General features: G+C 36.5%; 1 long non-coding RNA gene across 1 annotated transcript; it reads left to right on the top strand.

Moving 5' to 3' along the window:
- Positions 1 to 555: 555 nt before the first annotated feature.
- On the top strand, positions 556 to 19,778 carry LOC140155775 (uncharacterized). The gene is made up of 3 exons (XR_011859425.1): positions 556 to 862; positions 5,524 to 5,594; positions 18,903 to 19,778. It is a non-coding gene; the product is annotated as an uncharacterized lncRNA (long non-coding RNA).
- The last annotated feature ends 41,170 nt before the right edge of the window (positions 19,779 to 60,948 follow it).

Here is a 60,948-nt window from a genome sequence, read left to right as displayed (position 1 = left end):
TAAGATTTTTCCGGAATTTTGAAAACTTGTCAAACATTGAGAACAATTTTTAAATAGGACTCTTTCGTTCTTTCTCTCTCAAATCGACATCTGCTACGACAAATACCGATAAAAAAAATCATTTTTTTGTAATTTTTAGAAGAAATACAAACAATGGTTCAAGCCTGCATTTAGACAAATTTAATTCACTAATCTTTGCACAAGAACAATAATGATAAAGAGACAAATTAAAAAGAATAATAACAAATTAATAGGGTGATTACGTATTGATGCATGTTTAAACCATAATTGTACTTGTTCTCTTAGGCAATCATCATAGCAGGGTGACGCAACAACTATTATAATGTTACAAATGAACAGATGCTAAATGAACAGATATTTTGTGTCGATAATCAACCTCATTCAACTATCATTAAGGGTAATTATGTTTATTATTAATATCATTATTTTGAAAGCACATTCCCCTTATTATTATGTTTATAATTATCTATTGGCGTACAAATGTCTATTTCGCTTATTTCTAGTTATTTCCGTAGGCTATATATTAAATACACCTGCCAGTACCACGACACAACTTTCGTTCAGAGTGTACCGGATCATCACCCAACTGAAGCAACGTAATCGTCATGTCTCGACTTATCCTGTTGTGTTTTTTGTCATGTCTTGCTATTCTTATGCTGTGTCAAAACGGCAATGCAGTACCAATTGAAAAAAGGTGCGGTGGTGGTGGAAATGGCATTCAAAAACGGTGCGGTTCTAATGACATGAATGAAAATGATGCAGAAATTCAAAAACGGTGCCCGTGGGGTGAAAATGGTATTCAAAAACGGTGCGGTGGTGGTGGAAATGGTATTGAAGAACGGTAAGACAATTCATTTTTGTGAAACAAACTGGGGTACCTAAAAAGGTGGAGATGTTATATTTTCATACGTGGCATCATGTGTAACATGGCAAGTGTCGTCACACAAGATGACTAAAAGTTGACATTAAATGAAGTCCTTTCTCATCTGCAAAGTAAATGTCCAACCAATCTGTAGTCCATTTTGTTCTGCTGAATTAATTAAAATTATAAATTTATAAACCGGATAGAGGAGGATTTAGGGCAGGAGAATTAGGGTGCAATTTTAAAGACAAATTATAACTGAAATGAATTAAAGTTTTAACTTCAACACTACACTGTTTAATATTTACGCTTGTATCGGTTCTAATGACAGATTTTGACATTTAATATGGAATATTTTTTCATAATAATAATAATAATAATAATAATAATAATAATAATATACACCTCAAAAAAAGTATCGTTGAAAAAGTGATGATTTAAAGAACCAAAAGGGTATTGAGCAAATCAATAAAATCGCTGAAAGTATAGCATTTTATACTGCGAATTTAGACACCTCATTTGTTGCTCTGCGATCTTGTTGAGAAAACTTACAAGTATTTTAATTGTAGAGGGTCGAATTTCAAAAGTTGCAGTTGCCCTTATACAAAAGTGCAAAGCCAATAAACACCCCAGCAAACACAAAAACGTTTTAAATAAGTTATATTTTGGGTTTTGGTTTAGGTAAAAACGTTTTAATAACATTAAAATGTCGGGTTATATAAAGGTCATGAAAACGTTTTAAAACGTTTTGTATGAAAACACACAACAGCAATATTTTAAAAATGTTTTCGAATTGTTATTGCATAAACTATTTTTGCAAACATTTTTTGCCAAATATTTTGTCAACACTTCAATAACATTATGTTAAAATGTTTGCACCCAGCAAACACAGAAATGTTCTTAAAATATTTTTTTCAAAACGTTTTAATAACATTTAAATGTCGGGTTATATAAAGGTAATGAAAACGTTTTTAAAACGTTATTGCAAATATTTTGGGAAAACATGTCTGCAAAACATTTTTCAACCCCAAAATAATATTCTGTTTAGAATGTTTTGTATCAAGTTTTCAAAAATGTTTTTGGAATGTTATTAAAACGTTTCTATACCCTTTATATAACCCGACATTTAAACGTGTGCTGTAAAACATTTGTGTTTGCTGGGCAGTAGATTATCAACAAATGTTTTTTAATGTTATGGAAACGTTATATACCATTAATATACCCTTTATATAACCCGACATTTAAACGTTTTCTGACAACCTTTTATAACCTTTTGCGAATGATGTCCAAAACGTTTTGTGTTTGCTGCGACGCTATAAATAGTCTTCATGTAAGCATCACGAAATTTGTATATTTATATACCCAACCCTAACACTTCTAACCCTAACCCTAACACTAAACCCTAACACCAAACCTTAGATTTCGTGATAATACTTAGATGAAAGTAGAACCCAATAAATTCATAACAAAAACATTTTCTACACTCATTGATAACCTTGATTGAACCTGTTTATTTCAATCTCATGCTACTCTTGTTTTCATGGATTCATCCTTTTCTCTTAGTCATGTCAAATGCGGTTTCTTCAACTTATCCTTCAATACTTTGTGTGTCCTCCATAACTGTTCACAACTGCTGTAATGCAATGTCGCATGCTTCTGACGAGGTGTCTTATTTCTTCTTGGTCATTGCTGTTCCACTTTCTCAAGACGATGTGACGCAAATCATCCTCTAGGGTTGTGACTTGCATGATATATTTGTTAGCCAGCTTCTTCAGAATGTCTCACGTGTTTTTTGTTCGTATTCAAGTCTGCTTTTCACTGATTCATCTATGCAGACTCCTTTGTATCGGGACTTCGCAACGTTTGAAATTCGACCCTTTAAGGTTATTAATTATTTTAAACTGTTGTGATTTGGTAGTTCACAGCATCTTACAAATGTTAATGAGCTTTGGCAAAAACTGCATTGCTCAATTCATAGCGAGCGTGTAGAAGAATTAAAATATCATAGATGTACTTTTATAGGTGCTGTGGTTCTTGAGTTACGTTGTAAAGAGGGCTGAAACAACAACACTTTTGTAAAACGTACATAACTCATTAACAACAATAAATTAAGCAAGTTTGCAAAGTATACGATTTGTAGAATGAACTTGTGCAAAACATCAAGGTGTTAATTTTCAATAATATATTGATCTAGATAATGGAAGTCAACAATACCTCGTCTACCCTTAACATTCAAATGCTTTTTCACACAAGATCACAGAGCAATAACCGAGGTGTCAAATTTCTAAATCATGCCGACTTTTTCAAATGTAACGATACTTTTTTGAGCAGGGTTTACATATAATTGGAGACCGAATTAAAACGACTAGTTTGCGTATGACGTCCTGTCAACCGGACCGAAAATGCTGTATTGCGCAGATCAGCAACCAATCACGTCGCGCCTTTGCCCTGACGTCAGACACAAACTAGTCTCTTTATTCTGTCTTCAATTATAGCAACTGTTTCATTACTGTGCAATATCTCGTTTCTTCTTTTTTATCAGAAAAATACCCATAAAAATAAAGTATCACAAAACTTTCAATCAATTATTGGTTCAACTAGAACTTTAAATATTTCGTTAATCAATTCATAAATACTATAATGATAAAGTTTGATCGCACGTGCAAGCATTACAATGAAATAAAATTTCCTGAGCGTTTATATTTCAATGATTATTTTGATATTTACCTTTTTTATCGTACAGTTTCATTAAATCGTTATCATCGTTATCATATTGTAATTTTTTTTATTTATTAGACTCTAACTTTTAAATTAATGATTGCAATTATTACCATGATCCATGATACCAAAACAAATATCAAACAAATTACTTATATTTTATATTTTCATGGTTACATTGACCGCTAATGTTGCGCCTTTTTCAACGCGCATAAACAAGCATTGACATTTTGATACATCTGGTGAAGTATACATTTATTTACATTCATTCTTGAATGACGACCAAACCTAATGATAAGATAAAAGAAATATGTCGTATCTTATTCATAACAAAATCCGACAGACATGCAGCACCATTAATATCTTGTAAAAAGACACTTTATAGGCATATGGATGCAAAAGGATGTTTGGATACTTGATGGCAAAGAGGACATAGTGGTCGCAATCGATAAGGCGTTCGGCTATGGTGCGAGAGGTTGCGCGTTCGAACCCTGGCGGTGCCTAGTATGCTCTCGTGGAAAAATTGAGTTAGCTTGAAATTCCCCTGGACAAGGAACTTACTGCTAATTTGTCTCGTTGTTACCCGTACGAAACTCGGGGAGCTGATCCTGGTTGTGAAGGTTATTTGTGCGTGAAGGTTATTTGTCTAGGGTGTACGCTCTTGAAGCAGCAAAGTCCCTGAATTGTTTAGAGGTTAATAACTGCGCATCGGTTATTTGGAGGGCATTGTGAAAAATCTAAACATTTTGCCTTTGAACCGAGGAATATCCCGAGGGCGTAGCCCGAGGGATATTCCGAGGTCCAAAGCAAAATGTTTAGATTTTTCACAATGCCCGACATATTACTGATGCAAAGTTATTAACCTCATTCATAACCGTCACTTTAATCTCTTCAACTTACAAAATAACACAAAATTTTGCTCAAAAGTTTATAAAAATAGATGATTTTTACATCTTCCCTTTCCTAAAATCGATCAGGCTAAAACATGACGACCAATAACAAACGTGCGTATCAAAATCTGTGCAAATATGGTAGCGCGCAATCCAAATACGGTAGCCAGCGAGCGCGCAGTTTATTCGACGCACAACAACACGCAAACGCCGGTCAATTGTGTGCGACATTGGAACAATTACGCATTTTGCGGTCAATTGTGAGATATTAATGACCTCGATTTGCGTTCGCGTTTTCACAAATAACTAAATGTAATTGGATCGCAAACATTGCGTATATTCATGAGGTTATGAATGTTTAATGGTTTATGGAATGATGTGGGCCGTAGTGGTCAGCGACAACCTGTAAAGTATGCTGAGGCATGTGGATCAACGTCTAGGCGTTGTGCCTGTACGTAGCGCACTATAAATCACTGCGCCTTTTTTTAAATTATTATTATTATTATTATTATGATTATCATTTTCATTATTATCATTATTATTAAGGGGTCACTTCCGGTTTACGAAAAAATGTCTTCAAAATGCCTCTTCTGGCACAATTAACAGCAGAGTGACAGGGGTTTTAGAACCAATACCTAGAAATAGATGGACAGACCTAGATAAGCGATATAATTCGTTGTGACCAACGTAAAATGCCGAATAAACTATCAGTCATCTGCTTCCACATCCCAGTGTAGCCTTTTGGTGGCCGTGAGGAGGTTACCGTTTTTACAGTGAAAAAGCCGTTTTTTACACAGCCAATCGTGGTATTTCACAGTATAGTTTAATAGCGCATTTTTCTAAAGCACACCTCTTTACGTCGTATATGTACATGATGTAGGTATTGCAATTTTCACCAATTGTGACAATTTTGATCAGAAGCGGTTTTGTTGACATGAACTTTCTAAAATAAAATGAAGCTCCTAGAAGATATACAGAATCATCACGATTTGAAATAACTTATAATATTAACATAAAACTTTCTTATTTAAGGAACGAAGAAAATGTCCAGAAAGTGAAGGAAGTGGCGTTGTAGAACCAATAGCTAGAAACCTGCGCAAGAGGTAAGCGACATAATTCGTTATGATCATCGCATATTGCCAAATATTAATCAACTACCAACCGTCTACCTCCACCTCCACTGTCTGGTCGCAGTTGGGAGGTTACCGGTACAGAGTAACGCCACTTGCACACATGCATAGACTTTAGTTAGTGTTCATTATTCTGAAGTTGGTTTTGGAAGTTCTGCGCTGCACTCTTTCAGGACTCTGGAAGTTCTGCGCTGCACTCTTTCAGGACTCTTGATGGAATTTCATCAGGACCAGTAGCTTTATCCTAATATCTTTGACCTTGAAGGCTATATTTTCTATTGAGCACGTTGCTAAACGCTGAACTTCAGAAGCTGACATTTAGCGGCAAAGGTCTGGCAAAATTGTTCAGCTTTGTCTTTTAATGTAGTGTAGACTTGACGTCCGCACTTCAGCACTGGTATACCGTAAACGTTCGCCTAATGGCGCTATAGAGTTCATGGAAATGAGAGAGCGCCATCCCTGTAAAAGCCGACTATTATCACTGATCATTAAGGGTACGTGTAGTTAAAGGGTGAAACCTATCGACACATACAATTATGAACAAGATCGAACAAACTTGTTCATGATAATGCGGTAATCGTTCACCTGATACGTTGTGGCCCAGTGAGTAGAGCATTAGACTATAGTACGAGGATAAAGAGAACTTGTGGAGAAGATTGATGGTTCGAATCTCATGCAGTAATTTCTGACAGATATGATGTCTGTCAATGTTTTTTTTTCTGATTTGAGGAAATTTTATTCTCTATTTTCTTGATTTTATCTTTAACATTGTTTATATAATTTTATTATTTTATCTTGTATGTGTCTTTTTTTCGTGATTCTTTGTTTTTATCGTTTCATTTTAGAGTAACTCAATCCATTCAATCAAATGTTGTAATGAACCTATTTGATTGTATAGGCATTTGTTATGTGTGTGAGACGAACTGTCGCGTGCGACAAGTCTTTCAATTCGCGCGAGTGTCCTTGCCTATGCATCAGTGGTCATAAGAGGTATATCATTTTATTCGAAGGGGGGGTCCCAAATATACGGGGGTCATAAAGTCTTGGAAAGAATAATAGGAGGGGTCATAAAATGTTTTATGACCAAAATGTAGGAGTCACACGATGACCACAGAAAGTGTGTTATTTTATTCAAAAGACTGATTTCAATACAATTTTGGGGTTTGGGATCATAAAATTTTTGTTGCCGAAATAGGGGTGCGCAATTTTATTGACGCAGACTTTTGTAAATTTGGGACCCCCTTCCGAAAAAAAAAAATGATAGCCCTCTAAGAGGATTCAAAAGATAACCTCTGCCCCAATAATCCCTAACTATATTTGTTTGAAACTGTTCCACGGAGGATGTCTGAGGATGTATCATAATAGGCTCAGTCTTCAAATGATATAAATAAAATTTGAATGAGTGAACGAACAAAATCATACAACGACCAACTGAATAGAGGCTGTGCATATGACGTATCATCCCGTAAATATAGCGGACTACTCAAATGCATTCAACAAAAGCATGATTGCATCTACCGCGACAGTTCGTCTCACACACATAACAAAATGCACTATGATCAAATAGGTTGATGACAACATTTGATTGAATGGACTGCACTGCGCCACGGGGAAGAAACCGGTTCATATCCTTTGTTTGGAGCCAATCGATAAACGCAAGGCCTCTTTATAGCTATCATTGAATACTGGCTAGGATTCCACAACACAATGAGAACATGTTATAAGGCGCTTTGGAAGGCACACAATACCCCAATGGCTTTCCATATTATGTGCACTCAACAACTATTCAGTATCAAAGCCCGGTATCGAAGTTACGTAATGTTACTATGTCAACGGGATCACGCGCTTTTAGTAATGAGCCACGATCGAAACAATCAGTACACAAAAAAGGCATACCAAACTAGAGTCAACAGACGCTGAATACAAGCCGCGATTTGACCCCTATAACTTGACCCCTGGGTCACGGATGGGGTCAACTGCTCTTGCATTGTGCTTAGGATGTCATAAGAAATATTCCTGGTGAATTTCAGCTTAATCGGAACTTATACATGGATTTTGATTTTTGAAAATTTTTGATTGACCTTTTGACCCCCTTAATGACCTTTGACCTCAATGGAAAAAAACCTTACGTACACCGACAAAATGCATTGTTCCAGTTTTAATTAAAAATTCTAATATGTTTAGTTGTTGAGATAAAAATTCTTGAAGTTATTTAGTTAAAAACAGGAAGTGACCCCTTAATGACCTTTGACCCCCAAAATAAAAATAATATGCATACATCAGGTAACACTGATTCATGTATGATGGTTATATTACTCTGGTCTGTTTACATTTTGAGATAAAAAATTTTGAACTTTTTGGTTTTTGACCGGAAGTAACCCTTAATGACCTTTGACCCCAAAACTGTAGGCATCCTAAAGACCCTGGCTAGTAGCAATGCATGTGTGCTAATGGCGACTCTCTGCTATATAATTTGTAAAGACAGTGATTTTTTGAATATTTTTAGCTTTCAGACCGGAAATGACCCCTTAATGACCTTTGACCTCAATTCTTTTTAGGAAGTTTTAAGCACTGCCACATGTTGATTCATATGCATGAGTCACATGATCATTGCATGAAATTTGTGGAAGGAGTAGCATTTTTTGTGAAATCACATTTTTGACCATTATAGCTAGGTCAAAGGTCACAGCGAGGTCAAAGTCAAATGGAAGGTTTGGCCTAGCCCAGTGGTTATTTGGGTCAACTTTGGTTGAAATCTGTCAATCCCTTGCGGAGCTACATGCAGCTGATTGCGGTTGCCAGAAGAAAGAAGAACTAGATATATTGCATCCTCAGAAGGCTGCGAAGTCCAGCCGTGACCTTGAAGTGACTTCACAGTTATCTGACATGCAGTGTTTGAAATTGATGCCTCCGATCCCATATAGGCCTACGCTAATTCTTTAGTCATAATGAAGTTAATTATTGTGATTTTTATAACATACATATCTCTAACATTAATATAATAAGGCGTAATCGTGTTGTTGTTTTCCTTGAAAGACGGTATAAAAAGAACACAGCAAAAATGTACATACCTTATACGAGAGCTCATAGCATAGCAATGTGTTGCAATAGAAAAAATGTACCATGGCGTCCGACTTTAGAAAATTAATAATGTGATGGTAATCGGTCAGTGCCATAGAGTGCTATAGAGTGCTTGCACGGAAGGTCATTAGTTCAAATCATCCTCCAGACACGCTCCAGAAGACATGCAAATGCATGCAGCACAATACCAATCACCTGTGTAACTGGTATTGATCAAAGTAATTCTTTTGTACTCCATGCATTTGCATATCTTCTGGAGCGTGTCTGGAGGATGATTTGAACTAATGACCTTCCGTGCAAGCACTCTGTATGGGATTTAAATAAAGTGCATCAAGTCAGTTTCTTTAGTATTATTAACATGCATGACTGACCAAGAGTAAATAGAACCTCTGAATAGAAAGGACAATTATCTGTTTACCAAAGCGGGACAATCTACATTCATAGATTATCTTCTATGAATAGCTGTCTAAAAGATGATTATGTAATAGTATCAATAACTTGTGATCTACTCTGTCGTTTAGTGCAGTATGCTCTCACATTTTTGCCTAACTATACATCTTATGATTTTTAACGGTGTGTAGAGTAGCCTGCATTAGTGCCTAACTCTGTTATATTGGCTGTTAAGTTAGGCAAATTGTTTTACAATCACCGTTAGAAAGTGTCTGGTTTGCGAAATTGCAGTTTTCATTTTAAATCATTCAAATTGGATAAAATGTTCAATTTTACCCCCTTTTGACCTTTGGTTGACCTCTGGTGACCTTGAAAAGACCTCCATTATATTTTGAATCATACTAGAATTACAAATAACAATTTTATTCAAATTGGATAAACTTTTAAATATTACCCTTTTGACCCCCAAAACAGACCCCTCCCATGTTCAAACCAAATCTGATAATAACCCTATATGCACCCAATGCTATAGTCATTTTGGCATTATTCTGATGATCACAGAACTTAATATGCAGGAAGAAGTGAACTTTAAGGTGATTTTCAGTAATCAACCCTATTTTACCCCTTCATGACCTTGAACTCAAAATCCGTGTTTACCCTATAGACACCAGCTAATGTCAATGCATATGTGTCAATCTCATCTCTGTACTATGTAATCTGTAGGAAAGGAAGCATTTTGAAAGTATTTGGTTATGTGCAGAAAAAATCCCCTTAATGACCTTTGACCCCAAATCTGTGTTTACCCCATAGACTCCAACTATAGTCGATGCCGATGACCAAGTCTCATTGCGCTACCATGTAATCTGTAAAAGAAGCAGCATTTTTGGTAAAAATCGCATTTTTAGCCAAAATTACTCATGCGTGACATTTGACCCCAAATGGGTCATGTCAAATGTAAAGCCTGGTGTAGTGGAGCCTTTGCCCAAGTTTGGTCAGAATCGGTCAAATAATTAGGGAGCTAGAGCCAATTATGTTAAATGTTGACAGAAAGAAAGAAAGAAAGAAAGAAAGAAAGAAGAAGAAACCACTGGGATTCAAGAGTCCAGCCGTTGCTCGGCTGGACTAACTAGACTAAGCTGTGGTCTAACCCACGAACACAGCCGTGTTGTTACCCCTAATGACCTTTGACCCCAAAATATATGAAAACGGCCATAGACATTGGCTAATGTCAATGCATGGGTGCATGTGGCACTACTTTGCTATGTTACTTGTAGCAGAAGGGCATTTTGAAGGTTTTTCGTCTCAGACCGGAAGTGACCCCTTAATGACATTTGACCCCAAATAAAAAAATACCACATATGAATTGGGTACCCACAATTCATGTGTGAACATACCGTTACTGTCCTATGTTTTTCTTAGCAAATACAAATTTTTGACGGTTTTTCGTTTTATACCGGAAGTGACCCCTTAATGACATTTGACCCCAAATTAAAAAAAATACCACATATGAATTGGGTACCCACAATTCATGTGTGAACATACCGTTACTGTCCTATGTTTTTCTTAGCAAATAAAAAAATTTGAAGGTTTTTCGTTTTATACCGGAAGTGACCCCTTAATGACATTTGACCCCAAATAAAAAAATACCACATATGAATTGGGTACCCACAATTCATGTGTGAACATACCGTTACTGTCCTATGTTTTTCTTAGCAAATAAAAAAATTTGAAGGTTTTTCGTTTTATACCGGAAGTGACCCCTTAATGACCTTTGATCCCAAATCTGTGAGGACCCCATAGACACTGGGTAATAACAATGCATGTGTGCAAGTGGTGTCACTGTCCTACGTAATTTGTGGGAGAAGAAGCATTTTAAACGTATTTCGTATTATACCGGAAGTGGCCCCTTAATGACCTTTGACCCTAAATATAAAAATACCACATATACACAGGATAACTACAATTTATGTGTGAACATACCGTTACTGTCCTATGTTTTTCTTAGCAAATAAAAATTTTTGAAAGTTTTTCGTTTTATACCGGAAGTGACCCCTTAATGACCTTTGACCCCAAATCTGTGAGGACCCTATAGACACTGGATAATAACAATGCATGTGTGCAAGTGGTGTCACTCTCCTACGTAATCTGTGAGAGAAGAAGCATTTTGAGTTGAAATCACGTTTTTGACCCCTATGACCCCTGCGTGACCTTTGACCCCACGAGTTTCATATGACATGTAGGGGCATGGTCAATGATGGTTATGACCAAGTTAGGTCAAAATCGGTGTAAGCATGTAAGTGCTAGAGCAAATGAAGTGGTCGGCAGAAAGAAGAAAGAAGAAACTAGATATATTGCATCCTTAGTAAGGCTGCGAAGTCTAGCCGTGACCTTGAAATGACATCTGATGACCTTGAAATGACCTTCACCACATTTTGCATCATATCCACATAACATATACTAATTTTCATTCAAATTGAATAAACTTTGTAATTTGACCCCTTTTGACCTTTCGTTGACTTCTGGTGACCTTGAAATGACCTCCAATATATTTTGAATCATATCAAGATCACATATACTAATTTTCATCTAAATTGGACAAATATTAGAATTTGACCCCTTTTGACCTTTCGTTGACCTCTGGTGACCTTGAAATGACCTCCAATATATTTTGAATCATATCAAGATCACATATACTAATTTTCATCTAAATTGGACAAACTTTAGAATTTTACCCCTTTTGACCCCCAAACAGACCCCTCCTCCGTGTTTAAGCCACGCCTGATTACAATCCTATATGCACATACTGCTAAAGCCCTTTTGGCATTATTCTGATGATCACAGCACTTAATATGCAGAAAATATTGAATTTTAAAGTGATTTTCAGTAATCAACCATTTTTGCCCCCTGTATGACCTTGAACTCAAAATCTGTGAGGACCCCATAGACACCAGCTTAAGTCAATGAATATGTATCAGTCCCATCTCCGTACCATATAATCTGTAGCAAAAGAAGCATTTTGAAGGTATTTGGTTATGTACCGGAAATACCCCTTAATGACCTTTGACCCCAAATCTGTGAGGACCCCATAGGCCCCGGCTATAGCCAAGGTCAATGTGCAAATCTCAATACTGTACCATGTAATCTGTAGGAGAAGAAGCATTTTTGGTAAAAATCACATTTTTAGCCAAAATTACTTATGCATGACGTTTGACCCCAAATGGGTCATGTCAAATGTAAAGGCTGGGGTAGTGGAGCTTGTGCCCAAGTTTGGTCATAATCGGTCAAATAATAAAGGAGCTAGAGCAAATTATGTTAAATGTTGACAGAAGAAGAAGAAGAAGAAGAAGAAGAAGAAGAAGAAGAAGAAAGAAATCGCCCAGAAACAGGAGTCTAGCCGCCGCTCGGCTAGACTAACTAGATATATTGCATCCTTAGTAAGGCTGCGAAGTCTAGCCGTGACCTTGAAATGACCTCTGATGACCTGGAAATGACCTTCACCACATATTTTGCATCATATCCACATAACGTATACTAATTTCCATTCAAATTGAACAAACTTTGCAATTTGACCCTTTTGACCTTTGGTTGACCTCTGGTGACCTTGAAATGACATCCATTATATTTTGAATCATATCAAGATCACATACACTAATTTTCATTTAAATTGGACAAACTTTAGAACTTGACCCCTTTTGACCTTTGGTTGACCTCTGGTGACCTTGAAATGACCTCCAATATATTTTGAATCATATCAAGATCACATATACTAATTTTCATTTCAATCGGACAAATGTTAGAATTTTACCCTTTTGACCCCAAAACAGACCCTCCTCCATGTTTAAGCCAAATCTGATTACAATCGTATATGAACATAATGCTAGAGCCCTTTTGGCATTATTCGGATGATCACAGCACGTAATATGCAGAAAATATTGAATTTTAAAGTGATTTTCAGTAATCAACCATTTTTGTCCCCTGTATGACCTTGAACTCAAAATCTGTGAGGACCCCATTTACACCAACTAATGTCAATGCATATGTGTCAGTCGCATCTCTGTACCATAGAATCTGTAGGAAAAGAAGCATTTTGAAGGTATTTGGTTATGTGCCGGAAATACCACCTTAATGACCTTTGACCCCAAATCTGTGAGGACCCCATAGGCCCCGGCTATAGCCAAGGTCAATGTATAAATCTCATTACTGTACCACGTAATCTGTAGGAGAAGAAGCATTTTTGGTAAAAATCACATTTTTAGCCAAAATTACTCATGCATGACGTTTGACCCCAAATGGGTCATGTCAAATGTAGAGGCTGGGGTAGTGGAGCTTGTGCCCAAGTTTGGTCAGAATCGGTCAAATAATAAAGGAGCTAGAGCAAATTATGTTAAATGTTGACAGAAAGAAGAAGAAGAAGAAGAAGAAGAAGAAGAAGAAGAAGAAGAAGAAAGAAACTACTGAAACAGGAGTCTAGCCGCCGCTCGGCTAGACTAAGAAAGAAGAAAGAAGAAAGAACCTGTAAGAAAAAAGACACAGCCGTGACTAACGTCACGGCTGTGTAAGAAGAAAGAAGAACTAGACTTAGCTGTGGTCTAAGACCACGAACACAGCCGTGTTTTGACGCCTTAATGACCTTTGACCTCAAAATATATAAAACGCCCATAGACATTGGCTAATGTCAATGTATCGGTGCAAGTGGCACCACTTTGCTATGTTATTTGTGGCAGAAAGGGGCATTTTGAAGGTTTTTCGTCTCAGACCGGAAGTGACCCCTTAATGACCTTTGACCCCAAATGAAAAAATACCACATGTACAATAGGTAAACACAATTTACGTGTGAATATACCATCACCCTCCAATGTTTTTCTCAGCAAATAAAAATTTTTGAAGGTTTTTCGTTTTATACCGGAAGTGACCCCTTAATGACCTTTGATTCCAAATTTGTGAGGACCCCATAGACACTGGGTAATAACAATGCATGTGTGCAAGTGGCGTCACTGTCATACGTAATTTGTGGAAGAAGAAGCATTTTAAAGGAATTTCGTTTTATACCGGAAGTAGCCCCTTAATGACCTTTGACCCTAAATGAAAAAATACCACAAATGCACAGAGTAACTACAATTTATTTGTGAACATACCGTTACTGTCCTATGTTTTTCTTAGCAAATAAAAATTTTTGAAGGTTTTTCGTTTTATACCGGAAGTGACCCCTTAATGACCTTTGACCCCAAATCTGTGAGGACCCCATAGACACTGGCTAATAACAATGCATGTGTGCAAGTGGTGTCACTCTCCTACGTAATCTGTGAGAGAAGAAGCATTTTGAGTTGAAATCACGTTTTTGACCCCTATGACCCCTGTTTGACCTTTGACCCCACGAGTTTCATATGACATGTAGGGGCATGGTCAATGATGGTTGTGACCAAGTTAGGTCAAAATCGGTACAAGCATGTAAGTGCTAGAGCAAATGAAGTGGTCGGCAGAAAGAAGAAAGAAGAAAGAAAGAAGAAAGAAGAAAGAACCTGTAAGAAAAAAGACACAGCCGTGACTAACGTCACGGCTGTGTAACTAGAGTCAACAGACGCTGAATACAAGCCGCAATTTGACCCCTATAACTTGACCCCTGGGTTACGGATGGGGTCAACTGCTCTTGCACTGTGCTTAGGATGTCATAAGAAATATTCCTGGTGAATTTCAGCTTAATCGGAACTTATACATGGATTTTGATTTTTGAAAATTTTGATTGACCTTTTGACCCCTTTAATGACCTTTGACCTCAATGTAAAAAAAACCTTATGTACACCGACAAAATGCATTGTTCCAATTTTAATTAAAAAATTCTAACATGTTCAGTTCTTGAGATAAAAATTCTTGAAGTTATTCAGCTAAAACAGGAAGTGACCCTTAATGACCTTTGACCCCCAAAATAAAAAATACCATGCATACATCAGGAACACTAATTCATGTATGTTGGTTATATTATTCTGGTCTGTTTACATTTTGAGATAAAATTTTTTGAACATTTTGGTTTTTGACCGAAGTAACCCTTTAATGACCTTTGACCCCAAACCTGTAGGCATCCTAAAGACCCTGGCTAGTAGCAATGCATGTGTGCTAATGGCGACTCTCTGCTATATATTTTGTAAAGACAGTGATTTTTTGAATATTTTTAGCTTTCAGACCGGAAATGACCCCTTAATGACCTTTGACCTCAATTCTTTTTAGGAAGTTTTAAGCACTGCCACATGTTGATTCATATGCATGAGTCACATGATCATTGCATGAAATTTGTGGAAGGAGTAGCATTTTTTGTGAAATCACACTTTTGACCATTATAGCTAGGTCAAAGGTCACAGCAAGGTCAAAGTCAAATGGAAGGTTTGGCCTAGTCCAGTGGTCATTTGGCTCAAGTATGGTTGAAATCTGTCGAAGCATAAGAGAGCTAGGGCGAAACGTGGCAATTCACGCAAAATGTCACGAGGTTGCCAGAAGAAAGAAGAAGAAGAAGAAGAACTAGATCTGGGAACAGATCTGAACCTAGCCGGGCGTTCCGGGCCGGAAATGCTAATCTTTGACCTTTGATCCTATTTACATATAACTTGAGACAGAAAGGTACAATCACAATGGTGCATCACTGTAGCATGTAGGGGCTTTATCCGTCTCCCATAGGCTGAGATACAGCTACTTTTCCATAATTTTAAACATTTTTTTGAAAATTTGACGTTTTGACCTCCTAAATGACCTTTGACCCCAATATAAAAAAAACCGCATATACACCGAGAAAATGTATTGTTACAGTTTAAATTAAAAAAATCTACTATGCTTAGTTATGGAGATAAAAATTCTTGAAGTTATTTAGCTTAAAACCGGAAATGACGTCTAAATGACCTTTGACCAAAAAATAAAAATACCGTGCATACATCGGGTATTACTAATGCATATATGAAGTTTATGTCACTCTGGTCTGGTTACGTTTTGAGACTTAAAAAATGAACATATTTGATGATTTTGGTTTTGACCGGAAGCGACCCCTTAATGACCTTTGACCCCAAAACTGTAGACACCCCAAAGACCCTGGTTGGTAACAATACATGTGTGCTAATGACAACACTCTGCTATGTAATTTGTAAAAACAGTGATTTTTTGAATATTTTTAGCTTTCAGACCGGAAATGACCCCTTAATGACCTTTGACCCAAATTCTGTGAACAATTATTAGGCACTGGATATAGCCGATGCATATGTGTAAGTGACATCATCGTACTATGTAATATGTGGCAGAAGAAGCATTTTGAAGATATTTGGTTTTATACCGGAAATGACCCCTTAATGACCTTTGACCCCAAATTTGTGAACATCATATAGACACTGGATATAGCCGATGCATATGTGCAAGTGACGTCATTGTAGGATGTAACATGTAGGAGAAGAAGCATTTTGAAATTTGTTGCCAGAAGAAGAAGAAAGAAGAAAGATCCGATAGGATCACAGGACCTAGCCGGATCCCCGGCTAGGTAAGAAGAATTGAGAAGAGACAGAACAAGCCGACATCCGTCGTCGGCTTGTAAGAAAGAATTGAGAAGAGACAGAACAAGCCGACATCCGTCGTCGGCTTGTAAATAGCGTGATCGTAATGATCACCATACACACAGTGCTTAGTTCCGGCCGATACCATCACGGAGTTACGTAACTACTTCGTGGTCTGATAGTTATATGATCAATGGCCTGATCTACTTGGGTTCGATCCTTTTAAGAAAAGAAAAAATAGCTGATCATTTATAATGCATAAATGAATAAAGTAATGTAGTTACACAATTTGAAACATTGAGGCCGTTCTATTTTTCAAAGGTCATTTAACTGTTAAATGTAGTGGAATATATCACACATTGATAGGTAGCAGTTGGAGCAAATTTTGTCAGCGGTTTTTGTTACCTAGCCGGGACACCGGCTAGGTCTTGTGATGCTATCGGATCTTTCTTCTTTCTTTCTTTCTGGCAACACGTGCGTGACTTGCCACGTTTCGCCCTAGCTCTGTTATGCTTTGACAGTTTTTGACCATACTTGGTCACAAACACCACTGAACATGTCCTCACATGTGACATGACATTGAACTCCATTTGACCTTTGACCTGCTCACAATGGCAAAAATGTGATTTTTACTCTAAAATGCTTCTTCTTCCACAAATAACATGTGATGGTGACATGCTTAGGTCATGTGACTAGACTTTGGTCGGTGTCTATAATTTATTCACAGAATTTGGGTCAAAGGTCATTAAGGGGTCATTTCCGGTCTGAGAGCTAAAAATATTCAAAAAATCACTGTTTTTACAAATTACATAGCAGAGTGCTGTCATTAGCACACATGCATTGCTACTAACCAGGGTCTTTGGGGTGTCTACAGTTTTGGGGTCAAAGGTCATTACGGGGTCGCTTCCGGTCAAAACCCCAAAATCATCAAATCAGTGTTCATTTTTTTATTATCTCAAAACGTAACCAGACCAGAGTGACATAAACTTCATATATGCATTAGTGTTACCTGATGTATGCACAGTATTTTTTATTTTTTTGGTCAAAGGTCATTTAGACGTCATTTCCGGTTTTAAGCTAAATAACTTCAAGAATTTGTATCTCCATAACTAAACATAGTAGATTTTTAAAATTTAAACTGTAACAATGCATTTTCTCGGTGTAAATGAGGGTTTTTTTATATTGGGGTCAAAGGTCATTAAGGAGGTCAAAACGTCAAATTTGCAAAAAAATGTTTAAAATTACGGAAAAGTAGCTGTATCTCAGCCTATGGAAGACGGATCAAGCCCCTACATGCTACAGTGATGCACCATTAATGGTGTGAGATGTCCATAATAGCCGGTCAAAGGTCAAACTTTAAGTTAAGACTGGGATTTCCGGCCCGGCTAGGTCCAGATCTGTAACCAGATCTAGTTGCCGTTTGTTCGCAGTGCATATTTATCTAAATAAAAGAAGAAAATTAAAATTAAATTAAAAACAATTCACAAAATTCGTTCGTAAAATGGGGACAAAATCCAAAAACATTTCTTGACCCTTCTTCACATAAAAGTGGGGGCAGAAATCAAGATTCGAACAAGTACCATTCATCATTCAAGGCGCACCCTCTACCGACTGAGCTAACGGGTCAGACAATAGAAGGGTGTAATTTTAAAATGAAGAATATTAAAAAAAATATGAAAAATTACAATGTTATAAAAGATTTACCAAAATGAGTTAGGTATAATGTATGAATCGATTTACAAATTAAGTCCAATGGCACTTTGAGAAAGAATACCTGAAGAAACCCCAAAACATTTGCTGCTCTAGCAACTAACCTAGTGACCTAAAGTATTGGGTCATGTCACGATATTATTTTCTGAGGCATTATGTCCAGGTTGCTCAATTTAACATACACGTATCCTTAATGCTGTTGAGATTTTACAAGGATGGCGCTCTCACATTTCTAAGAATCCAAAAGCGCCATTAGGCGAACGTTTACGGTATCAACTCTGGTGGACTTACCAGACAGGGTGTTAACAGTGTTCCACCATTTCCTGCTGCTGAGACTGCCAGCTGAGAGTGCTTTCCTCAACTTGTTGTAACAGCTCCTTCTGGCTACCTGCTCTGCATGATTGTACTCCTTATTTTCCTTGGTGATGTCCTTTCGGCTTCCTGAATAAGTCACGTAGCCTATTTCATGTAGTTTCAATACCACTATTTAATTATCAAATTGACAATAATACATTTATGTTTTTCTTACTGATTAAACCTGAACTCAATTGATGTTACATTTCTGTCTTTTTTGTAGGGAAATTCGCCCTCTGCTGGAGTAGAAGAAGACACGATTGGTAGACAAGATTGATAGTCAACAGTGTATTTAGTTACTTTTATTCCTTGCGATTATGATCATAACAAGTTAATGCAAAAAGAATGTTTTTAGGCGTTTCCTTTTACAATTCGAATAAGATTCCAAATCTATTGTCATTGAGCGATAATTGTCAAGGGCGATAATCCATCTGTTTAATAATTCAGGCTTCTTTGTTTAAAGCTAGTCTAGTATTAATAAATACTATACCTTCAATGTGTGATTAATATGGTTTGCATAGATTACCATATCATAAGTTTTGATAAGAGGAACTATATAAAGCCATAATGAACGATGTTTTAATGCGAAATTGATGAATATTTTTCAAACCTCATTTTTGGCAAGTTTGTAATGTTTACACATATTCCAACTTACATCTATATAGATGGAATCAGCCGAACTCTTCAGGTCAACTGAGCAATTTTGGCATGACGTAAATTCCCCATTGAACTCCACATTGTAACGGCAAAATAGCTTACCTTCGTCGAGGCAGTAATTTGGATAGTAGAGAGATTGATTAAGGGGGTACTACACCCCTGTCCAATTTTGTGCCTAATTTTGCATTTTTATCAAAAATTATAGCGCATTGGGGACAAGTAAGATATGTATATTATAGGGGCAGGGACTACAACTACTGCACTGGAAGTTTTATTTAGCACAGACAACAGTTGTGGAGTTACAGTCAAAAATGAGGGAAAACCAATATTTGATCAATAAATCAATACTTGCATGCTTTGAGTTGCTGAATTTTCAGTGCAGTAGTTGTAGTCCTTGCCCCTATATACATATCTTACCTGTCACCAATGTGATATAATTTATGAGAAAAATGCAAAATTGATGGGATGTAGTACCCCCTTAAGGCAGTTCAAAAGCACAAACTTCAACGTCTAGAGGATTATAGAGAATTATGTATTCAAAACCACTCTGCCATTAAAGTCTCTAGAAGTCGAAGTGAACTCGAAAATCTATAGTGATCCGTAAATTATGAACCAAAATACGTCAATTTAATAACAATAATTGTTTCCATATTTCCTCATATTTTCCATATTTTCTTACGTACGTATTATCTATATAGTTAAAAGACCAAGTATTGGAAATCTAATTTGGTTTGGGTAAAAAACATGCCATATGTTGCTGAAAATTACTAATTGAATTAGGCGAAAATAATTTTTTGTTCCAAACCTCAAGCTTGGTATATACTTTTGTGTGTGCTCATGTTGTACAAAAATTGAGTTTGCGAAATGAAGTTTTTAATAACTTCAACGGCAAGGGGATTAAGTTCCCGTATAAATACAAATGGTCTGGTTTTTTTTCTCGCTTCACTTGAAGTCGAGTCATTTCATGATCTAATTAATGTGGTTTGTGCTCCGTTTTTCTTTGTAATTTTTTAGTGTGTGTGTGTGACCCCTTTTAAAAATCTTGACCTAGTCGGGTCAAATTCAAATTGGCAGTCATTTTGGCATTTTTAGATCACGGAAATTTTATATTGGCATATTGGCAACGTGAGCAGCTAGTATATAGCATGCTGTAAATTACTGATTCGACACAAGATTTAAGGCAGTGAAGTGTGTTTTCTACACGAGCATATCAATAGCCTTCCAAAATTTATTGAGCTGTTCACATAAACATTTATTTATTGGAGCTTGACTCTTGTCGATAACCACTTTCCTGCTGCATTGGAAATCAATGTTTCGCTTCGATGCTGAAAAGGACCGTACAGCTCAACTTACCGTACTTTGCCTAACCAGACAGTCCATGCCAAAATTGTTACTACACCTTTACATTTCATCGAATCTCTTTTTGATGTCTCTCATTTTGAACATCACACTTGAAAGATGTATGCTATGTAGAAACTTTATTTTGCAATTTCATAATTAGCATATTATTAGCATATTTGCAAGAAAAAACATGAAAATCAATAAATACCTATATTTTTCACAATTTCAATATTTTATTAGAAATTAAGCATATAGGCCGTTTGTTATGACTTGATGAATGAATCTGTTAAAACAGATTTTGATATTTTTGCTTATTTTTCCTTTTTGCCCCAAAATGTGTAAAAATCAACATTTTTGGATGACCTATATTTTCTTTGAATATTTATCAAATTTCTTAATTTAGGTATAATACAGTGCAGAAAAGATGTCAAAAAATCTGTTAAAACAGATTTCCAATAAATTGTTTCATTTTCCATTTTGGGTTAAATACTCAATTTTCATGCGCGGGGTATTTGAAACATAAAATGAAAACATGTCCATTGCACTTTTTCCTCGAGATGTACTATAATATCAAGGTTACGGATATATTATAATCCCTTCTTATCTTCACTGATCCATCAGATACCTATTGTTATGAATGATCAATGAAAAGGTTCAGAACTGGGCTACTAATGGTCTGTCAAGTATCTATAGTTATTTTCATGACTGTGTCAACTCAAAAATCATGCAAGGTCGAATGCAGGAAAAGTATGATCAGTTGAGCTGTACGAGCCAGAATTTTACCAACACAATTGGTCTTTTTTCGAATAAAAAGATTGCAACAATGGTCAACCTAATATAATGATGTATATTCATACGTAGCAGTAAACGTAAATAGAAAGCAAAATTATACTTCTACGCTACTCAAATTTGGTACACTCACCGGAGCGTTTTCACCGGACCGCTCTCACCGGAGTGCTTTCACAAGTATAATTTTGCTTTCTATAATAGTCAATTTGTAATGTAATAATTCTGTCGATGGCGTTAAGCTTGTTCGGCAATATATATAAAACAGTCTAATTTCAAGATCTCCAACTCGTTAGTTCACAGGATTACCATTTCATTTTGACAAGATTCTGTGAAGCCCCTTCTGACAAGACAAATTATTCAAATTTGATTTTTTTTTGGTCATTTTTAACAAGACAAACTACTCAAATTTTATAAATTGTGTCAATTTTTGACAAGAATATATTCATTTTAAATGACAAGGCAATCTTATCACATTTGATGAGAATATTCGATTAATTTTGAAGAGAAATCTGTTTTGTCCTCAACAATTGATTTTTTTATTCGGGTGCGCCGTCGGATATCACATTACCGGTGCAGCCGGTCAATGTGTGAAAACTACAGTACCGGTGCAGCCGGTCAATGTGTGAAATTGGCTACACCGGTAATGGGATATCCGACGTCGCACCCGAATAAAAAAAATCAATTGTTATGGAATCCCGTCGTGAAAGCCTATCCACTTACTTATTTTGGTTAAGAGTGCACAAGGTTTTAATTGTTTTAATACAAACTCTTTTGTTCTTACAAATGTCCTGAAAGAAAAATGTTTTTACACAACAGTGTAGAGCCTTTTTTTAATGGACTAAAATTGAATTGCATAGAATTTGATAATACTTATTCAAATGTAGAAACGGTTGAAGACGTTTTTTTCATGATATCTTAAAAGTATAACCGCATTGTCAAAACTTAATAAACAATAACAACTATAATGTGTCTGAGATCATTTTGTAATAGTCTTGATACTTGATGTAGATTATAAGTGGGGATCATAACCACGAACAGGTCCATATTTGATATGATGGTGCAATTTGGATTGTCATGGTCAACTTCAGAGTTAAAGCAGCCAAAGTCTAATAGAAATATGTACATGCATAACCTTTGACCCATGATTTCATCCGATTCCGAGGCTATACATTTCTCAAAGAAATTGTTTTCCTATTTCGGTTTTCGAATTTCGAGAGGAATAATTTGAGACAAAATGTGACTGAATTGGTGCATTTTGAAAATTTGGCCTCTGTGCATGAGCTTTTTGACATTTGACCTAATTTACTCTTTAACTCCTGAACTAAGCACCCTAGTGCAATATGACGATTGACATTTTTTTATTCCTAACAATGAGAGGAGTAATTTGAGGTATATTACAACATGATAGAGCAAGTTTTACATTTTATTCCAATTATGACCTTTTACCTCTCGTGTGAAGAATAGGGGGCATAGAAAAAAATCGAACCAATTCTAGTTTTCGCGATATAATACAAATTTAATGACAAATTATTAAAATTTGATATTTTTTATATTCTTAATATTTAAAAGTCGTCGAAGAAAACTATATAAATCTAATGATGATATGTACTTAAAGTTATGTAGCTGGGATGAAAAGCCGACCATCAACTGAGTCTGTCTCGATGTTTAATATAGGGATCGCGTGGTTAAATCGATTACTCGACTAATCAAAATTTCAGAACCAGAAAGCCGTAACACACTATGACCAGCTCTCACAAAATGAGCATAAAGTGGCCTCTTTGCTTTGGTCAAAATCATTATTTCGTCCACAATTGTGTTTGTTTTCTTGGCGACTTTATGCTTATTTTGTGGGAGTAGGTGGTTGTGAGTTGAGGCTTTCTCAACCCAGGATTTGCATTGGGTTTTATTCAGCATCATTAAATTACCTTGAGGGCTCACTAAAGGGCAAACCTAAAGTACAGGTAACTGGAGAGGGTGATGCGAATGTATATTATTTTGGAAGGTTCATGTTTTTTTCAAATTTTGGGACGTTTTTCCAAAATTTGATATTTTTAGTTATATTTCAAGAAAGCGTTACGTTACCATAGATTTTGGTGATTTACTAATATTTAAAAAATAAAGTGTAATGCCGAATCCTTTATACCCAAATAATGTGTTCTCGGCAGTAAAAACGTAACTGTGCCGAACCCATTATTTAAACGTTTCTACTGCCTAAGACACATTATTTGGGTGTAAAGGAATTACACTTTTGGACTAATTACGCACAAAGGGACCAGTAGCTGCAGTGTTACCCACCTGCCAATAATGGCTCTCGGCGGAGCTGGTTTAATGAAACTGCTTTGGTGATTGACAGCTTGGGATTTGACTATAGCCTGTTGAATTAACCTAAAAGGTTTTTGCCAAAAGTATTAAAAATACATAAAATACGGAACGAAAGCTTTCTTGATTAATAGTCAACCGAAAGTATGTCAACATGTGTCACTTCGCGCCTCCTGAATCATCAAGTAATGTTACCATCCCACATGTCCGAGGGCACTTTCCTTTTGCGTAAAGAAATTGATATGCGTGGATACATAAAGACTAGATAATAGTGCCAACGTTAGTTAAATGAATTGTCAATAATTATATAGTACAGCTAAAGCGCCCAAACTGGGAACCATTGTGTACTTTTTGTTAGAAGCATGAGAGTTTCCGCACATGAAGTACAAGGTCCAATTTTAATACGTGGAACCATTTTGGATTTGATCCCTGCTGACCATCAAAGGTCACTAAAGGTCATGCAGGTGTAAAATAATGAAAATGCTCAGATCTTGTTGAAAGATATACCAAACTCGTCTGATAACAAGGATTAAAACAATGTATAATTTGTCGCTTTGGAGTTATTCCTACAAAAATGTAATTTTTAGGTAAAATGGTCACTTTTTTGGTTGTACAAGGGTAAGAATTTCAACTTGTTTCGATTTTGAAAGCAATGGTGGTAACTGTTAGCTGACACAAATCAGAAAACAATAGCTTTGCCTTCAACTGGTATAGAGGGCAAACACTCAAATGTCATTGAGTGATCTCTGGCCACTATTGATCTTTAACTTATATTGATCATAATAAGTATTATTAAGTAAACATTTTAGAAGGCAAGTTCTAAAAACCGTTTCTTTACTCTTATGTCAAGACGAGCAATTTGCCACCATTTATGCCAAAATCGGAGAATGTTTTAACTAAAAATATAATTACATTTTACATAAAAAATCAGGTATTTGTAGTATAACTCTACAACGATGGGTCGTAGTATACAAAATATTGACTGCTCCACAAGAGGTGACTGAAGACCGTGGGCCTAGGCCTAGAGCAAAATAGTAAGTCAGTCCTGCCAGGACCCCAGTCAACGAGGGTAGAGATTGTGCACCATTGTACGAATAATGAACAATTGATATTTGTTAAACACATAACCATATGCCTGAATCCTATCATCATATAAAGCGTATGCCTACAATTTAATAAGCTTAAAGCTTACATCCTATGCTAGGCTAGATCATGGCCAGACATGGCCTAGGTAGGTATGCCTCTGTGAAAAAAAAGGTTTACTCACTGAACCTGCCGTGATTAGTTTCAAAACTAAATGTATAATGATGATCTCCTTTAAATATTAAAATTACAGACTAAATTACAGACTAAGTTACTTTTGTCCCTGCCGTGAAATATCAGGAAAATGGTACAAATATTTCATGTCAGGTGATGTAATAGGCATATCCACCAACCAAATGACAAAACTATTTTTGTGTTTTATAACTCAAACTATAATTGTTTTAATCCTTGTGATCAGCCGAGTATTTTATAATCTGTCAACAACATCGGAGCATTTTCATTTTTTTTTACCATGAATGACCTTTCTTGACCTTTAGCGGTCACAGTTCAAATCCAAAATGACCCACTTCTTAAAATCAACACACACGTGTGGGAATCTCATGCTTCTAACAGGACGTGTACAGTACTTAATGTTACCAGCTGTACTAATAAAAGAATATTTAGGGCAACCTTCGGTTGTCTTTTCTAGAATAACACCTGATCTATTTTCGTTCGTTGCCCAAGAGTGGCAATTATTTGCAAAAGGATTTTTTCCTTATCCTTATAAGTCACCAACAAGGAGTGTATGTTGTGGTTGATTAAGTACCTATAATGTGCCCACGTGACGGACATGTCTTCATGATATTTTAAAAGGTCTTCTGGAGTTACCAGCAAATGTACATTGAAAACGATGAATGAAGACAAGAAATGTCTTTAAAAAAGACAATGCCTCAAGAGATTCCAGCGGGCACCATTTGTTATTAGCTTATAAGAGATACTTGAAATGCTAGCAATGGTAATAATTCTGATGTATTTAATGCAGGAATACCTGCATGCCGGGTGGTAGTCCGAATAATCAGTCCCAAAACAAAATATTCATTTACTGACATGATCGATGGACCCTGCATTTTTCAATACATTGATGCTGTAGCCTTCGTACAGAGTGAAGAAGGCTACACACAAGGAAACTAGGCTATAATCACGTATCATGTGCCCCGGATGCGTATAGATAATAGAGGGCCTCCTTCAACTCCCAACTTGTGACCACAGAAATAGCTTAATAACTGTGTAGGAAATACAAAAAAATTGAAATTTGGACACCAGAAACTTCAGGTTGAAAGTCAAAAAGTGTCAATTGGTACACCTTGATACAGAAGTTATCATACAGTGATAGTAATATTTTTTCAAATAAAATCTCTTTTCTGTAAAATTGATTGTTGTGCTGAAAAATGTTGCATAAGGGGTACTTGCTTTTTTGTACAGTAATTCCTTGTAAGGTACTGTCAATGATGGTCACATAATTTAGAAAAATACATTTGCCCATAGCTTTGCTAATTTTTTTCCTACAGACATGGTTGACCCCTCATTTTAAATAATCACCTTTCTAAACAAAACAATTTCAATGTGAAATATCCTACTTGCAGGGTTGTCACCAGGACCAAAAAAAAGTACTAAAAAGGCTACTTGGAAATTTGATGATCATACCCAGCATGGAGGACAGGCCTAGGCAAAAAAAACCCTTTTTTTCTAATAATTTATCCGCAAGCGTCGACAAATTGTTTGCAAATCCACAGTAGGGTAGCAAATATACTATATGTCACTCGGAGTGCGACAATTTGTACAGATACATTTATCACAGATATTTTTCTATTAATTTGGCCATTCGTCTGCATATTACCAAAAATAACGCATTTTGGGCAACCGTTTCTCCGCGAACGTCATTTATGTCGACAAATTGTTCGCAAATCCACAGTAGGGTTGCAAATATACCATATGTCACTCGGAGTGCGACAATTTGTACAGATACATTTATCACAGGTATTTTTCTATTAATTTGGCCATTCGTCTGCATATTACCAAAAATAACGCATTTTGGGCAACCGTTTCTCCGCGAACGTCATTTATGTCGACAAATTGTTCGCAAATCCACAGTAGGGTTGCAAATATACCATATGTCACTCGGAGTGCGACAATTTGTACAGATACATTTATCACAGGTATTTTTCTATTAATTTGGCCATTCGTCTGCATATTACCAAAAATAACGGATTTTGGGCCACCGTTTCTCCGCGAACATCATTTATGTCGACAAATTGTTTGCAAATCCACCACAGGGTTGCAAATATACCAAACGTCACTCGGAGAGCGACAATGTGTACAGATAAATTTATCACAGGTATTTTTCTATTAATTTGGCCATATTTTGTCTGCATATTACCAAAAATAACGCATTTTGGGCCACCGTTTCTCCGCGAACATTTATGTCGACAAATTGTTCGCAAATCCACCACAGGGTTGCAAATATACCATACGTCACTCGGAGTACGACAATGTGTACAGATAAATTTATCACAGGTATTTTTCTATTAATTTGACCATTCGTCTGCATATTACCAAATATAACCCATTTTCAATGATTTTAGGCCACCGTTTCTCCGCGAAGGTCATTTATGTCGACAAATTGTTCGCAAATCCACCGGTTAGTTTTAAGGATATTAATACATGGCATAAAATGTGACAATTTATCAAAATAAATTTATAGTGAACGCTTTTGTGGATATTTGCCAATACAATATACATCTGACATGTACATGGTATATATGAGTACATGACAGTTGCACCTAGTCTCAGGTTGTAGTAAGCTACAAATTTCAAATGTTTGAGGACTTGTTCTCATTGCTTACCTGTGTTTTCACATCATATTTTGTGGTCAAATTGATTACAAATGTGTAATTTGCAATCATTTCCGACGGCTAACTAAGATGGATTTGAACCATAGTGCAGTTTTGTCCACGGCAAATTCACCGTGACCTTTTCAGCCATAAACCCGCTTAGTGAAGATTAAACCGAAATATGCAGTACTAAACCATTATAGTAATCGATTGTCCAATGCACATTTCTTACCACGTGATAATATAAATCCAATGAGCGATCGAATTGTCCGCTACGGTCGACTAATCCAATCGATAATGACGCTATTGACAGGTACGGGTGGAGCTCCACTGACTGAGTTTTGGGGATTCTTCACTGGTTTGCTATCATTTACTCATCAAGGCGCTCCACCGTTATTATAAGGACTATGCTAATAATTTAAAGATTGACATGTAGAAAAGAAACCATACTTGATTGACAGAAAGTACTAAATTTGTACCTATTACGGTTTGGTGGCACTTCTCTTCCAAACGCGACCAAGTCAGGGCGGCCCGGTGAAGCAAACTGTGCATTGGATTAACATGGGAGTTGGGATAAGATGGTAGATTTCCTTTCTCATACAAATGCATGCTCCCCCGTTATTAAAGCTTGTACCGGATTAAAAATTCAGATATTTTGAAAAGAATAAGTAATTGAAACATAGAGCAAGTACTAAATCAGAGCTTTTATACTTTTTGATATATGACGCTAACTAGTTAATCTCCTATACCCAGAGCACAGCGCTACTAGTACGGGTCAATTACCTATGTGAGTGCCCCTGTGTTGTGTGCATACATGTAGTTAACAATAACTGCATCATGCAGGGATCCCTGATTTGAATGCACACTAACCAGGGCCGTGACACTCGTATTCAATCCCTGTATATCAGTAAGCTTAACCTGAGACGAATATACCTAGGGGAGACCGGGGAAAAGTGGAACAGTTTTTTTTTGTCCAGCCCAAACAGGATTACGAAGCAAGACAAGGCAAAACTCGTCTTCACGTACCAGAGGTAAAGTTTGACATATCTCACGACTCTGTGGTATATTTGGTTAACAAGATAGAGGGTTAAATCCACAAAGTACTATATCTCATTAACCAATGATCCTACAGAGATGTGAGCACTGACCTTTTTGTTCTTTATGACCAGAGAAAAAATTTGACATATCGCACAACTCTGTGGGATATTTGGTTAAAAAGATAGAGGGGTAAGTACACACAGTACAAAAAAGTGACTATATGTCATTAACCAATGATCCTACAAAGATGTGAGCACTGACTTTTTTGTTCCTTATGACCAGAGGACCAGAGGTGCAGGCCCTCTAAATATCCCTAAAATCCTTCACAGATACCTTATTTCAGATTAACTTCTTTAAAACAATAAAAACTTTACACATTCAAAGCTTTATATTCTTTTCAAAGTCCAGAATCAAGTCAAACATTTTTTATAATCACTCTTCAAGGAAACATTTTACTACAACCCCGTATAAAGAATTTATGACCGTCCCTGCCATTTCTTTTCTAATGCATAATTCATTAGCCCGACATGCAGACACATTGAGCATTTTGTACCGTAAGAACTTCGTGCCATCATGGAAAACGTAGCCCAAACCTGAGCGCTATTAATATTAGAGTATTTGACAGAATGATTTGTCATGGCAATCCGGCTATTATTGCGCCCAATAGTCGTGTTTCAGGTTTCAATTCCAATACATACTGCTTTCGGCAGAAAAATATAAAATAACACTGAGAATACACGGGGAATCAAACAAAACAAGAAAAGGCAGGAAAGATTTTGGAAAGAATGAAAAAATCGGAAATAAATTTTCACCATTTTCAATGCACTTCAAAAAAGCCCTCATTTGATTAAAAAAATCAAAAACGGTACAAATCATGTAACAAGAAAGGTTTTGTTATGTATGAGTTTATAGTGTTTATAATGTCAAAGAAATTACAAAAATCTCATTTGTGATGTGCCCTGAGTAATTAAATTCGATGATTTATCTTTGTTTACAATTAAAATCTATTTCATGAGACATTTTAGGGATTCCCCTTTCTTGCATCAACTTCATAAAAAAACAAATTGAATCATTTCTAATTTTGGATCATATGGGAATTCCCCTGAGATTGTAAAGTGAAGATGACATCATATGGATTCAGGAAGTGATGTCATGGGATTCCCCTCAGGAAGTGATGTCATGTGAATGTTATAATTAAGACTGGGTAATTCCCAAGATCACATTTGGCAATTAAAATAATGGGATTTCCCAGTGCTTGATATATAAGAGAATGTAAACATAATTCTTCACATTTTATAGTGTTGATCTGGGCTAGCTACCCAATATGCTTACAGTCCAATTCCTTCAAAGAAAGGGAATTGCAAACCAGAATTATTTTATGTAGTCAATGTACTACTACCTGCCAGTGTTGTCGGAGAAGATCTAGAATACGTCAAAGAACGTACTTCTTCCAAGAAAGGAATATATATTCTTCTGTCGACTGCTGAAGTCGGGGTTTTCGATCCAACACAACTGTCAATATAAGTGGGGACAACTGCATCGCAGTCCTGCTTCCTGAAGATATTGTGTGAAAGGGGGAAATAACACCATTTTTGGAGAAAGCAGCGCAAGGAGTTAAGTTTGGAGAAAGCAGCGCAAGGAGATAAATGTTTGGAGAAAGCAGCACCATTTTTGTGTGAGGATTTTGCTGATTTTTTGCAGGACAAGTGATTTACATCAGCCGTACAGAACATTGCAATAACTCTATTATCACCTACAAGACGACTGCTGGTTAAGTACTGAGTAGTTAAAATATTATTGTGATTGTGTGATTATTTTTGTATATGCATTTGTAGTCATAATTATATTGTACAAATTATATCTTTACTTTCAATTAAAGACTTAGATTTTGTTAGCTTAATCAAACAGTGTATTTGTGTTGTGCATTCGTGTGAATTTGGGTAAAAGATGATTTTGGCCTTGAGTCAGTACGACTCGTAACACATTCAATGTCGTGAAAGGAAACACGTTTGTAGCAGTAACGCTCATTCGGATATCTTTGGAAATATGGGTGTCCGCGAATGTGTTGTAAAGATTTTGATTAATACGAGACAACACCAGCGTGGAGGTAACGCGATTGTCACTCACACGTTAGCACGTGCACTGAAAATACGCATTCCACTGCTTGAAGCTGTTGATTTTATTACGAAATTGGCCGATTTAATGAAATAAAATGTGATTATTTAAACACTCATAACAGTTCCCTCCAAAGAGGATTTGAGAAGATTTTGGATATGTTATGGGGCATGAGCTTCTGCGTCTATTGATCAAGCAAAAATATAAGCTATTTTGGAAAGTTAGGGCTCGTTTAAGGGCTTCAAAACTCGACTATTATATCACAACACTTACATCTTGCAGGTTCTCTACATGCAATTGCACAAAATAAGCAACCTACTGTCTGTTCAATTAGCTTAGATTTTTGTCAAGATATTTGAAAAAAAAAAATTGTGGCCAAAGTCATCAAAGAAAAGTGTTAGCACAGCCTTAGACCCAACGTGATTTATACTTTTCAAATTCCAAAGTTCAATTTAAAACCCCATTTCTTTTCAATTTTGCCTCATTTTAGGCAGTTACTTGGGTCCACCAAAAGGGTTCGCGACCGTTTTACAAATCGAGTGGGACGGTCCATTCTCAACTTAGGGCATAGACCCTATCCAATTTAGCAAAACAAACTGTCCACCAATCTGTCCTGCCATTTCAATTGTTATACCGTTCCGGTTATTGGATAGGTTCTATAGGCATGATAGATGATGACACGAAAGTATATAGCGCGATTACGTTTTATGCATAACATTATTCTGAGCATTGTTTTTTTCCTATTAAACAATGACATTAAAATTATGGATTTCGTTTTTATTTCAACTGGTTTACAATGTAAATTGAGTTTTGTTTAATACCATCATTCCTTCCCAAGAATATCAGCATTCGCTTGACATTTTCAGATACAGTGACTTTACAAGAATTGTTTTCTGTAACCTGATTGTTTTAAATAATATTTTCTTGTACAAAAGTTCTTTTGTTTCCAAATGTCCTTCTCATAGTTTGTATTCAACAAACAAAACGAAATAACAAATTGAAAATAAATGTGTAGTTTTATAAGAGGCCTACACCTTCTCAGACCCATTCCCAAAATAAATAAATAAATAAATAAATAAATAAATAAATAAATAAATAAATAAATAAATAAATAAATAAATAAATAAATAAATAAATAAATAAATAAATAAATAAATAAATAAATAAATAAATAAATACGCAAGGAATGTATTTATATAAGCTGGGCCTATTTCAGAAAACCTTAGTTCATAAATAATAACTTAATGTTTCAACAGTAGGGTTTCAACATAAAGTCTGCACAAAAAGTAACTCAGCTGTTATAAATACGCCTATAGATTCAAAACTAATAATTGTTCTCACAATATTTCAACATAAAAAGAAGGATGATTTATTTACGAACTTTTTGATACTCCATTTGTCCAACTTTGTTCAATATTAACAATACAGCAGTGTTTTGAAAGAAAAATACCCCAATTTAAAAGTTGCAGTTATTTGTATTGATTTGAAGTAAGCGCGAAGATAATGGCGGGCTTTACGTGTGACAGTGCTGGCATTATAACCATTGATCGCTGTAAACTGCAACTTTTAAATTCGGGGATTTTTATGTAAAAGCACTACTGTGTTGTTAATATTGAACAACATTTGACGAATGGGGTATCAAAATGCGCGTAAATAAATCATCCTTCTCTCTATGTTGAAATATTGTGAGGTGTATTTATAACAGCTGAGTTACTTTTTGTGCAGACTATTTAAATTAGGCATACTGGCAAATATTTTGCTGGACAATACTTCCTGATGCGGATGGTCGAATAAATACTATCTCTGCGCATTGTGACATTCGTCCCCATTGCTCTAAATGGATTGATTCAAAAAAGTTTATCGCGGGAAAAAGACTAAAATTGAAAAGAAATGGGGTTTTAAATTGAACTTTAGAATTTGAAAAGTATAAATCACGTTAGGTCTAAGGCTGTGCCTTTGATGACTTTGACCACAATTTTTTATTTTTTCAAATATCTTAAAAATTCAAGAAGCTAAGCTAATTGAACAGACAGTAGTCTCTTCACTATAGAGCTAATATTAAGCACTGTACAACAGTCTGTAAGTGCTAATATTGAGTACATTAGTGCAGTAATAACACCATCTGTTACATTACATTTCAAGGTTGTTACATTACTCAAGGTTTTAACATTAAGCTTAATTTGACAGCCCGTCACCTTAAGGTTACTTATTGCTTTCACGCCCTGCGGAGCCCTTATATTGGGTCCCACTTGGAGTGTTTAGTCGTAGTATGAGTGTCACTGGCCTTGATGTGTTTTCTTGACACTGGGACCAGTATCCCTGGGGGGGGGCACTTCAATTTGAAATGGATATAGGTGTAGGGCTGGCGCTTTCGCACTAAGGGGCATTCGGTGAGAGCAACATGTAAAAAATATGGGGTCATTGGGTGAGAGCATGATTTTTGGCATTCGGTGAAAGCAAAATGTAAAAAATATGGGGTCATTGGGTGAAAACATGACCTTTTTTTAAATGGAATCTTTGGGTAAGACCAAAACAGCGCCACAAAAACCTCGAAAATCGAATTTCTAGTTCTAAATGGCTTCAAATTTCTTTATTTTTTCAAAATAAGTAACAAAATCAGTGATAAATGAAAGTTGCTGTTCAAATTGAACTTATAAGGGTCTTTGGGTGACAGATCAAATGGAAACATAGGGGGTCTTCGGGTGACAGAGCGCGGAGCGAGCATGTGTTCGTAAAAAAATATGGGGTCTTTGGGTGACAGCGATGCTGAAAAAGGGGTCTTAACAGCCCTACATACGCGTCACCTCCAAAGTTGAGTGCCCCCCCGGGCCAGTATCAACAAAAAACATCAAGACCAAGGCCGGCGACTCCCATACGACAACTAAACACTCCAATCTTAGGGCCCCGCAAGAGTAATGTTAAGGGTGACTGGCTGAATCTACTGGGCGACGGGCTATTGATAACGGAAATAGAGACATTCCGTCACCCATTTCATACTTTTTACATTTTTGACCCTTTACCCCATAATAGATAATGTCAGAGCTCTATATAAAGACAGTAAATGCATGGTGGGAACCAGAAATGGCCAGTCATAGTGGTTCCCAGCAACATCAGGGGTACTCCAAGGCTGTGTGCTATCGTCACTGATGTTCTTGATTTATATGGACAAGATCGCCAAGGAAGCAAATCCAACTAGTGGAGAAATAAATGAGCTTCTCTTTGCAGATGACCAGATCCTCATCCACAAGGACTCTGCAGGACTTCAAGATCATACCAACAAACTAAATGCAGCATGTGTGGAACGATCCTGGTTTGTCAATATTTATTTTTAGTGATGCTCTTTAGGTATGCAAGTTTGTTACCCCTTTCTGATAGAAGGGTGGAACACTGTGTGTAATGAGATTCTCTCTTTCCGAATCATATTTGACTTGTAAAAAATATTATTTTTCATCACAATTTCTCATCAAATTCATAAACTTTTGGGTCAAAAGGCTAATAAAACATTTTGTAGTTTTGAAATATGATTTAAAAATAACGCTATGGATTTTTGGGGAAAAGATCCATATCTTCAATATGAAAGGTCAAAATTTTCAATTATTTACTTCGAGGACTGTTATATATCAAAAATGTGAAAAATATAAAATTTTAATAATTTGTCATAAAATTTGTATTATATCGTGAATTTCAAAAAATGAAAATTATTTGATATCAGAAAGACATTCTTCGTATTCAGATCGATATGTCTGATGTGCTTTCATGTCCCACAAAAAATACTGTCGAAACGCTCAAAACGCTCATTCCCGATCCCTTTAGTAATCGCTTTTTATGATTTTCAAGCCAATATGCATAAATGATGATCCTGTATGTACATAATATTTGGTCGCTGTGGTTCAACTCCCCGCACAGACATGGAAGCCTACGTATTCGCCGTCGAAGTGACGTCATAATCGTATTAACTACCATAGCAATAGATTAATACAATTTTTGATTAGATCGCCCTGCACTAAAAGCAGGTTGCACTAATCACCTGTGTATGTCAGCAAACATATATTGAATACAATACCGCTCTTTTCAAAGATACTAATCTTACAGGTGCGAGTGATCAGCCTTTCTTTGACATCTATGGTTCAATGCATCGGTACCGCGTGAACGTTGTAGTACAGGGCGTTATAGTCAAAATTGTACTCATCTTTTGCTATGATGAATAACTTCCACGGGGAGTTGAACCACAGCGACCAAAACTATGTCCACTTTGAAGTGTTAGCACCTCGCATGGTCGTGTTACATACTTATCTACGTTTAGCGATACAATGAAAAGCAATATCTAAATTACTGCCTCGAGGAAGGCATACAGACTATAATAGTGTCATCTTCTTCTGATGAGCTGTAATGTCTAAACTATCTGATTGGCCCAGTGGTGATTCTTTCTGATATGGCTATTGCCCACATTTACTTTCATACAAAAAACAAAAGTCTGTCAGTTTAGAATTTATGAGACCATTTTCTTCAAATCGAAAAGAGGTAAGTAAATTCCATCCATCTTTACGTTTCTTAACATGTTCAATGCAGCTCGGCAATGGCGAAAATGACATACAAGCTAACTTAAGGGCAATTCAAACGCGCAACAAATGTAGCTAAAATGCTCATCAATACCGGCGTTATTTTTTTCATATGTTTGACTCTTTTAATAAATGAACTCTTGTACTCTTGAGTTTGACTGAATAAGATCAGGTGATATGTTGTTACTTCAAGCACCCTTATCGGATTCCCTCATTTCTATCTTTTCAGAACTACAGTCTTCAATATAAAAAATACTATACCATAGTAATATGTTAGTGATAAAATCAAGGAAACCGAATTCTTATATTTATGTAACACGAATTCCAGTTTAATGGATGATTTATGGGCGTCTCTGCTATATCAATGTATATGAGTGGGTAGATATTGCAAATCATATAATGAGATGGTATGCTCATGCGTACTTTTGTAATGATGACATTGCTAACAGTAGTACTTGTCTACGAACGTCAACGTACTCACTCAATTCCTGCATAATTCCAACAGTGAGCAGCAGCGGTTAAATAGTTGATGTTTGCCTATATAACATACAGTTAACTACCCAATCGCGGCATTCTTCATGTATCGTATATGATTGTTGCTACAACTTGAAAAGTTAAAATTGAGAAATATGGCGCAGTGTGATAAAAACGTTACATTCGAAGCACTTTCAGCTTGGGAATACACGAAATCATCTCGTATTTTTGTAACAGTGTTTGTACCACTAGTGGTATTGTTCGGTGTCGTTAGTAACTGTGCCTTTATATTTGCAGTGTATCGTGTGAAATTTATGCGTAACATTACTAACATCTATTTGGTAAATTTAGCCGTAGCCGATTCTTCATTGTTAATTGCGGCAACTGTCCAATATATCGGTGATTATATCATTTGTCCGGAGTATGATCTGCGCTTTTCGTTCCACACTTCATTTGGATGTTCCGTGCCTAATTTTCTGATATATCTTTGTTACTATGCTTCATTGTGGACAGTTACGTTAGTGACAATAGAGAGATATTTAGCGATCTGTCACACTTTTTGGCATCGCATCATCAGCGACTCCAGGCGTGCCGTGAAAATGGTCATCTTGGTCTGGTTGGTTTCGCTATTTTTTGCACTATTTGCGGCACCGTACAAACGTGTAACGTTATGCGGTCTCGACAAAGAAAATGGAACAGATGTATATTTCAACGCTCCGTTCTGTGAATTCACTTGCACGTGGTGCTCTGGTGCGCTTTTTATGACCGATTTGATTCAATTCGTCTTTACCTTCATCGTTAACTTTGTTATGTACACACTCATTGTTATTCAGCTCGGAAAGGCTGCATTTCCTGTCGCTAATGACAATAATGACATACAAGCTAACTTAAGGGCAACTCAAACTCGGAACAATGTAGCCAAAATGCTCATCATTACCGGTGTTCTCTTTTTCATATGTTTGAGTCCTTTCTCTGTAGCTAATATCGAGAGCGTATTTAAACATTTTCAAACTAGTGCTTTTAATGAACGAACTATTGTACTCTTGAGTTGGATTGGTCGAGTGTTATTTCTCATAAATTCAGCTGTAAATCCACTTGTGTATAGTGCCAGTAACCCGAGATACAGGACGGCGTTTCTGCAAGCGTTTGGCTGGACACGCGATTCTAAATACTCAGGCACTAATGCTTCGGTAGTTGGTGGGAAACATTCAATTATGAAACCCAGTGTTGTGGATAATTCTAAACTTTAGAGTTGCAAAAATGGTTTAACGAGATTAGAATATTATATTTCCTGAATTTTATACCATATCCTTGACTTCTTCTTAATCTATTATAGGTAAGACTGTCTGCAGCGTTGATGGGAATTTTGATTATCGGAATACCATTATTCTCTATAGATATTGTGTACTTATAACCAGAGTCAGGAATAATTCTTTCTCGACGATTTTAATCACAAGCTATGTTTATCAATTCTTCAAGAAAATTGGATATGACAAGCATTTGAAAATACGGCAAACATATTTATGAGCAAAATCAGTTCGTTGGTATAGCATCCTATATGGTCTCATATATGACATCTTACTAATATTATAACGTTATCACACTCTTAAACTTCAACTCCTCACAAATGAATTGAATCTATTCAAATTTGACAAGTATGACTATTCCGAGGGGGATATAACAGAATCTTTTCAAAATGACAAGGCAATATATTCAACTATTTGAATCAATATGAATCGGATAAACAAAAAGTGCTCCTGCCCGGGAATCGAACCCTGGACTTCACGTTTTTTTAGACGTGTGCCTTAACCACTCAGCCACGGAAGCTTCATGATTATGCTGGCTGGAAATCGAACCCATAAGCATTGACTTAAACTTATCAGCGAACTTGGTGAAAAATTATGTTTATTTTATATATTTCCCGTCGATCATGCCACTGTTTTTCCATGTTATATTTCCTCTACAGGGATGATGGCAATTTATTTCTCGCATTTACGGCCCTAGCTACCAAGGAGCTTATATAACGTGGAGAAGCAATAGATTACGTAACGCATTGTTCCTTTGTGTCGATTTGATTCGAGAGGTACCTTTTGTTCAGGACAAAAAAAAGGTAATTGACCTGATATTGTATTAACGCTTTACCAGGCTGGCTACTCCAATAAGTGATCAAAAGAAAATCATCTGAAAGCACCCACTTGAGCGAGAGTTCTCATACAGCCCATAGGTGTGATTGAGACTTCGCCAGTACAAAAAAGCACACTCTACCATCGATGTACAGATAGTTATCGCCCACTTTAATTTATGCGCCTCATTTAAAAGAGGAGAAGCGGATGGGCGATCGAGATTGGAGGGGAGGGGAGGAAGACCAAAAGAAAAAGAAAAGAAGAGGGGGAGAAGGGGGAGGGCGAACGAGAGCGAGGGAGTGATAGGCCCCTAAAGTGTATGCATAAGAAAGAATAAGTGCAAAGAAATGAAAAGAAAGGAATGACTAGTGGCAAATGGTGGTCATAGACCACACACCTAGCTGGGGCTTGTTGGTGTTGTGGAGGTGACCCCTGCAAAATGTTCCATGCAAAATATTTCTATGGTCATGAGGTTTGTTGTCGCCGAGTTTGAGTCCCGTACTCCTTACAGATGTCTAGAAAATGCAATTCTAAGATTTGACCCCAGATGACCTTTGACCTGACCCCTGCAAAATGTTCAATAATGTTCCCCTGGTCATGAGGTTTGTTGTCATCGAGAGTAAGCCCCGTACCTCTTACAGATGTCCCGATAACGCAACTCTAGGATTTAGCCCCAGATGACCTTTGACCTGACCCCTTCAAATTATTCCCTTGGACAGGAGGTTAGTGGAAGCCGAGTTTGAGTTTTCAACCCCTTACAGATGTCCAGATAATGAAATTCTAAGATTTGACCTAAGATGACCTTTGACCTGACCCCTGCAAATGTATCAAAATTTTCCCCAGGTCATGAAGTTTGTTGTCACCAAGTTTGAGCCCTATACCCCTTACAGATTTCCAGAAAAAGCATTTCTAAGATTTGACCTCTGCGTGACCTATGACCCGACCCCTGCAATATTTTCCCCTGGTCATTCCCCAATTCTCTTTACACACTATGGGCACTGGGTATAGCCGATGCTTATGTTCAAGTGACGTCATTGTAGAATGTTACACGTAGGAGAAGAAGAATTTTTAGCTGAAATCACATTTTTGGCCTATCTGACCCCTCTGTAACCTTTAACCTACTAAAAGTCAGGTAACGTATATGGTCGTGGTCAATGATGGTTGTGACCAAGTTAGGTCAAAATCGGTCAAAGCATGTCTGAGCTAGAGCAAAAAATGTGCAGTTTGTTGCCAGAAGAAAGAATGGATAGCATTACAGTACCTAGCTGGGGATGTAAACTTTCAACTTTCATATTGCAACATCATCACTAGTTCAAAAAATAACTTCACCATAGGTTACAGAACAGCTAGCTGGGTCATGGGGAATGAGGTTGATTGTTTTAGTAGCCTGTAGATCCATTCGATACTATGCATTTACTGTAAAATCATTTAAATGAGGACGAAGAAAATGCATTTGCCTACTTCGTTTCAAAGTAGCCAATTTCGGTTCAAAGGGCAAGGTCTTGACTGAATGTAATATCACCCAGGCTGAAGCCTGGGCGAAAAAAAAAACACTTTCAAAAACATTTATGTTCGTTTTGTAATAATGTCAGATAAAACCACATTGCTTGCATACACTGTTTTGTTGTTGTTTGTTTTTAATCCTGGTATTAGGTATCAAATTGAATTTTAAATTAAATCTTTAAGAATTAATTGTGCAATTATTGTACTTTAGAGAAATAAATTAAATTTAGACAAATAGACAAATAAACACTGTCTTGCACTGGCGACATTCCTTTTTTTAGCAGTGAAGTCTACTATCTAAATGAAAATTATTTTTTAAATCACAAGATATTTAATTGAAATCCCATGGATGAATTTAATGAACTTTTAAAAGTACAAGTGATTCCGTTAAAATTCGTAGGAAGGATTAATGATGCACAGTATTTATGTAGGACCTGAGAACATAATCAGACACACCAAATTGCACTCTGAATATCCTTCTGATATCAATTTTTTTAAATTCATGATATATTACAAATTTAAGGTCCGTTTGGGAAAAACGTACATCTTCAATTTTGAGAGGTCAAAAGATTCAAATGATGGTCGGCTTTTACTCTCATCTACATACACCATATGGAAAGGTTTCTATACAAAAACGATTCTCTTATAAACCATCATGCGCACAGTTTAAACCTCGATACACCTGAGCACACATTTTCGTTCTAGACTAGAGCTTCCAATCAGAGAACAACAAGCAGTGAATGTCTCCACCACAGTCTTTAATTACACTACACGGTTGAGTGCATAGCAATATGAGAGCTGTGGAGCTTCTAGCTGAAAAATGGGCCTCTTTGATTGGTTTTTGTCAAAACCTCAAGTGTTCCCTTCATCCAATCAGATTTTTTTTTTATATCAAACGACTTTTTGTCACTAGGTCAACAGATAACGCAATTCAATGTTATAGCAAGGCGAATGTGGAAAATCTGTTGAAAACTACATATCCAAGCACATTATTTGACCAAAATTTAGGTTTTAAAAGTCAAAACCTCAAGTGTTCCATACAATATTTTTCAAATTTTATGTCATTAAATGAAAAAAGCACACTTATATTGTCCATATACTAGCGTCACTAGAATTAGCAATGGTCAATTCTCTTTGAATTGCAAATCTTGTGCAAAAAGTTACTATTTTCGCCTGTTTTGTCATACGGTTGTAAATTCAATGAACTATGACTTTTAAAAAATAGCGCTTACAAATTGATATGTTTGAGTACATATTAGATTTATAAAGCTTACTATGAGAACGGTTAATGTCAAAAATATCAATTTTTAATAATTTGTCTGTAATCTGTGATATATCGCGAATTAAAAAAAAAATCAAAATTATATGATATCAGCTGTGTCTGACGTGCTCTCAGGTCCCATAAAAATATTATGCAAATATCACTATCCGAGCCCTTAAACTTGGTCAATTGAAGCTCAAATTGGGCTACTTTTGAAGATTTTCCCCTGTGATAACTATAAGATTGAGGGTTCAAGGTGATAATAATACTTAATCAAAATAAGCAGTATATCTCATCTGAACGAAAAATAAATGAGTAGGGATTTAAAAATACAACAGTACGAAATCAAATGACAGTACACAACGTTGCTGATGTCAGCAACGTCGTACGATGTGGTAACGTTAATAAGATGTTATTTAAGTAACTGAAGCGTTTGAAAAACTTTCACGAGGGAAATTTATTACTATTGTGCTACCTGAATTAGGCTCTTGAAATGATCGAATTCGGTGTTGAAATTAGCACCATTTTTAGTTACACCTTTTCACTTCATAATTAATTTTCTCGGTCAAATGAAAAGCAATTTTTTCCATACCCTGTTGTTAAAATTAGGTGTGAAATTTAGGCTTCTAGTGTAAGATTTTCGATTTTCACAGGCTTCAACTCGCCCCGTGAGATTTTTTTGGGATCAACGTTTTTGCTTTTCAAAGTAACATAATTAACGAAAGATATTTCCCAACTTTCTAAAGCACATCATATCGGGCTATATGTAATAGTTTTGTCAGATTTTCGGTTTTGATTGCACCATTTTTCAATTCCGACTACCAATTTTGTCAAAATCAACTCGCGAATGTACCCAGGGATGGATGATTTTGAAAGCCACAATAGAAATATCGATTATTTCTCCTGGTTATATTAGAAGTGAAGCACTGGTTGAACATTTTGTCAGTCGGAAGTGAAAAAGGAGAAATTAAAACTGATATTCTGACAAAACTATAATACCATAAACGTTCGCCTATAATGGCGCTATGGGCTCCCGTGACATAACTGGAAATTTAGACACAAACTAAAAGTGCCCTCCTATAAAAAAAAATCCCACCAGCAAATGAGGGCACATACCCTTAATTATTGTTGGGATTTTTAGAGGAGGGAGCTCTCTATTAACACAAGGCAAAGGAGCCCAGGTGCGCCATTAGGCGAACGTTTACGGTATATCATGTATATAGACCCACACGATGTACCTTACAGAGTTGGGACATATCTTTCTTTAGCGAATTATATTAGTCCAACGCAAATTTATTACCACGTGATAATATTAATCCAATGAGCGATCGAATTGTCCGCTACGGTCGACTAATCCAATCGATAATGACGCTATTGACATGTACGGGCGGAGCTCCACTGACTTAGTTTTAGGGTATTTTTCACTGGTTTGCTGTTATTTACTCATCAAGGCGGTCCACCGCTATTATAAGGACTATGCTAATGATTTAAAGATTGACATGTAAAGAATAAACCATACTTGATTGACAGAAAGTACTAAATTTGTACCTATTACGGTGTCGTGACACCCCTCTTGCATATGCGACCAAACCAGGGCGGCCCGGTGAAGCAAAATGTGCATTGGAATAAGACGGGAGTTTGGATATAGATGGTATATTTCTTTCTCATACAAATGTATGGTCCCCCGTTATTAAAGCTTGTACCAGGTTGAAAATTCAGATATTTTGAAAAGAATAAGTAATTGAAACATAGAGAAAGTACTAAAATCATAGCTTTTATACTTTCTCATATATGACGCTAACTAGTTCATCTCATATATCTACAACACAGCGCTACCAGTAGGGTTCAATTGCCTATTGTGAGTGTCCCTGTGTTGTGTGCATACATGTAGTTAACAATAACTGCATGATGATAGGAACTTCCACCTTGCTCCTCAACACCTTCATCGCACCCTGTACACTTCTCCGTTCAGCTCTTGAGTACAGCAGCTCAACCTGGCACCCACTCACCAAAACCCAAACCCAAACCAACCGCCTGGAATCTGTTCAGAGGTGTGCCTGCCGGGTCATATTACAATCTTGGGACCTGGATCATGACAGCCTCCTTTCCCAAACTAACCTCCCCTCTCTTGAGGCCCGTCGCCGGCCTTTCATCTGCTCCTAATGTATTCACACCTCATTCACGTTCCAACTCAAGATGTAACCATTCCCGAGCTCTCTACCCACCTTTCAGCCGCCTCACACTTTGTTTCTTCCACGTATACGTCATATGTTATGGAATGAGCTACCGCAAAAATGTTGTCTGTTGTCCCACCTTCCCAGCAAACACAAAACGTTTTCGACATCATTCGCAAAAGGTTATAAAAGGTCAGAAAACGTTTAAATGTCGGGTTATATAAAGGGTACATTAATGGTATAAAACGTTTTCATAACATTAAATAACATTTGGTGGTAATTTACTGCATAGCAAACACAAATGTTTTACAGAAAACATTTAAATGTCGGGTTATATAAAGGGTATAACATTTTTGAAAACTTGGTACAAATCATTCTAAACAGAATATTATTTTGGGGTTGAACAAATATTTTGCAAAAAATGTTTGCCCAAAATATTTACAATAACGTTGTACAGCAGCTCAACCTGGCACCCACTCACCAAAACCCAAACCCAAACCAACCGCCTGGAATCTGTTCAGAGGTGTGCCGGGTCATATTACAATCTTGGGACCTGGATCATGACAGCCTCCTTTCCCAAACTAACCTCCCCTCTCTTGAGGCCCGTCGCCGGCCTTTCATCTGCTCCTAATGTATTCACACCTCATTCACGTTCCAACTCAAGATGTATCCATTCCCGAGCTCTCTACCCACCTTTCAGCCGCCTCACACTTTGTCAATGAAGTTTCTTCCACCTATAGGTCATATGTTATGGAATGAGCTACCGCAAAATGTTGTCTGTTGTCCCACCTTCCCAGCAAACACAAAACGTTTTCGACATCATTCGCAAAAGGTTATAAAAGGTCAGAAAACGTTTAAATGTCGGGTTATATAAAGGGTACATTAATGGTATAAAACGTTTTCATAACATTAAATAACATTTGGTGGTAATTTACTGCACAGCAAACGCAAATGTTTTACAGAAAACATTTAAATGTCGGGTTATATAAAGGGTATAACATTTTTGAAAACTTGGTACAAATCATTCTAAACAGAATGTTATTTTGGGGTTGAAAAAATATTTTGCAAAAAATGTTTGCCAAAAATATTTACAATAACGTTTTTAAAATGTTTTCACGATCTTTATATAACCCCACATTTAAATGTTATTAGAACGTTTTGTAAAAAACATTTTAAGAACATTTTTGTGTTTGCTGGGTTCAAATATTTTAACATAAGTGTTGACAAAATATTTGGCCAAAAATGTTTGCAAAAATAGTTTACAATGACATTTCGAAAACATTTTCATACAAAACGTTTTAAAACGATTTCATGACCTTTATATAACCCGACATTTTAATGTTATTAAAACGTTTCTACCTAAACCAAAACCCAAAATATAACTTATTTAAAACGTTTTAAAAACGTTTTTGTGTTTGCTGGGACCTTGTCCGCTTTCAAGGTTGCAGTTAAAGCACTCCAATAATTGTCTTTTTTATCTTGTTTTTGCTTTTCAGTTTATTTTTGTTCGCTTTGTAGGGCTTCCCTTTAATTTAGTGCTCTTTGAGCACTATTGGGTATTGCCTGTGCTTTTTGCCAACTGTAATAAATAAATAAATAAAAAGAAAGTATATCCAAGCACTATGTTTTTAATTGATATTACTGAAGAAAAAAAATATTGCTCTATATTTGACCGAGAACATGAATTTCATAGCAAAAAGGGGTATCTCTGATTTGAAAAATTCAAAAACCTGTGAATAGAGGAATCGTTTTTCAACCCTCTTAAATTTGTTTAATTTGTTAAAACAGCATTTTTGGTCAAAAATAAACACCTTTTCCAAAAATGATGCTTTCAGAAAAATTTGCACTTTACCACATTATGTATAAAACGTTCTCGATATTAATGTTAAAGTTGATTTAATTTTTGGTATTTTCCTTCACCTTTCTGTCTCTGATCCTTCAGGAACCCATGCAACTATCATTCAGTGCAAAACAAAAAATTGGTGAACTTGATGTAAAATGAGATTTTCTTTGAAGTTTTTAATCAGCAGTTGTTTCAAAATGATAAAATCACTAGGAAGGAGAAATGAGCTACCCACGCATACATTTGACCAAAAGGGTGAACATTTACCTGTATTGGGTCGGTTGAAGCATCTTGCATTTTGATTTAGAATTATGGCTTTCTTGGATAAAGGCGTAACACACACTAACACTCATGAGATTGGCTGCATGCAGTTAATTGGCTGGATACTGACTTCCAACCTCCAATCTCTGTTGGCCTAATTTTCTTCTTTGTCATGAAGGCCTACGCCTTTATTCAAGAGAGCCGTTGCTATAGATCTTTCCAACTGTTTCAGTCTACCCTTGCAAGTAAATGTTTCATCTTGAAACACCGACTAAAAACCCCATTCATGTCAAAATTCATGTCAATAAATCATTGTTTTAACTGAAAGATGATTGCATGGGTGACTGAGTAATCGGATACATAAAAGTTAATAAAATAAACTAACAATTAAATCAATCAAAATATTGATCAAGTTGATATCGAGAACGTTTTTGTACATTACATGTATAGGATGTTGAAAAGTGCAACTGTTTTCTGAAAGCATCATTTTTGGAAAATGTGATAAGTTTTGACCAATAAAAATGATTTTCAAAAAGAAGAAGATTGGGAGGGTAACAAAAGATTCCTCTATTCACAGGTTTTTAAATTGTTCGAATCAACCAAATGTATGTCAAGTTATGCAAATAAATGTTTTGTAATTTTAGGGGGGGGTATTTCTTTTGAACCCTGTATAATAATTATTGAATCAAGAAATCGAACATATTCAGGCGGACAGGTAAAGGTGCGAATTTGTTCATGGTTGTCTATTTAATAGCTTCTCTCTGTACATGAATTTGACGGAGTTCATTCTGCCAACTTGTCTTAACACCTCATGTTGGTTCTGTGTTTTAAAGCAGAGCGCTAATCTAAATATTTATCGAATTTCGATCAGGTCTTGAATATGTTAACATGTTTACATTTCACAAGCGATGTTCAGACGGTGCCTTATCAACGACGAGCGTACACATGGCGACTTACCCCCCAACGATCTGAATATTTATCAACAAGTCAGCAGCTTGCTCGTTGATAAAAAAAACAGGAGTGGACCGTATATCGCGGGAAAATAACAAATGAAACATTGATGTTCTACGATGTTTCATTTATTTTTATGCTTGATTCTAACGGTATTGTTGGTAGTTTGAGCTTGTTAGGCCTATAAACGTTCCCGTTTGTTATGGGTTTTCCATTCGTGAAAATTTATAGGTCTAATCATGTACTGCTAATTTTATGCTAAATATTTAACGTGATTTATGACCCCAAGTAGCCGGCAAACTTTCTTGAAGTTTTGAGTTATGTCGATCGACGCTGTTCGTCGAGCATTTACCGGTAAACTGTGATCCCGGACTATGGAAACTCAGTCTTTCGCTGCTATTTGCACAGCAAACAGTAACCAGTATAAAAGAAAGAAGATCAAGAAACATGCTATACGGTATATAGACACCATCAGGTCATTTGAGGTCTTACTTAACTACGACTTCAAAGATAAGCTTGTCCACACGGGCCCTATCAACGACAACCCCTTATAGTTTACGTCATAAGAAATCTTATGGTTAGTAACTTTAACTTAACGTTGATTAATCAGCGACTAATCATCGACCGTCTGAATGTGCCTACATAGCATAATATAACAGATATTTATCTAGACGTCTCCGTAGTCGTACTCCCTCTGTTTGTTAGCTTCCCAAGAGGACTACTTACTTTGGATTGCGGTTAACATTCTTAACACGGGTCTCTATGTAAAGATAGGCCAATTTCTGACCTACTAAAATTGGCCATAATGTAATGCATCTTTAAATAAATCTGGCTTGTGTTTGGTCGCCCAGATCTCGTTATGGTTTAAATCAGGCCTTCTCAACTGGCGGCGCGCGCCACTTGTGGCGCTTGGAGTCAGTCGAAGTGGCGCACATAGTGGCGCACGGTAATCTTAATATTTTTTTCACATAAATCTTGAACAAAGAAGAGGTGAAAATACTCAATCTGGGCCTTTAAAAAAACCCTGGACCCCCGATAAAGCTTCATCACTACACCGTACCACCTATGCGCCCGCTCTAACTCACAAAGTCCTCAGGCGCCCTTAAACATTTTGGCACTTCATGATCACAGACATTTTCCAGTTGGCACTTCAAATAAACTAGTTGAGAAGGCCTGAAACACGTGCCCATTAACTACATCGTACACAATTATATGTGGAACTTGCGCTTTGTGCTGGCGCGAAAGTTAAACTCTCACTTGGTGCATGGACGTACGTTTAGCTCATCTTGTACTACCATGCTTAGTACTTGTGGTTAAATTGGATTGATAAACAAGTATGATTGACAGTGTGGTTAGAGACAAAGTCCTGACGTAAAGTTCTGCTTAAAATCCAAAGTACATAGTCGGATTTTTTAATCGGGCTTTCGCGATCAATAAACTGGTAGATTCCAAAATCAGAATTGTTCAGTATTGAAGTGAGCCATTATAATTATGTAAGATATGTTGCATTCAATAACATACTCCTACGAATACTTAACTTTTACTGTCACTAGTTACATAAACTCGTAATGACCATTTTATTATTGAACACTTTAATTTTAATAAACATCAGTATAGTTTTGATTTCAACGGAATGCGTTCATCATGATTAATAATAATATATTTTTATTTATCAAAATTCAACTATGGCATAGTCTAATATTTATCACTTTGAGCTTGCATTCTAAATTTAAAAAAAATTCTTATAGGCGAAAAAATGGCCCAGATACATACTAATCATTATCATGATCGAGTACCCGCATAAGAGAATAATTGCATCAAGAACACTTGTTCTTGAGTTTAAGTGTTATAATAAACATATTTAGCCTGCAGGACCGTTAAGTCAATAACACTGATCTTACAAACTGTGGACGCCTGCCGTCATGGCTGTCGGTTTGGGTGTCAAGAGACAAGAACGCATATTCATAGAAGACGTGCAATTGTGTTTGCATCAAAAACTACCAAAGCATGTTTAGAAAAAAGAGTAAGTCATTGCGCCATTATTATCAGTTATCTGCTATGACAACAAAACACTCTTTAAGTACGTAGCACATATGCCTGTAGAATCCAAATGCAAACATGAAGAGCTTCGTCCACAAAAGTTTCAAATCATCGATAAACATTAGTTATGTACGACAAACCACATTCGCCGGCCGGACAAAGTTAAGCAATATTGTAATATTTGCTAAGAAGGACGCCCTCATTTTATTCTTCAGAATTCCGATTTTTACATGATTGTAATGCAATTTAGTAATACATACCCTGAAAAAATCAAGGCTTCAGGTTTTGAATAAAACGGAGTACGTCGTTTAATTATCACGATAGGAATATTAGTCGAACGCGTATCCACAATGCCAATAGGTACACTACACACGGCTTGTGGGAAGGTTATTAAAAGGACCGAACTCAGTCATGGCGACAAGTGCGCTGGTACTAAATAGCGATTTTCTTTGTTTTGCCAAATCTGTAAATCGGAGACATATCTGACAGTGAACACTAACATTTTGTCGAAAAGAAATACAATATTTTTGAAGTGTTACGACATGGCTTTATGAAGAGCGGAGAGAGCGCCAGTTCGAGACTCGTTATAAAGTTTTCCCCTTTTTCTGGAATGAGCGTTTTGAGCATTTCGACAGTATTTTTTGTGGGACATGAGAGCACATCAGACATATCGAATTGCATTCTGAATACGAAGAATGTCTTTGCAATTCGATATGTCTGATGTGCTCTAATGTCCAACAATAAATACTGTCCAAACGTTCATACCCCACCCCTTAATGTAATTTGGTTTTTTTTCACCTCCCACTGATAGCCAGAATAGAGTCAAGTGACTCTAAGTGGAGTAAACAAGCACTGACTCTAAAAAGGAGTCACCTGACTGTCCCAAGAGAGTCAGCTGACTCTACCCGTAGAGTCAAATGACTTCAGAGTCGTCGACGGAGTCAAGAAATGGCTCTTCAAGAGAGTCAGAGTCTGGAATAGTTTGACTGTTGACATCATGGAATGTGTATTCTCCCATTCCTAAGGGATGGTGGTTCAGCCTAAATTTCTTCATCCTACTGTCTGACGAGTTAAGTTAAGTCTCCTGTTCCGGTAGGTTCATATTTTGAATTTTTATCTTGATGTACATCTATGTGTATCATTATTTTGTGCTATTTCCGAGTGACCCTGTAATTGAGTCAGAGTGACTCTTTAAATGGAGTCTGGGTTACTCTAGAAGCAGAGTCCAGCTGCTTCGCGACTCTATGTCTAAATTGACTCCAATTGGGAGTCAAATGACTCCTATGTAGAGTCATCAACGGTGACTCTTCCGCGGAGTCAAGAAATTTATGACTCTTCATGGGAGTCAAATGACTCCCAATATGGAGTCATTTTAGACATAGAGTCGCAGAGTGGCTGGACTCTGCTGATTTCAGTGCTATTTTTGTTTTTAAGTTATTCATTTACCTATAATCATTTACCTATAATCATTTACCTATAATCAGGAAAGATAAAAATCAAGGTACACCAACTTGATGTGGGGAGACAAGTAAAATGCAGACTAGACAGTACGCAGGGGGACAAAAACAGCAAATGTAGGCATAAGAAGTAGGCAAAGTTCGATAGCCAAAAATTACCAGTTCCAAGGCCCACAGAAGTGCTGAACCTACAAAAACAACAATGGATCAATGGTAATACAAAAGTGCACTAAACGAGTGATGAAAATCACTGTCAATATAAACAGACACGCTATATAAAACCAAACATCCAGAGTAGGCACAAAAACAGGCAATTTTTGGCTATCGAACTTTGCCTACTTCTTATGCCTACATTTGCTGTTTTTGTCCCCCTACGTACTGTCTAGTCTGCATTTTACTTGTCTCCCCACATCAAGTTGGTGTACCTTGCTTTTTTTCTTTCCTGTTGTTCATATTCAAGATATCATCTTGTTTCATTTATTGAACCTTGATGTGTTTTGTGTCCTCGTCCGTTGGATTCACCATTACCCACTTTACCTATAATCAGTTGTTTTCTCAATATTGTTAATACTAATTGTGGGATAGGCTTTTTAACGGCAGTTCATAACAATTAGTAAATTTTTAGCGGAGGACCAGTTTAGAACTGTCAAGCTCTCGTCAGGAGTAGCTCTGACTTCTTCAGGACAGAGTACCTAAGCATGACAAATGATGGCCGCCCTTTGCCTACGGATAGCTCTGAAAAGAGCTGTTCACTGAAGACTGCACCTGTGAACAGTGAACAAGCAGACCTCGCCTATCTGCTACTGTAAAAGTTTTTGGTGGCTCTGAAAAGAGCCGTTCACCGAAGATTGCCCCGTGTCAACAGAGAACAAGCAGACCATTATGCAGTTACTGTCCGTTTTCCTATTCAGTGCACACACACAGCGCTCCAATTGATGATTGACCTCTAGCTCACTTACTGTACTGTAGGTATAGGCAATAGGCTAGTTAGTGAGCTGGGGGTAAAACCCTTCACCCAATATTAGCCATAGAAGCTCCCATGTGAATTATAATATCCATCCTTAACATACTATAATTTGAAGTAAAAAATGTCACGGGAAAGCTGTTGTCGAGCTGTTTTTCCGAAGAGAGTCTTCCAAAATTTCGTAGCAGTCGGACGTGTAATTTCAATGGCAAATTTGTGCTCAACAGCTGACTCGCGATAGCTCCAACTTGAAAGGGGCGCAATCGTGTGATCGGTTTGATCAATTTGTCGAGCGCTCCCAAATATGGAGTTCTGACTGCCCGATAGGGAGCTAAAAAATGAAAAACTTATTTCCAAACCGTGTTAAGTCTAAAACCACATGTTTCTCATTTAGTTGTACCATCAACAAGGGCTGGTGAACAATATGCAGACTATTGTTCTCATTTCGGAAACAAAGGCCACACACAGTAGTGTTACTCTGCGTTTGCTTTGTAATGGTGCATCCAACTGAAATTATAATACCTATTTCATCACAGCCTATTGCAATATCTCACAGGTAAATCAGAAACATGTGATTGTGGATTTAACCAGGGATATGAGGCACATCCCTGATTTAACATAGTTGAGCTGTTTTCAATGAGTTTTATCTTGGTTTAATGGGGGTTAAGTCCCGCAAAGGTCGTGGTGCATAATGCCTCGCCTATCTGCTGATGCAACTGCAGAGAGCCTTGCACGAAAGAAGGTCTTTTAAGAAAGACACACTTTCATGTTGGTATAAAAAAAGGTGTATCCAAGCAGTATGGTTTTATCTGACATTACAGAAAAAAATACAATTATTATTTTTTATTTGACCAAGAAAATTGATCTCAAAGCAAAAAGGTGTATCTCAGAATTGTGTTGATTTCAACATGTATAGCACGACCATGCACAAAAAGATGTAATACAAAAAATCGTTACTTAACTGACGATAAAACAGCGGTTGTTTCATAATATTTAATGGACTTTCACGTTGCAATAAGTATGTACAATGACGCAGACCTAAGTTTTTTTCTGGATTATTTGCTACTGCGTTGACTTTCCACTAGTCAATTAAATATGTTGATTTCATTCGCCCGTAGAAAACGTGACAGCAATATTTTTTATAAACAATGGCGATGGACTGGTTTATCGATATTTGCAAAAAAGCATGCGCCAAACTGCCAACATTGAGAGATACTGAAATTAACTAATTGCAGCCTAATTGCAAAGTGCTAACACTTCAAAGTGTTCATAGTTCTGGTCGCTAGAGTTCAACTCCCCGCACAGGCATGGAATACTACGTAATATGTTCGCTTTCATCTAGCGATCAATAACCTGAATAACCCAATTCAATGCACAAGCTCATACACCTGTGGTTCTTAATAGGTATAACTGCATACAATAGAAACATTAATCAATAATGAACGTAGGTCAAAAGACGAGCTTACTGAAGTGAAAAATTCTGTACATGCAGAATCATAATTTATGCATATTGCCTTGAAAATCATAAAAATGAATTTGAATTTAATGCAAAATCATGATGAAAAATAATATTTTCAGAAAGAGAAAATCTCATTACACTCGTTTATTACATCACAATCCAAACACAGATGGTCAAGTTCACAGAGAATGTTACAAACTGTTGCATGTTTTGCTATTTCGTTTTCTCTGTATGGAATGTGTTTTATCGTTAAAATCGGATATGAAAAAATATCAAAAATACAGCACAAACGGGCATCACTATTTGTGTGCATAATACAAATTTACGAATTATATAGAAGTGACATATGACACTTATAAAAGCTGTATCTTGAAAAGGAGATTACTCTGATGCTAGAATCTCGGCATGGAAACTTATGTGAAATGAAGAAAAATATTTCTAGTTGATTTTGTGTGCCTTTTGAGCGTTAAATGTTTCAAAATGTAAAAATGAACAAAATTCGAGTAACTATGATGTCATCAACATGACATTAATATTCATGAGGAATAACTATTGTTACCTCAAGAAAGAAATGATTAACAAATAGTTGGATTTCATCGCACGACCTTCTAGTAAATGTATCTAGAAATTTGTGAAAGTTACTTGTCAATTTTTGCCGGCCGGAATGAAACTTTTTCTATGGTTTCTGACCAGCTTATTAGCACGGTTCATCGGTCGATCCTTCATGTAATTATTTCGTGTAAGCTAATCCTAACCCTAACCCTAATCCTAACCCTAAACTATAATAACCCTAATCCTAACCCTAACCCTAATTTCGTGTATAATTACATGAAGGAGTAACCGGTTCATCAGACATTGTGACATTCAACACTTATTGGTATTTTGATAATATCATAACAATGTTCCGAAATTCAGAAATTGTACTCCCCCCCCCCTCAAAACTCAAATTTATTCTCCTTAAATCCGCTATTTTAGGCTAATTTTACTACATTATTTTCATGTATTCTCCGTTATATTTACGGCTAATAGCAATATTATTGAAAGATTTTAATAGTAAGCAAAATTGAAGCCACGTGCTGCAGTACGTGTCTGTGGGATTGAAATTTTAAAGGCAAGCATCGATTGTAATATAATGTGGTTTTCTTTTCCATCATTTTGCATGGTATTGGGTTCATATTAAAATATGGATTTGGGATCTAAATTTTTACACAAGTTTTAAATGTTCAAAATCTTTTGAAAAGCACAAATTTCTACATCAAAGTCAATTTGTTGCACTTACAAGGCCTGACAACTACATCTTGACGTGCTGTGCTCCGAACCAAAGATCACGTCGCCTTAACACGGCCCTGCATTTCTTATATCGCCTTGATAAGAGTTCGAAGCCCTGTCATCAACAGAGGGCGGTAATCCCACGGTAAAGAATGTCCCAATGTCTAATGAACCGCGCTAATGAGCTCGTCAGTAACTATAGAAAAAGCTTGTTTCCGGCAAAAATTGACAAGTAACTTTTACAAATTTCTAGATATAGTTTCTAGAAGGTCGTGCGATGAAATCTAACCATTTGTTCTTTATTCTTGAGGGAGCAACAATTATTCCTCATGAATATTACTGTCATGTTGATGACATCATAGTTACTCCAATTTGTTCATTTTGACATTTTGAAACATTTAACGCTCAAAAGGCACAGAAATATTTTTCTTCATTTCACATGAGTTTCCATGCCGAGATTCTAGCATCAGAATAATCTCCTTTTCAAGATACAGCTTTTATAAGTGTCATATGTCACGTTCTATATAATTTGTATAATTTGTATTATCATAGTGATGCCCGTTTGTGCTGTATTTTGGAGAGTGTTTCATGTCCGATTTTAATTATAAAACACATTCCCTACAGGGAAAACGAAATAGCAAAACAAACAACCGTTTGTAACATTCTCTATGAACTTGACCATCTACGTTTGGATTGTGATGTATTTAACGAGTGTAATGAGATTTTCTCTTTCTGAGTCTGACTGGTAAAATATTATTTTTCATCACGATTTCTCATCATGTTCATACATTTCTGGGTCAAAAGGCATATACAACATTTAGAAATATTGAAATATGGTTTATAAATAACGCTAATAAAATCATTTGAGTTGATCAAGTAATCGCTTTTTATGATTTTCAGGGCAATATGCATAAATGATGATTCTGCATAATTTTTCACTTCAGTAAGCTCGTCTTTTGACCAACGTTCATTATTGATCAAGGTTTCTATTGTATGCAGTTGACATCAAAGAACCACAGGTGTATGAGCTTGTGCATTGAATTGGATTACACATGGGTTATTCAGGTTATTGATCGCTAGATGGAAGCGAACATGATACATGTCATGATATTGCGTAGTATCCATGCCTGTGCGGGGAGTTGAACCCTAGCGACCAGAACTATGAACACCTTGAAGTGTTAGCACTTTGCAGGGCCGTGTTAAAGCTATATTCTAACATTTGCTGAGGAGAACGCCCTCAAATTGTTTGTTAAATTCTGGTTTTTACACGATTGTAATGTACTTTACTAAACAAAGATACTCTTTAAAAAGTTTGAATCGTCGTATTATTATTACGATGGAAATTATTCAAACAAACTCATACTGACCATAAAAACGAATAAAACAGCCAGCTCATAACACGCGTTATTCAAAATTTCAGTGTCGATATTGTCTGTGGCACTGACGTCATGGTCAGTTGTGCTCAATTGTCGTCAGCCTTCATTGTGTTACTGGGACGTCATTGCCACATGCAATTTCGGTGCCCAGGAAAGTTTAATATCGCGTTTATATTCGTTGTTAAGGTCAATAATGAGTTTGTTTTAAATAAACCACGTGATTCGTGCTTGATAATTATTTTTCTAACTAGCATAATGTCGTAATTGCCGGAGTGTTCCTTTAAACGTCCGTTTTACATCTAGAAATGGCAAAAGCAAATTTTATATTGATAACATTAGTCGGGTTCCCCGTGCACGTTTAATTTCCAAAGTACACCTGGTCTCGTTGATATAGTCCATACAGGACCAACGCAATATGTAGCACTATTATCAACGCCGTCAGGCGTTGGTCCTTATAGATTGGTGCTCTACCCCCAGCAGCGCAATCGAATTACCATAAGCAGTGACCAGAACCAACCCAGTTAATGACAACGTAATAACTCCAAATATGGTTGGTAACCCCGCCCATTATTTAACCGCATCTGTTATGTAACTGGGACGAGTACGCTAGTCATCTCAATCGATTGATTATGAGATTGCATGGATCAAAACACTTCACACTTTTGAAGTAGCTGGGTTTCGACCAGTGTAGGCCTAAATCGTGATATCATATTGATTTATTTTGTAAAATCAGTGTTGTTATTTTAGTCTGGCTCTATTTTGGAAATGTGCTTATTTAAGCATCAAGCGGCAAGTTCGCGTAAAAGCTGGCAACCAAATTGTTTTGTTTAATTCGGGTATGCTGAATTCAAAACTTTGGTCTACCAAGCTATATATATATTGGAACTCCGTGACCCTCCAAAAAGACCATCAAACACCCTACATGCTCATGTCATATGGGGGGGGGGGCATAAATGCTCCAAATTCACTAAAAACGTGTCAAATTATTTGTCTGGGTCTAAGGATCACAAAAGTGCAACATTATTGCGCACGTAGGACATATTGAGTTTTGAGGTTCGACAGGTCCAAGGTCAATTTGCACGCTAGGGGTGAAAAATTAAAAGTTGCTCCGATTTTCGAAAAATGGATGCAAACTGTTCTTCAAGTTCAAGGGATTCTTTGATTAATCACTCAATCGTTGGTTCATTCAACCAACGATCCGTCCAATAAGTATTCAACAAACAATCAAGAAAACAATCAGAATCATTATTGAATTGATTGATTAATCAATTAATTGATATGGTCATCCAATCAATCAATATAACAATTAAATAATATAATATAATAGAATCACAATAACTTATTAGATTGATATATCGATAATAGTCAGTCAATTATTGAACTACTCATCAAGTATCAATCAATAATCATTCGTTCGATCAATCGATCAATTATTAACAAATTACATTGTAGTCTCGCAATTCATGTACCGTATCTTGGTGTTAAAATATCAATCAATTAAGTAATCGAGTAGTCAAGCAACCACTCAATTTATAATCAGTCTCTCAATTGTCTCTTCATGGTCTTACACTAGGATCCACAACATGCTCATCTATAATTAATAAGGGCACAATTCTTTAACCCCAATGCATTTGTATAGTCATTGAATGACCTTTGAAAATTTGGATACAAAACTCATACTCTGAAACTTGAGGTCAAATTTGCACTATTGAGTATTTAATTGAGGTTATTGAACTATGTCATTAGGATGAGGCCATTGTGGTCCATAGTGTTAGATCTGGCAATCTCAATCAGTCAGCCAAATAGTTATTGACCGCTCATAACTTCATCAATCTCAAATTAATCAGTCTCTCAATCAACCAATCTACCAATCATTCATTCTATAATTCAATTACAAATTGCATTCCTTTATAATTCATATGCATGATAATCATTCATTAGTGACTGATTAAGCATCAATAATCATTAATACTCTGGTTCTGATATGATTAGTCTTTGATCTAAAAATCTCTAAACAAAAAAGTAAGCAAGCAAAAATGAAAGAAATCATAATTTCACGATATAAGCTATAGAAGCCTGATCAATGGCAATATATAAATCAATCAACGAAAATAAAATAAATAAATGAATAATTAATGAACACACATTAATAATAAAACATAAATGATGATACATGAAATAAATGTAATTATAGGCCCGTATTAAATAATGAAAGAAAGAAAGAGAGAAGGAAAGAAAGAAAGAAGGAAAGAAAGAAAGAACTTGCTGAACTTCTTTTTTTTCAAGAAAAGGAATTAAAGTAAATAAATGAGTGAAACCCAAAGTTTTTATGAAGCGTGTGTCCTCCAATTCTATATTTTTCTTAAACATGTTAAACGAATAGGTCAACTATCCCAATTAATAGAGGTTGCGCATATGACGTATCATACCGTAAATATGGCGGTATACTCAAATCCATTCAACAAAAGCATGATTGCAATCTACCGAGACAGTTCGTCTCACACATAACAAATGCACTACGATCAAATAGGTTTATGACAACATTTGATTGAATGGACTGCACTGCAATCAATAATTTCAAGCACAACCTCTATACAAAAATAGTAAGGAATCGAGGTTAACCAGGACAATATTAAATGTAGTGATGACAAAAGGAATTGATTGTGTGCAACCTACAGGTCAGTGAACTGAGGGTAAGAAGAAAACCGAGTATTATAACAGGATTAACACATGCAACTGAAGAGGGTTAATAATCAATTTTGTTACGCAATACTGGTGTCAATTCCAAGCTGGAAGCTAGTGTTCTGGTAGCAGGTAGGCAAGCCACACCTACTGACAGCTATTGATGATATTTAGTCAATCGGATTGGCTGAATATCATTAGTAGCTGTCAGTAGGCGTGGTTAATCAGTTTGAGATTTCCCTCGACTTTCCAGGTCAGGATATGTCTAATCTAGAAGGACCCACGCCTGACGGCGTGGACTATCGTACTAAATGGAGCGTGGTCCTCCTTGAAGGACTACGTTGATAGGATGTTGTGTGATGGAGTAGTGGAAGGCACGTCCACCATGGTATCACAATAGTGAGGTGTAGTACGACCGCCTATTTGTCCAACATAAATAATTTTATACCCAATTAAATAAATTAAACGCAATTTATATATATGGCCTATATAAATATTTTCTCCAAAGTTAATATTTTTGGCACAATAAATTACTTATCCAATTTGATATAATTTCTCCAACTCGATGCATTAATGTACTTAGTATCCATTTCGATGAATTCCTATAGGGAGCACGTGTGGCCGAGTGGATAAGGCGCCCGACTCATAATCCATAGGTTGCGAGTTCGAGCCCCGCTCGTGCCAACGTGTTGTGTCCTTGGGCAAGGCACTTTATCCTCATTGCTTACTGGGGGATGGGGTTGGGTTGGGTTGGATGTTTGTATAGTTGTTTGTTTCAATGTTGCAATATTAGCGCTGATTTAGCTGCTGCCTGAAAATTGCATTGTGTCTGTTTAGTTGTGTTTAATGTACAATTCTAGCAATTTGACCTGCGGGTCACCATTAGAGTTTGAAATAAAAACCTTCCTTTAATCTTTAACGTACGTTAGATAAATTTGAATTTTGTAAGCCAAAATGTGTGTCTAAGTGGGTTAACCCACTTATTTTATCCATATATATTATTCAGCCAGTATTTATGGACCCTAATACGTGCTGCATGATAATCCAGTAGTGATGAAGTAGTAGCTCATCACGACGTGGCCGTGACAGATCCGTGGTCATCGTTTCGCTACTATGCGGTGTACTATGACCGCCAATTTCCCCAACATTTAGTTAATGACACACAACCCATTTGATATGAGAACCATTACCGTATAACTGTTAGATTGGGGGTAAAGCTACATGCCTTGCATCAAATTACGTGGCAAGAATAAAAAACTAGTGAAAAAGTAAAGCAACCAAATGCATGCCGATATTATAGTCAGTCACAAGCACAGTGGGTATAAATTGAGGTTATCGTATTTAATAAAAGGCGTCGAAAGCCACCCATTAATGACATTTACCATGGACATACACGATTGTATGTGTTTAATACTTTAGATAGCATCATGTTATAGTCCAACGTCTTTGAGGGTTTTTTTCCGTTGCAACAGATGGTACTGTTTACAGTTCTCCGTAGCGACTTCAGTTCGCGGCCTTGATTTTCCGCTTCAGGGATTAGTTCTCTTTTTCGATGCGGAAGATGCTACGACAAATTTTTACCGTTATATCAATCAAATAACTTCTGGTCCCAAAGATGCCCACAATTTCAGACGTTACGCAATACTGGTGTCAATTCCAAGCTGGAAGCTAGTGTTCTGGTAGCAGGTAGGCAAGCCACACCTACTGACAGCTATTGATGATATTTAGTCAATCGGATTGGCTGAATATCATTAGTAGCTGTCAGTAGGCGTGGTTAATCAGTTTGAGATTTCCCTCGACTTTCCAGGTCAGGATATGTCTAATCTAGAAGGACCCACGCCTGACGGCGTGGACTATCGTACTAAATGGAGCGTGGTCCTCCTTGAAGGACTACGTTGATAGGATGTTGTGTGATGGAGTAGTGGAAGGCACGTCCACCATGGTATCACAATAGTGAGGTGTAGTACGACCGCCTATTTGTCCAACATAAATAATTTTATACCCAATTAAATAAATTAAACGCAATTTATATATATGGCCTATATAAATATTTTCTCCAAAGTTAATATTTTTGGCACAATAAATTACTTATCCAATTTGATATAATTTCTCCAACTCGATGCATTAATGTACTTAGTATCCATTTCGATGAATTCCTATAGGGAGCACGTGTGGCCGAGTGGATAAGGCGCCCGACTCATAATCCATAGGTTGCGAGTTCGAGCCCCGCTCGTGCCAACGTGTTGTGTCCTTGGGCAAGGCACTTTATCCTCATTGCTTACTGGGGGATGGGGTTGGGTTGGGTTGGATGTTTGTATAGTTGTTTGTTTCAATGTTGCAATATTAGCGCTGATTTAGCTGCTGCCTGAAAATTGCATTGTGTCTGTTTAGTTGTGTTTAATGTACAATTCTAGCAATTTGACCTGCGGGTCACCATTAGAGTTTGAAATAAAAACCTTCCTTTAATCTTTAACGTACGTTAGATAAATTTGAATTTTGTAAGCCAAAATGTGTGTCTAAGTGGGTTAACCCACTTATTTTATCCATATATATTATTCAGCCAGTATTTATGGACCCTAATACGTGCTGCATGATAATCCAGTAGTGATGAAGTAGTAGCTCATCACGACGTGGCCGTGACAGATCCGTGGTCATCGTTTCGCTACTATGCGGTGTACTATGACCGCCAATTTCCCCAACATTTAGTTAATGACACACAACCCATTTGATATGAGAACCATTACCGTATAACTGTTAGATTGGGGGTAAAGCTACATGCCTTGCATCAAATTACGTGGCAAGAATAAAAACTAGTGAAAAGTAAAGCAACCAAATGCATGCCGATATTATAGTCAGTCACAAGCACAGTGGGTATAAATTGAGGTTATCGTATTTAATAAAAGGCGTCGAAAGCCACCCATTAATGACATTTACCATGGACATACACGATTGTATGTGTTTAATACTTTAGATAGCATCATGTTATAGTCCAACGTCTTTGAGGGTTTTTTCCGTTGCAACAGATGGTACTGTTTACAGTTCTCCGTAGCGACTTCAGTTCGCGGCCTTGATTTTCCGCTTCAGGGATTAGTTCTCTTTTTTGATGCGGAAGATGCTACGACAAATTTTTACCGTTATATCAATCAAATAACTTCTGGTCCCAAAGATGCCCACAATTTCAGACGTTGGACTAATAAATTCTTTCCCTAAAACACTAACAATGTTTTGGTCAGCACCAATGTACCTTATCACTGTTACATGCCTGCTAGCCAGGGATCCGTCCATTGACTTACCGTATCTAGTGCGTCAGCACATCTTCGCAATAGTTATCTATTTAAACATCCGGTCATTACCATCTTCTATACGTACTGTATTTAAATAAGGGTATTATAACCATTTCTGTGCAAACGTCCTAGGCTCTTAACTAGACACCTTTATAGGCAGAAATGTGACACCTCAAATTACAATGATGGACAGACGCATGATTGAAAACAGTTAGAAAACACAATTAGGGAATTGTATTCTTTCGCCATTTATTAAGCCATCACAATCCATTCAAAATGTTTCAGAGCCACGTAAAACTCATAAATTAGTAACATTCTGTTGTATATATATCCGCGCAATCTACTTTGTTAATGTAATACTACATTGTGTCTGATGTGCTCTCGGGTCCTACAAAAATAATATGCAATCTGAAGTA

This window comes from Amphiura filiformis, chromosome 6 (genome assembly GCF_039555335.1).
Source record: "Amphiura filiformis chromosome 6, Afil_fr2py, whole genome shotgun sequence".
NCBI lineage: Eukaryota > Metazoa > Echinodermata > Ophiuroidea > Amphilepidida > Amphiuridae > Amphiura > Amphiura filiformis.
Note: the sequence above shows the minus strand (reverse complement) of the source record. Positions and strands in the feature narration are given on the sequence as shown.